The sequence below is a fragment of the Primulina tabacum genome, chromosome 15, assembly GCF_025594145.1.
Source record: "Primulina tabacum isolate GXHZ01 chromosome 15, ASM2559414v2, whole genome shotgun sequence".
NCBI classification, from domain to species: Eukaryota; Viridiplantae; Streptophyta; class Magnoliopsida; order Lamiales; family Gesneriaceae; genus Primulina; species Primulina tabacum.
The window spans coordinates 4,733,520-4,798,675 of NC_134564.1; the positions used below are offsets into that span (position 1 = coordinate 4,733,520).

At 34.6% G+C, this 65,156-nt stretch overlaps 8 protein-coding genes and 1 pseudogene across 15 annotated transcripts; 4 read left to right on the forward strand and 5 right to left on the reverse strand.

The window, feature by feature from the left end:
* Positions 1-7,364: 7,364 nt before the first annotated feature.
* On the reverse strand, positions 7,365-8,350 carry LOC142525813 (transcription factor bHLH121-like; annotated as a pseudogene).
* Positions 8,351-18,618: 10,268 nt separating this feature from the next.
* On the forward strand, positions 18,619-18,966 carry LOC142525814 (uncharacterized). Its single transcript, XM_075630104.1, has one exon. It carries the CDS (start codon positions 18,619-18,621, stop codon positions 18,964-18,966), a length of 348 nt encoding a protein of 115 aa, XP_075486219.1.
* A 2,816-nt stretch (positions 18,967-21,782) lies between these two features.
* On the forward strand, positions 21,783-25,528 carry LOC142526518 (triosephosphate isomerase, chloroplastic-like). Its single transcript, XM_075630978.1, has 9 exons — positions 21,783-22,062; positions 22,264-22,290; positions 23,011-23,080; positions 23,702-23,825; positions 24,039-24,123; positions 24,265-24,397; positions 24,514-24,687; positions 24,888-24,970; positions 25,135-25,528. Exons 1-9 carry the CDS (start codon positions 21,856-21,858, stop codon positions 25,189-25,191), a joined length of 960 nt encoding a protein of 319 aa, XP_075487093.1. The 5' UTR covers positions 21,783-21,855; the 3' UTR covers positions 25,192-25,528.
* A 188-nt stretch (positions 25,529-25,716) lies between these two features.
* LOC142526517 (uncharacterized) lies at positions 25,717-31,521 on the forward strand. 4 transcript variants are annotated; one of them, XM_075630973.1, is made up of 7 exons: positions 25,717-27,677; positions 27,813-27,861; positions 28,991-29,749; positions 29,843-29,974; positions 30,047-30,134; positions 30,220-30,651; positions 30,738-31,521. In XM_075630973.1, exons 5-7 carry the CDS (start codon positions 30,120-30,122, stop codon positions 31,443-31,445), a joined length of 1,155 nt encoding a protein of 384 aa, XP_075487088.1. In that variant the 5' UTR covers positions 25,717-27,677; positions 27,813-27,861; positions 28,991-29,749; positions 29,843-29,974; positions 30,047-30,119; the 3' UTR covers positions 31,446-31,521. The 4 variants fall into 4 exon arrangements, with proteins under 4 accessions (XP_075487088.1, XP_075487091.1, XP_075487090.1 ...); XM_075630976.1 differs by having other exon boundaries at positions 29,235-29,749; XM_075630975.1 differs by having other exon boundaries at positions 25,717-27,861; positions 29,235-29,749.
* Positions 25,740-26,177, forward strand: LOC142525816 (uncharacterized). The gene has a single exon (XM_075630105.1). It carries the CDS (start codon positions 25,740-25,742, stop codon positions 26,175-26,177), a length of 438 nt encoding a protein of 145 aa, XP_075486220.1.
* A 312-nt stretch (positions 31,522-31,833) lies between the features above and the next one.
* Positions 31,834-32,913, reverse strand: LOC142525817 (uncharacterized). The gene has a single exon (XM_075630106.1). The coding sequence runs from the start codon at positions 32,911-32,913 to the stop codon at positions 31,834-31,836; it is 1,080 nt and encodes a 359-aa protein (XP_075486221.1).
* A 2,420-nt stretch (positions 32,914-35,333) lies between these two features.
* On the reverse strand, positions 35,334-36,294 carry LOC142526892 (uncharacterized). The gene has a single exon (XM_075631541.1). It carries the CDS (start codon positions 36,201-36,203, stop codon positions 35,799-35,801), a length of 405 nt encoding a protein of 134 aa, XP_075487656.1. The 5' UTR covers positions 36,204-36,294; the 3' UTR covers positions 35,334-35,798.
* Positions 36,295-37,835: 1,541 nt separating this feature from the next.
* Positions 37,836-49,546, reverse strand: LOC142528020 (uncharacterized). Of its 2 annotated transcripts, none has more exons than XM_075633050.1 (10): positions 49,207-49,546; positions 46,551-48,186; positions 44,613-46,037; positions 43,741-44,066; positions 41,320-43,034; positions 39,839-40,238; positions 39,567-39,729; positions 38,618-38,721; positions 38,406-38,497; positions 37,836-38,285 (listed from the first exon to the last, which is right to left on the reverse strand). In XM_075633050.1, the coding sequence occupies exons 1-10, from the start codon at positions 49,467-49,469 to the stop codon at positions 38,209-38,211; spliced, it is 6,201 nt and encodes a 2,066-aa protein (XP_075489165.1). In that variant the 5' UTR covers positions 49,470-49,546; the 3' UTR covers positions 37,836-38,208. The 2 variants fall into 2 exon arrangements, with proteins under 2 accessions (XP_075489165.1, XP_075489166.1); XM_075633051.1 differs by having other exon boundaries at positions 46,551-48,199; positions 49,207-49,342.
* Positions 49,547-53,376: 3,830 nt separating this feature from the next.
* Positions 53,377-56,790, reverse strand: LOC142527029 (uncharacterized). Of its 4 annotated transcripts, XM_075631736.1 has the most exons (4): positions 56,693-56,790; positions 55,668-55,723; positions 55,326-55,551; positions 53,377-54,540 (listed from the first exon to the last, which is right to left on the reverse strand). In XM_075631736.1, the coding sequence occupies exon 4, from the start codon at positions 54,080-54,082 to the stop codon at positions 53,534-53,536; it is 549 nt and encodes a 182-aa protein (XP_075487851.1). In that variant the 5' UTR covers positions 54,083-54,540; positions 55,326-55,551; positions 55,668-55,723; positions 56,693-56,790; the 3' UTR covers positions 53,377-53,533. The 4 variants fall into 4 exon arrangements, 3 of the variants coding, with proteins under 3 accessions (XP_075487851.1, XP_075487849.1, XP_075487850.1); XM_075631734.1 differs by lacking the exons at positions 55,326-55,551; positions 55,668-55,723; XM_075631735.1 differs by lacking the exons at positions 55,326-55,551; positions 55,668-55,723 and having other exon boundaries at positions 53,377-54,551.
* Positions 56,791-65,156: the final 8,366 nt, after the last annotated feature.

Consider the following 65,156-nt stretch of genomic DNA (forward strand, 5'->3'; position numbering starts at 1 on the left):
GAAACAGTACAACAACTTTTTAAACGGTCATATTCTTGTGATATATCATTTTTGGGGCTTATAAATACAATATCTTGAAGATCAAACAAGAGCTTTTGAAGGAGATTCAACGCATGGGCACTTAGCATGAAGAAATAAGCTAGTTGAGAGCACAGCTCTTGTGTGAGGATACATATGATATGTACACTGTAAAAGATAAATTTCTCACACACAATCACTCAAACATATACAACAGGGTTGAACTTCAAAGATAAGTTGCACAAAGACAATAAACTTGTGTATGTAGTCTTTGCATAAGAGAGGTTAAACATTATGCTGATTGTGAGGTGCTGCCTACAATCTTGAGTGCTAGTAATTCAGTTTAGGCAGTGGGTAAGTCCTAGCTGAGTGGGTTTGTACGAGTTGTATACACCAAAGTATTCTAGTGAATCCTTCCCAAGGGGAAGAAGAGGTGACGTAGGAGCATTTGAAGTCTCCGAACATCCATAAACAAATTCGTGTCTATTTGTTTATTTCTTTACTTATCATTTTCATTGTTTTTGAAGATGCATTTTTGAAGCATTTTATGTGTTCTTCAAATACCAAAATATTGCATACAAAGTGTTTGATAAAATGCTTCAACCAAATATTTTTACTCATTCAACTTGCATAATTTTTAAATGCTTTACAAAATATTTAATCGGTTTCTACGAAGGATTATTTCGAGTATCTTCCGCTTGATTTGAACACCAAACTCGATTTAATTCATCGGTGTTCAATATTTCAAGAACCGAGCTATTGTAGCTCAACGATTACCCCCCTAATCGATCCTGTCATATTCATATACACATCTTCTCTTACATCTTAGTTTTTTACAACCATGCTTTAATTGCTAAAATAACCTGTGTATTTTCAGTAATTTCAAACATTTTCCTTTACTCTAATATATAAGCTTCTGTGTGGCATCTATACATAGCATTATTAGTCTGAAAACAAGGATAATATAAACTAATAAAAAAAGCTGTTTTTTTGTATCTTATGTGTTCAATTTAGTATACTTATTATATATTGAATTGTAGGAAAAAACTTTTTTTCCTTAAGTAATAAGAAATCTATATAGAAATACATTCTTAAAACTATAAAACTAAATATAATGTATAATAAAAAAAGACAGCTATAAAATGTCTGTTAAATAATTTCATGTTATGATACATTATATCTAAGGCCTTCCTACTTATTTATACGATATCAATATATTATCATCATTACGACTAACTACTGTTATATTATTTATCTAAACTAAGCAAAATAAGAAAACTTAGTAATATCCATTCTACTAAAACAATTTCACCAGAAAAAATGCATACTTATAACTACAAATTATGGACTGAATATTGGGCAACGAAATATATGTTTCAATAATATATAAAAAAACGAGGGGGAAAAACTCAAATCAAACCTTTTATAGTAACCATCGTGCAATTAAACGCTTTAAATCCACAAGTACATGCGACCTAGGTACACAAACCTATATACATACATGAACTAACTTGCAAAACATTACATTTGTTAACATTATACGGAAAATAAATTCTGGCAATTTCATTTCCCAGTACCCAGTGCGCAGGGCCATGACGCGACACAAGAGTGCACCTGCGCACACTGAAGACAAAAAATTGGCAGAAGGTTGCGCTCACCTGCAGGATAAACGCTCGCAATTGCGCGCATCTTCTCCAAAAAAACCAGAGGCATGCGCGCTGTTACGCGTTATATTCGTGCAGCAGCATTTCACAAAATGCCACAAAATACAGAAGTAGGCACGCTACTGCGCATTATATCCACGAACCAACGCCTCTTTTTTCCAAATGTCATGCACATAAACATGCGTGCAACAACACAATCAAGGTGTGCATATGCACGCTCCCTACCCCCATACTTTTACAGAATCAGCCCCGCACTAACGCGTTAAAAATGCGCAGCAGCGCACACCCTCTTTCGGGAAAAAAACACACAGAAAAACGTTTTCCCCCTCATTCTCATAATAATTTTCCAACTTCCATCTGTTCTTCTCATCTCCCCTTTAGCAGCCGCCATTAAAGCACCATCTTTCCGCTAACCCTACAGCTGAACAAGATCCCTCCAAGGAGCCCAACCGTCGCCCACTCAACACTTCCTCCAAAATTCTCGTACGCAACAATGCCTACCAAAACTTCTGATTTGTTAGGCGCCTCCTTCCAGTAACATTTTCTAAGGTAAACCCATTTTTTTTAAAATTTTATATACAAGATTTACAAGTTTATGTGATATAATGTCTTATAAATTTTTGGATCTGAGTGTCGTTGTTCCTTGAAATTTTTTACTAAGAATTATGCCTCCAAAAAAGAAATCCAAGGGGAATGCTTTATCCTCATCTCATTGGTATGATAAACACAAATTCTGGAATACGGAAGCTCAAAGAATTTATGATAGCACGCTAACTCGACCAATTATTAAAGAAAGAGGAACATACATGTCCAACCCTGACTATTGTTTAGCGGAAGAGATTGTAAAACGAGGATGGGTAAATTGTCCAAATCACTAGCAGACGCTGTAATTTCGATCGTTCTTGAGTTTTACGCAAACTTACGTGTGAAGCACAAAGATCATCAAGTTTTGGTTCGAGGCAAAATGGTATCATTTGACTCAACTACCATAAACATGGTTTACAATCTACCAATCCTCGACACTGATGAATATACTGAATACATAGCTGGAAATATAGATTATACTATGATGATCAATTACTTATGTGTAGATGGAGCATAATGGCGAACAAATCAGGAAATCCCAGTCACATTTAAAAAATCTGAAATGCTTCGTGACCCAAATAGTGGGGCCTCATTCGTTCTTGCGAAAATACTACCTTCAACGCACCAAACGGAAATTACAAAAGACAAAGTCGCTTTGGTACATGCTATCACAACAGGGAAATCAGTGGACTTAGGCAAAATCATTCATGGTTCAATAACGCGTATGAGTAAAAGTCTCATCACTACTGGTCTCCCTTGCCCGCATATTGTCACTGAACTATGCCATCATGCCGGTGTAACGTGGGGTCCAAATGAACAAGTTTTAAAAGCTAAAGCACCCATCATTGTATATCATGTTAGACTATCGTATGGGCTAGCAGAAAACATAAGGCGCCAAGAAAAAGCAGCATACAATCAACGTGCTAAAGACCGTCGAGAACCATGACTACCGGCATTGAGCAGAGTAACTCTAGGAGATCGAATAGCAAAAATAGAACAAGACATTACATCACAACGTGAAGAACTAGCAGAGCATAGACAATCAACAACCACATTCATGACTTATATGGTTAACTTTACGTCGGTCCCTGCACAACGCTTTCCACCAAATACTCCAGCAGATACACCCTTCCCTCCACCACCACCCTGGCAACCCCAGCATCCACTGCAATACACCTCACCATGCCAATCCATAGATTAAGATATCCATGATGCCGACAATGATGACTTAAATAACAGCTGCCGACGCTCAATATATGAGGTATATACTGTCATTTCCTTTTCTTTCATGCAGTTTACATAATTAGCATTTCAGATTTAGCACAATACGTTGGGTTAAAAAAATATAGAGAAATACTTAGGATCAACTATCAAATGTCAAACAAATAGTTTCTTAAATAACTACTTTTTCAAATCCACAATCATGTATACAACTGCTTACAAGATCAGAATGACTTATTCACTCTATCATATTCACCAATACACCTCAATGAAAAAATATTACATAATATCTATTAGTAGACCAATCACATATGTCATAACTTAGCATCAATTTTTTTACATTCAATACCTTCTTAATTACTATTTCATCACAACTTAAATACACATTATTATTTTTTTATTTTTAGCACTAAAACTCAATCTAATAACACTTGAAATAAAAAACTAATGTATGGATTTTCTAAAACACAACACGTGGTGCAAATATAATCAATAATATAATGACTAAAACTTATATTATAAAACAATCAATTATGCCCTTGCACCTTGTCAACAATTTAAAACATCTAAGTTACTTGTATTGAGGTGGCCAAAAACAATCACAACATGTGTCATAACCCATCTATGACTCACCCTTCTCCATATGATATATATAAGTTTATCTATCATCTACTATTTTACAATCACTTACCTTAACATTTGAATACTTTTCTTTCAATATCTAAACATACTGTTTCTAAACCAACTCCAATAGAAAACAACCCGTACTGTGATTGTATCGACTGCACTCAATGTTACTACAAATCTCTATTTCAGAAAGAAGTCGAAGAACTAATAAAATGATTTTACTCAAACCGGTATGGACTATCATCTTACGAAGAGCACTTAACATGGAATCAAAGCTTTCTCTTCTATTAGACTACGCAGCCGATATTGAAACAGAGTTAGATATCAACATTATCCGGCAAACCCAGTATGTATATTAAACAGATACTAGAACAACTATCTTGTAGTCTAGAAATCGTTTAATTCAGAAACATTTACATCGACCTGCTAACAATTATAAAATATATTCTACAGAATTTACATGTATAAAAGTTGCCATTATTTTATTTTTTACACTCACTCGCATTTTCCCTGTTGCAATACAAAAATAACTTTATCTCATGTTATTGGCATACCATTTTTTTTACCTAATATACCTATTCTCAATCGTTTCAAGATGTATCTGACTTAACATATTATTAATGAACTAGCTAATAACTAATGTCTTTAGCTGGTTTAATTTTAGTCAATAAATCATATATATAACCTTTGAATTACAGATATGCTCAGTAAAAACCAATATATCTTCTATTAGACTACGCAGCCGATATTGAAACAAAGCTAGATATCAACATTATCCGGCAAACCCAGTATGTATATTAAACAGATACTAAAATAACTATCTTGTAATCTAGAAATCGTTTAATTCAGAAACATTTACATGATTACCTACGAACTACAGTTTTCTTTTGTTATTAGAAAAAAGAAATTTAATAAATTTAGTTTTAATAAGCTAAAATGATATGATTAAATTTTCTTGATATTTTTATTTATAATAAGCTAAATTTCTACAATTCAGTACCAGTTAATATATTAGAATTTAACTCACCTTATTATGAGATTTGTTTTCTTCAGGTACAACTCCACAAGCAGAAACGAGGAATGAAGTGATCTTGTAATAATAGTAACATAACTAAGTTTTTTGTGCTTTCTAGATATGTGTTGTCTAAAAACATTAGATAAAATATATGTAAATTATCAGGCTCCCATTATATTTGGACTTTATTAATATTTTGATAGCAAAAATCAGCCAACCTATAGCTTGTTTCTTAGCTTTATAAAAAATGCCAATATTCGCAAAACTAAGAATGTGCTAATTTTGATTTATAAATACATAAAAAAATCTTTAAGTCTCTACATACTTTTTCTCACACTTCATTATCTAAACAACTTAAAAACTTCTGATTTTGAGAAATATAAATGTCAAATTCAATTTTTAAAAATCGAATATATATGTAAAATCTACTTATTGCTAACATCCTGAAATTTTTTTTAAGATTAAAAAATGTTATATTCACACGGATGTATATAGAATATTCATTCCTTAATTTGTGTTAATATGCTGAATCATATCTGTCATGTTTAAACACCTATAACCTAATTGCACCCAGGCTTAGCAATAGATTTTATTTGTAATATTTATATTTTTAAACATATTTTATACCTTATTTTCTAGAAACGTCGTTATTCAAACAATATAATTCATTAATTTTTCTACAAAAAAGAACACTTAAATACAAAAGAAAATAGCATATATGTGTAAACCATGCCCATTACTAAAATTTTAAAAATAGTAACTACTTCAAACATATATGAAATATAATATATATTTTTTTCCTTACCCAATAACTAAACAAAAATATCACATATGCTTTAATCATACCTTCACAATAACACCATTGATAGAATATCTAAGAAAAATAAAGTAAAATACATTACTTCTTAGTCAAAACAATTTATAGATTTTGATTCCTAACACATAAAATTATCAAAAAATAGAAAACATTTAATCGCTATATGTCACATTTTCCCTAAAAAAAACTCAAACAAAAAAAATTAAATATTGCCCCGCGTATTTAGCTGCTAATTCCATGTTCATTCCTATTACTTAGCTGCATTCAAACTGGTTGGTTTCGTTATTTTTTAAATAAGCTTAAATAAAACCTTTGCACATTATAAAATGCATACGCAACTTTTACCAAATTAAAGATTATGATTTTAAACATTTTCAAATATATATATTCCTACATCTAATATATTAGTTTACACCCAAATATAATTCGTATACATAAACGTAATTCCCTATGATTTTTGGTATCTATAATACTAACTTTTCTGCTCCACATATTTAGCATATCTATGTTTTCTTACACAAATAAATCAAACTTGATAATTTCTTTAAAAACTCACAATATATACTGTTTCCTATATTATTTTACCAAAAAAACTACAACTGCTTTAGTTTAGTTTATATCTACATAATTGTGATGCATTAAAAAAGAACCATACAATCAAATATATACAAATATAAACACATATTTATCGTCTTTAAAGTATAAACAAAATTTATCATTTATTGCATGAAAACTTGGGTAAACACCTCAAAAAATTGAGGTGCCTACACCTAGTGTTATATAAACTACAAAATTGTCCTAAATTTGTAAACAATTTAAAATTCCCCAAATTTCACATGAACATCGGCATGCTCATACAATTTAATTATAAATAATATTCATTTTTTTTTTAATACAAAGTGATGGAAGCTTAACCATAGATATAAATCAAATATATAATTTTATGTTTGTTAGAAATAAAAATACAATTATTAAATTTTTCTACTATATATTATCGAGTGAATTAAAAACAAGTACAATAATAATAATCTATTAAATAACCTTTAACAGAGCCATAGATTGGCGCCCGAAAAAAAAATCATCAAATATACAAGAAGTGCAACATTCTTAGCTATCACAAAAAAAAAAAAGTTACAGACAACTCCCCAGAATCATCAGCTAAGGAATCCGTTTAAAGTCCGATCAAACATCATCACCCGAACGGAAAATTCAAATCTACACCAGGGGTCTTATCCCAATTGTAGGATCAATAAACTTGAGGTAAAACCCTCAGGGTAGGGTTGAATTTACCCATCCCAAGCCCACATGCCATATCCATGGAAGAATCATCGATCTACACATGGGGTAAAAGCGATCGCTTAGGGTCGAATTTACCCATCCCAAGCTTGTATGCCATATCCATGGAAGAGAGGAAGCATTAAGAAAATGAGCACATGTTGATAGAGGTGAAAGGAAACACTATCATACTAATATAGTTCCTTAACCTTTATCATGAATCTACTTTTTTTGCCACTGGCAATACTATTACATGAGGAGGGCTGCATACTGTGAGTGGAAGAACTAACATCTGTGAGGCTGGTTTCCTTCCTTGAGATTCTCTTAGCTTTTCTTTGCTTCGACGAGAAATCCTGATGTTATCATTCAACGATTAGTTTCAAAGAATTCAAAAACATTGTCATGTTCACTAACAATCATACATGGCTTGTGCTTACCTGCTGTGACGCAGATCCAGGTGTTTTAAGCTCTAGATTTGGGGTAATATCATTTGAGTCGTCAGTTTTCTCTATTCTACTCTATCCAATCGGTGACTTTTTCCTAGGGTCTTGTTTGCTTGAATTATGAGAAACGCTACCTTGCTGCATGACTTGTGAGACTAATAGCTTGGACTGCTATTCCATCATGGAATTATGGGCCATATAAGGAACATATGCTGAACATGGGTTAGGAACTGTGGGATTTTGATTCCCGTAAAATGGGTATGGCTTCAATGATGGATGTAAAGGGATCGGTCCAGTTGGTAATGGGACTGGCATAGGAAAATGATAGGAAGATGGATGCATGACGACAGAATGATCCACATCCACTCCAGCCCATGAATACATGGCCCTCAATCTCTGTTGATACTGGCCATTGAGGCTTTCGTTATCGGATTTAAGAGACGTCTTTTCTTCTCTGAGATAATTCTTCTCCCGCGTTAACTGTTTGGAAAGGAAAAGGAAGTTCCAAATCAAGTTTTAATTGTCTCGTTGCAGAAAGAAAAGTCTTAACATAGACTACCTCAGTAAGTGCTGTGTACTCGACTTTCATTCTGTTAACTTGAGTAGCCAAGTCCTTCAGTATTTGAATGGTATCCGTGAGTATAGAAGCTTTGTCGTTTTTAGGCCTATCAGGATCAGCAATCATAATAAAATATTTTCACATTTTCCCATGAACATAGGTGTAAGTACCACAATTGCTCCATGCAATAGGCTGGTATAAAATAAATGCACATGCTTTAACCAAGCAAAAATGAGGGGACAAAAAAGTCTCGCAAGTTTTCTAAAATGCTTAACAATAAAATAATAGTCGGGAAATAGTTGTCAACATCTCCAGGCAAAATTAGCTTCTCTGGATCTCCATATGCTTGAATAAGAAATCAGTGCGCTCAAAGAAACAAGTCTTGCAAGTTCTTCAATTGTATACTTCAAGTTGAGTAGACAAAACATTGGCAGTGTGCAACATAAGTGTGCATTGGGTTGTTTGCATTTAGCATGACGTACTCGAGAAACTCAATTTTTTTAATAATTGATTGGGAATACAAACACACATGGGTTTACCAAGAGTGTTCCCCAACTCTGTGAATTGCTTGTTCAAACGATCTCTCCTTAATTTCTCACGATCAGCCTTTTCGACTTTTCTCGCATTAGTAGAGTCCTTTGTTTTCTGCTTCCTTTCTTTAATCAAAGGAAAATATACGATAAGATGATGAAGTAACCGGTCTATTAAATCACGTGATTAGAAAGACAATGTACTCTGAAAACAGCTCCGAAGTTTAAATAATAAATTTATGGCATGAAAATACTACATGAATATTTTCTTCATAGAACCTACATACATAAAAAAAATGACTATAAAAGCCTGAGAAAACCCAGTAACAACCATTTCGATCAAAAGAATTCGCTTTCTCAAATTATAACCAACAACTTCTAAAGATGGTTAGCTGAAAACTACCAAAAAACCACTGAAGTCCTCTTCAGTATAGCGTGTGGTTGCAACTAGCACAAAGACAACAGTTTCATGCCAAAATGCACACGGTATGAGCACTACAAATTTGATACTGTTTGGAATCAAGGTAAACTTTTTTGAAATTTTATTAAAGATCATTTGAATTCACTCAAGAGATTAACTTATTTCAACTCAATTCCCTTAGTTTTCAACTCATAGCAATCACATTCATGGCTTGCAGAACATACACAGCTTAAAAAACTTTTTGCTGAAGAGAACACATTGAATAACCATATATGATCATGATTGAAGTCTCATACCGACTCGGGAACTCATTGAGTGGAGGCCACTAAAGCAATTTGGATTGCGAAACTAGTAAATCAGTGTTATTTGGAAGGCTAAGCTAACACTTTTAGAAATTTGGTGAGATATTTAAATATTTGTTGGCTATTGTCGATATGATCATACGTTGGATGCTGACATCGAAAAGATGCACCACAGTTTTTCACACAAGATGCATTATTCATCTTCACACACAACAGATGTTGGTCTTATGCTATTTACACAAATTAATTGATATAATTCTTCAGTCTCGTAATCCAGGAAAAAGGTCAATCCAATTCATCAATAAAGATACTGATTCAATAAAGAAATGACAAACCAGCTTGCTTTGTCCAATGGAGCCGTTTTCCGACAAGACTAACTAGGTACAATAATCTTTTGGAATGAATTGCAAACTAAACCGTCGTATCATTACCCCATGTATTTACCTACTACACCTCATCCGTGTACTTACTGTTACAATTACGATGGCCAACGCTCTCTAGATCAGCACCAAGAACATGATCACTCCAAAATGAATGAAAAAATGTAATGCAAGAAAAAGCAAAAGGTTCAGACCTTCAATTGGGGTGGGGACGAAAAAAATTGTTTCGAACTCTATGTACAAGCTTTTCAATTTTATCCGCAAGTATGGGGTCCCACATGGAAAACCCGAAATGGGGCATAAAATCTCCGAAGCAAATGAGGACATATATGAGAATGTTATTATCATATTTGAACTCTTACCTTGGTCTTCGACAATAATATCATTATAGTTACTAATAAGATGATTTTTCATAATAATTAACCAAAAAAGCTCAAATTCATAATATTCAAATCTTGTCATGAACAAACTCGTCATCTCATCATAATTATATGATTTTAATTTTTGTTTTATTAAAACCACGAATAACAAAATTTTGTATTGTTTAAGTAATGTTAGTATTTATATATGTAATTAGATTATTGTATCAATATTCATTAAGCGAATTTGAATATCTTTTTGATTAATTCAACCAATATTTGAAGCTGTGATGAGAATAATGATTTAATTCACGTCAAGTCGGGGATGATGATGACAAATCCAGCTCATCTTGTTACCATTTCTAGATTATTTGAATCGAGGATAAGGACTTGGGTGAAGATTTAATGTTCGCTAAATCCGAATGAGAATTTTCATATCAATTAGATATAACCGGGTATGAGGCTCGATGGAGACTTAACCACCACGAAGATTAAATAGAGAATCCCCGACTAGAAAAAACAAGGATTGGGACGGAGATGGCGAAGATATCCCCGCCCCGGTCCATCGTCATCCTTATCTATATACGAGTCATATAGAAGGCAAAATAAGAAAAACATAAAAGCAAAAACATGACTTCAAATAACTAGCTAATCAACATTAACTGACACCCCCTTCAAGCTTGGAACAAGTTTTGTAAATCAATCTTGGAAAAGAAAAACTTTTGTTGATCCTTACACAACCCTTTTGTAAAAATATTTGACAATTGTTGTAAAGTATAGATATGTGCAGTGTGAAGACAACCAACCTTAATCTTATCTTGGATCAGGCAACAATCTATGTCAATGTGTTTGGCATGTTCATGAAACATAGGATTGGCGGCAATGATCAAAGCAACATTATTGTCACAATATAATGTAGCTGGTTATGCAAAAACAACTTCTATATCAGAGAACAGACCGGTTATCCAAACAATCTCACATGAAATAGTGGTCGTGGCTCTATATTCTGCCTCGGTAGAAGATCTGAAAATCGTGCTATGTTTTTTGGTTCGCCAATACACTAAAGAATCATCAATTTAATGCAAAAACTAGTGAGTGGTCTTTGGGTCATTGGGCAAGAGGCCCAATCTAAGTCACAATAAGAAGACAACTTTGAAGAAATGTCGGCAAAGAATAATATTCTCATACCAGGAGACCCTTTGAGGTATTTGACTACCCGTATGGCTACATCAATATGTGAACCGTTTATGAGAATGCATGAATTGACTCAAATGTTGAACTGCGTATAAAATATTAGGTCTGGTAATGATGAGGTAAATCAATCGTCTCACGAGTCGGTTGTAAGAATCCGGATCATCAAGAACGTCATCCGATTTACTAGTTGATTTAGAATTTATCAAGAGATCAAACTCATGAGTGGTATGTTTTTTATGTTGTTTTATTGGGGTGTCAATTGTTTTAGCTCCTAGAATACCAGCTTCAGTAATAAGTTCTAAAGCATACTTCCTTTGATTAGGGAATATGCCCTCTATGGAACGTGTTATTTCAACTCCCAAAAAATATTTCAATGGGCCAAGGTCTCGAAACTCAAGTTTAGAATGAAAAAGCTTATTTAAATCAATAATGGCATCCATGTTGTCGCCATTGATGACAATATCATCAACATATACCACTAAAAAGGTATGTTGTGAGCATCACGACTAATGAATAAAGAGTGGTCATGCTAGGACTGTCTATAGCTTCGTAAATCATCACACCAACAAATTTTTGATTCCATTGACTTGAAGCATGTTTAAGACCATATAAAGATTTTCGGAATTTGCAAACTTTATTTAGACCTTGTACATTATATCCTAGAGGCAATTGCATAAAGATTTCTTCATCAAATCGTCATGAGTAAAAGCGTTGGCAACATCCATCTAAGTCAAACTCCAACCACAAATATCAATCAAACTCAATAAACTATGAATGATCACAATCTTAGCTATAGGAGATGATATATCATGAAAATCCACTTTGTGTGTAGCCTTTTGCTGCCAAGCGTGCCTTAAACTTATCCACATTACCATTCGGCAAAAATTTCAGTTTGTATACCCATCGCAACCTATTGGCTTAATATGAGGAGTTAAATGAACGAAATCTCATGTATGGATAGAATATAGAGCTGCGAGTTCTAATTCCATTATATGCTTCCATCTAGGATCCACAATTACTTCATGGTAAAAACGTGGTTCAGTGAGAGAGGAATATCTACTAGAAAACTTTGATATGCCGGAGAGAATTTGTAGTAGCTAATTTGACTAGAGATAGGATAAGAACAAGAAGGGCAAGAAAAATCTTTGGTCCAGATAGATGGTTGAGTAGTCCGAGAAGATCGAAGCAAGGGAATAGAAGATGTGTGGGAAGAGGAGGAAAACCATCAAGATTGGTTAATGACAACTTGAAGAATCTGAAATACCAAAAAGACAAGGATCCTCATGTGGGGAATAACCTGGAATGGAGGTGAACTCAAGGAAAACAAGAAAAGTCCGAGATTTCTTGGCAAATGGAAATAAAGATTCAGGAAACAATGTCTTTTGAAATAAAAATCTCTTTGTTTCAAGATCCATGACCATGTTTCCCTTTTGAAGGTTATAGATTCAAAAAATACACAAGCTTTAGTTCTAGGAAAGAATTTGTGGTCAGGATGCAAGGATGTTTCTTAGCAAATGCACCCAAAAACTTTCAAATGAGCATAAAAGAGAACTTACAAAAGAGGACTTCAAAAGGAGTTTTGTTATCAATGAGAGGGTTGAGAGTGTGATTTATAACATTTACCGTAGTCAAAACACAATCTCCCCAAAATTGTAGGGGAATAGAGGACTGGAAATGCAAAGACCTTGCCAATTCAAGAATATGATGATGTTTTTTTTTTTCAACTATCTCATTTTGTTGGGGAGTGGATGCACAAGAGTTTTGATTCTAAATCCCAAGAGATTCAAAAATGGATCCATATTCTTATTTAAAGAAATCTAATGCACTATTAGTCCTAGTAGTCTTTACTTTCGAGAAAAAATGAGTAGCAACCATGGCAGAGAATCGAATGAGGAGTCTAATGATGTCTAACTTAGATTGCATAAGAGATTCTCATGTTCCTCTATAAAAATCATCCACGGTCTTCAAGAAATATTTTTTTCATTGTAGGTGGGTGTTCGAAAAAGACCCCAAATGTCTACATGGAGCAACTCAAACAACGAAGAAGTTTTAGAGACACTAATTTTAGGAAAGCTCAACCTTGTTTGTTTCGATCTATGACAAATGTCACAGTAAGTCAAATTCAAATTCAAATCTTTTGATAGAAATGGAAACTTAAGCTTTTTAGATGTGGACATATGTCCTAGTCTTTGATGCCACAAATCATCATTAGCAGAACTACAGGAAATTAAAGTATTACATTGCGGTATACTAGTAGATGTATGATGTACAACTTGAAAATAAGAAGGCTTGGATAATGTTGTAGATAGGTTATAAAAGCCTTGCCGCTCTCTACCAAACAAAATTACCTCCCAACTTTGAGGTCCTGAAATATACAACAATGCAATAAAATGTGACATAACAATTGTGGATTTTGTGAATTTGGAAATGGACAGTAGATTGAATTGAAAATTGGGAACATATAACATATCGTGGAGAAGAATGTTGTATGAATATCCATAGATCCTATATTTCCAACTAGGAGTTGATTACCATTTGACAACCTTACACAACTAGGGGAAAGACACATATACTTAGCACCATGCATCAATGAAAAATTACAAGTCATGTGTTTGTTAGCCACAGTGTCAATAATCCAACCTGCAACATTGCACTCAGAGGTATGTCTAGCCATGTTTCCATTAGTGTTCGATGAGTATAGAGTATTTATTCCCAACAGCTGCAAAATCTCGGCATACCAAGCAGAAGTGAAACTAGAACCAACCCCTACAGAAATTATTGAATGAGCCTCATTGTCTTCTCCAACAACTGTGTGAGCAACAGTTCCTGTCTTATGCTTATCAAACTCTAGACCTGGACGTTTAAAGTTCTCATTCCCTTGTTGTAATGCCCGAGATTTTATTATTGTAATTTGAAATGATTTATTGATAATTGATGTGATTATAGACGGAAAGGATTAGACCGGGGAAGACGAAAGAAGACTTGAATTATGTGCGAGGACTGAACCTCTCGCGCATATGCGCCCTGCGCATATGCGCGAGGCAGGCAGAGAACCTCGCGCATATGCGCGAAGAGAGGGCGTGCATATGCGCGAGCAGAGGAAAGGAAGATTGCCGAGACCAGTAGGTCACATGCATATGCGCCGAGGAAGGTCGCCCATATGCGCGAGACGTGCAGTACATACATGAAGCCACTTGCCCTTTACCATGCAATATATATATATATATATATATATATATATATATATATATATATATATATTAAGTCTTAAATTTCCTCAGAACTAGCAAGGGAAGAACCGAGAAAACCTTGGAGAGATTTTCAAATTCTTGATCTTAGAATTCGAGTTGTGAAAGATCTGTCCGTCCGATTTTCAATCCGACTTCAGTACCGTGCTCCTCTCGACAAGAATTTCAACAGGACGTAAGTTTGATTACTTTCTGATATGATTTGAAAATATGGTATTGAAGAAATCATGATATGACTGATATTGTCTATTTCTGAGATTTTGGTTATTGTATAATTGAAATCAGATTGAAGAACAGATACCGTATGAAATTGTTATCATTTTCAGATTGAATTTGATTGAGATTATACAAATTTGATATCATATTGAGTTTGTTATCGATTATGAGTTGAGATCGGTATTTGTTGATATTTGTATTGCTGGGTATATTGAGATTGTGTCGTTATGCCGTTGAAACAGAATTAGATTGAGTTCTGATTATATCCAGTATTGATTTGAGTTGTATATTGATATTGTACTCCTCAATATTGTCATTGCCAGATTGAGTATTGACATATTCGAATTCGAGACTTCGACTTCGTCAGATCGACAGAGAAAGGTATAAATCAATGTTGAACTGGGAAGATACGACTCGAGTTTGAATTGACTTGAGTTTCCCAAAAACCACATACTTTATTTCATTGGATTGATGTTTGCAATTCATGAGATTGATATGCTTAGTCTATTGATTTATAGCAAAGCATGTATTGAGTCATGGGCGGATGTGCCTAGTCAGTGGCGGAGGTGCCAAGTCTTTGGCTGATGTGCCAAGACACTGGATGTTTGGTTTATATCGATGTTGCTTAGGAGTAGATCGACTTCTATTATTGAGATTCGATATAATATGCCAATGTCCAGGAACCGGGATCCCTAAATTAGAGATGAGTCGAGTCGGAGATGACGAGTCAAGATGTTATTTACAGCGTTATATCGATTCATGTCTTTCAGATTTGGATATATGTTATTGATATCTGTTTCATGCTTTTATATATGTTTATATGATTGCATGTATACGTTGTTTATACTAGGAATATATTTCTCACCGGAGTTATCCGGCTGTTGTTGTGTTTGTATGTATGTATGACAACAGGTGGGACATGATCAGGGTCAAGAAGAGGATGAGAGATCAAGATTAGCGTGGAGATCCGGACTTAGAAGTAGATTTGGTTTACAACACTTGATGTTTAGTTGTTAAACCTTAGTTTGAGATAAATGTACTTTGTACAAGACTTGTACTTTACTGTTGATATGTATATCAGATTTATTATCATATGTTCCGCACTTATGTATTTTAAAAAAAAAATTTAGACCCAGATTAATTAATTGATCCTAATGATGATTAAGAAGATGAATTAGGTTCGGGTCCCCACACTTGTTGCTTATGTAGTTTATGCCCTGGTGGATAGCATATCAACTTGAAAAAGTTGGCCTTAATATGTCCATTTCATCCCCAATTCTCACATAATTACATCTTTCCTTCGCTCATCACCCTGACCTTGTTTTGAGTAAAAAAAAACCGAAACAGGTTGATCAGGGAGGCAATCTATGTGATTACTATTGAGAAATTAATGAACAAGCCTGTCCAAATGTTGATACAGGTGTCATCATCAAAATTTGGCTTCAACTATGTATGTAAATATCTCTAATATCATAAAAAATTGCAACAATTGTTGTTGTTGATCATGCTCTACATATTTGTGTCATAGCACATTCACATGACGAAAGTGTTACCAAAGAGCTATACTTGTCCCATAGCTTCTTGAACTTACAAAAATATACATAAATTGAGTTATTTCCTTGAGATAATCTCCCAATTTCTCAATGAAGAGAAGAACTTCTAGATCCATTTATTTTATCATAGTGATCCTTTAAATCCGTCCAAACCACGAAAGTATATGTTGAATACACAATTCCACCAAATATTTCTTTCGAGACAATATTCATGATCCAATACAACACCATCATATTACATATTTTCCCACTGATTCAATGTGACACTTACAACAGTAGGACACATAGATGTACCATCGATAAATGTTATTTTATTTTTAGCACGAAGAGCGATTAATATAGCACGACTCCAAACCCCATAATTTTCAACTCGTGTCAATTGTTAAACAAGAACGTTCAAACCTGAGTATCCCACGGATGAAGAATAATGGATCATTGAAATTATTGGTTTTAACAATGGATCTATTGAATTGTAGTTGGAAATCAAGACTAATAAGCAACGAATAGCCAAAAATCACAGAAACACTCAATGATCTCAACCGATTGAGTGCGAAAATCAGCTACGATCATCAATGACTGATGGAGAATCTGTGAAAAGCCTCGCGCACAATCTCCGGGGGGAAAAATTCACAAGAACTTTTATTCGACTACCATATTAAGACGAACAAACTGTTTGGGAGGAAAATGATATTTGTTTATATAAGGAAAATTGTGTCAAGGTCTATGTACAAGCTTTTTATATATGAGTCCAATAGAAGGCAAAATAAGAAAAACGTAGAAGCGAAAACACGACTTCAATATAACTAAAACTAACCAACACAAACACAATTGCGCTTGCTTCAATGACGTCGTTTTAAAAAAAATTATTATATTTTAAAAGAATGATAAGTATAAATTTGGACATTCATTAAATAAATGTATTATGAAAAAAATAATAATAATAATAATGAATATCTAAAGAATAGTTTTTCTCTTGGGTTAGAGCACCTCCAATGGGAGGTTCATGGCACGAGGTTTATAAAATAAACCTTACCAAACAAAAAATCTTGCATTGAGAATTGTAGGTTCAATGTTTATAGGATAAACATGGTCCATGGTTTTAAACCATGTTTATTGTGTGGGTCCCACCACAATATAAAAAGTTGTGCCAAATTTTTGTTTTTTTTTTTTTATTTCTTTAGTTTGATATATGGCCCACACAAACTCATATAATTGTCCATTCCTTTTTGCATGCATTTCGATTCTTTTTTTTTTGCATAATTTTTTTATTTCATTTAAAAAATAATAATTATTCCATTTTTGGCTATAAATAGGCATATTCTCATTCTGTACCCAACACTATCATTTTTCTTTCTTGCTATCCACATATGGATAAAAATTATCATCAATATTGGATGAATTTGTTGGGTTCTTCAAACTCACAAGATAATTCATCTTCGGACAATCCAAATATTCGCCCTCATAATTTCAATATTCCCCAAATTTACCAATGAATCTGAATAATAGCCAGGGAGCTCCGGTTTTAATGTACCCATCGGAATTTTTTCAATATCCTTTCATGCCACCACCACCTTATGGAATTCCTCCTCCTATAGCAGCGGGTTTTGGTTCAGACGAATCAAGAAGGACTAGTACAGAGGGAACTTGCACAGAGAAAGAATCCATGACGCCTACTTCTGTACACAGATCTCATTTGCCACCACATTCATCGCCAGTTGGACTTGAGAATATTATCCTTGATAAGGACACAGATTCAGGCAATGAAGACCATGCACCACAACCAAAAAAGGTTTCTTGGTCACTCGGAGAAGAGAAGGTCCTTGCAATGTCATGGGTCTGTATTAGCACTGATCCTAAAATTGGTAATTCTCAGAAGATGGAACAAATGTGGGCTAGGATCGCAGTGGAGTACAACAAAAATCAACCTGCCAGAACTATTGAGAGACGATGGCAACCATTGAAATCACATTTCTACTATATGCAAAAAATGACGTCGTTGTTTAATGGAATATACAATAAAGTTCATAGTCAATGGGGAAGTGGTTGAAACGACGCTGATATACTTGTAAAGGCGCATGAAGAGTGGATGACTGAGCCAAAGAACAAAAACAAACCGTTCAAGTATGAGCATGTGTGGAGGATTCTTGCAGAGTGCCAATAGTTTGATCCACAATCAATCGATCATCGCGGAATGAAGAAGAAAAAAACTTCTGCTTCAGGGGAATACACGTCCTCTTCAAATCCAGAGATGAGTGTTGACGAAGATGAAGAGCGAAGTTGCAGTCGACCAATTGGGCAAAAAGCGGCAAAAAGAAAGGGAAAAAACAAATTAGCAGCATACAAAGAGTTGAAAGAAAGCATTGACAAAAATATGGAGGAATTTACTTCCTACACGCAACACAAATTGGAGAAAATTAGATCTCACAACCGAACACGTGAATATCAAATCTTTATGAAAGATACTACTGCAATGACACAAGAGCAACTTCGTATTCACGTTCATATGTGTGACGAAATTAAAAAGAAATGGGGCATTTAGTAGTTGTTTAATTTTTCTTACCTTGTTTTTTACTTCTTATCTTCTTGTATTTGTTTTTTTATGTGGTTGTATCTTGTTGTTGTCTGTGCTTTTTATTTGTTGTTTGTGCTTTAAATTTGCTCGTGCCTTCTTGTTGTTTGTACTTTTTATTTTTAAATAATGCAATGTTATGTTCTAAATTATTGTCTGTGCTTTTTATTTGTTGTTTGTGCTTTTATCGGATTACAATCTCCTAGTTGGTTATAGCTGTTGTTTGTTCAGAGAAAGCAATTCGAATCTGACATTGATTTGCCACACAATACTTTACTTTGGCATGAAAAAAAGCATCTGATGCTGAAATTAATATAATATAATAATTAATGTTATTAATAATTAAAATCTCATAGCTTTTTTTATCGGATTACAATCTCTTAGTTGGTTACAGCTGTTGTTTGTTCAGAGAAATCAATCCGAATCTGACATTGATTTGCCACACAATACTTTACTTTTTCATAAAAAAGGCATCTGATGCTGAAAATATAATATTTATTGATATTGAGGACAACAATAGGTAGATATTAAAGAATAGGCTTTATACTTTACTTTATCATAAAAAAAGCATCCGATGCTGAAATATATTATTTATTGATGTTGAGGACAACAATATATAGACATTAAAGAATAGTCTATATAATCAAGGGCAGACTTCACATCGTTATACTACAAAACATTGATACACTCGTATATGAAAAATATGTCCACAGATCACAACTCATTCTCTACCACCGATAGTGATGATGACTTTTTTGAAGTGGCGATGAATGATGACACAGATGAACAAATGATGAAAATGATACTCCAGCAACAGCATATGCTTCTCGGGGCAGCACAAAGCTCTTTTGGTGGATCAAAGAGGAGAAAATATGTGGAACGGGACCGCGCAGCTGCACACGCTCGTCTTGTGAATGATTACTTCACAGAACAACCGGTATGGAGCAACGAAGTATTTCATCGACGTTTTCGGATGCAAAGAGAGTTATTCTTGTGCATAGTCAATGCATTGGAAAGTCATGATGAATACTTTCACTGGAGAGTCGATGCAACGTCAAAAAAAGGCTTTTCACCACTTCAAAAATGCAAAGTTGCTATCCGTCAACTGGCATACGGAGGCCCTGCAGATCATTATGATGAGTACTTACGGGTTGCTGAAACAACGGTCATCGATTGCTTGTTCAACTTTTGTCGATGTGTGATTGAAATATTTGGTAAGCGATACCTTCGAAGGCCCAGTGCTGATGATAAAAAACATTTGGTTGAAATGCACCTGCAGAGACACGGATTCCCCGGCATGTTGGGTAGCCTTGATTGCATGCATTGGGAATGGAAAAACTGGCCAGGTCGCTTGGAAAGGTCAGTTTACACGAGGTGACCATGGAGTCCCTACAATCATGCTTGAGGCGGTCGCATCTGCAGAATTGTGGATTTGGCATGCTTTTTTTGGTGTTGCAGGATTAAATAATGATATCAACGTGCTTAACCAATCACCTTTGTTCAATGATGTGCTGCAAGGAAATGCACCCGAGATAAATTTCATGGTAAATGGCACACAATATACACAAGGATACTACTTAACAGATGGAATCTATCCGGAGTGGGCAGCTTTTGTCAAGAGCTTCCCGTGCCCTCAGGACCCTAAAAGAAAGAAGTTTAAAGAAATGCAGGAGGCTACACGAAAGGATGTCGAGCGGGCATTCGGGGTTCTACAATCTCGTTGGGCAATAATCAGAGGTCCAGGGAGATTTTGGTACAAGAATAACTTGAAAGATATCATGTATACATGTATTATTTTGCATAACATGATAGTTGAGGATGAGGGAGATACATCACCCAATTGGTCGGATGAGCACGTCGATGATACGTCTCCAGATATAATCCACGGTGCAATTGGAGAATTTAATGAATACATCAAGAGAAATTGCAATCTACGTGATAGGGAAATACATCATCAACTTCGAGCTGACTTGGTTGAACACATATAGGCAAGTTACATCAACAATTAATTGTCTTTTATATTTTATTTTGTGAATTGTTTGTACTGATTTTTATTGAAGTTCTCAATAAAATTTCGATGATGTTTTTATTTTATTATTTTTTTATAAATTTTTCAAATTTGCTAAATTATAAAAAAAATATATGATTAATTAAATAATTTTGAAAATTAAATTGATTAGTATAAATATATATTTAGTCAAATATATAAGTGAAAGTAAAAAATAAAGGTAGTAAATTAAAATGAGTAGATGAATGTGTGATTTGATAGTTGGGTCTACAAAAATTGTGTTTTTGGGTTTATGATTGTGCTGAAAAATTTTAAAAATAATGAGGTTTTTAACTTTTGATATGGCAGTGATGTGACACAGAATAAATCTGATGATGAGGTTTATGACCGGAGATGCTCTTAGATAATATTTGTGCATGATGTAAGAATTATTTAGGCTTTATTTTAATTTGAATATATATATATATCTATTTGAATTCGATTATTTCAAATTTAAGAATAAGAAACAAAATTTTTAAGATGTTTTTCATTTGATTAGTATTATTTTTTAGGGATATTTAGAAAAATAAAATTGGTCAATTATTTTTTTAAAAAAATAATCTGCTTAAATGTATTTGAAATATTCAAGTCATTTTAAAAAATAATTGTTGGCTAAATTAAATAATAAAATATTTCATTATTTTCTATACATGGCGATTATTCTTCACGCTCCTCTGAGACGCGTGACACCTGAGTAGACGTGCACCATGGAATTCAACGCCACACGTTCAAGTTGAGGGAAGGATTGTGAGATAACACTGACGCATCAATAGACTACGCTGACTTAATTACTGAACCTGTGAAATCCACTAATGGCGGTTGTCTCCACGTCACTCGGCGCCGCCGCCGCGGCACAGCTTCCCACTCACTTCTCCGGCCTCAGGAAATCCGTTCTGAAGCTCGACTACTCTAACTCCACCTCTAGCGACTCGTTGTTACAAAACGTCGATTCTCATCTCCGCATCGCCTCCTCCGTTAAAGCTTGCAGTGGCGTTGTTATGATGGCTGGTTCCGGCAAGGTCAATTATATCTCTGGCTTTTTTACCTTCTTCTATTATGTAGATGATGTATTATGTACATTGCAGATCTGAAATACAGGTAATCGTTGTTCTGAAATTAGTGAAAATTCAATGGATAGAACTTTTGCTTTGATAAGCCGTTCGTGTTCTGCTCTTTCTATCTTCCATCCCTGATCTTGATGTTTATTTTTTCACTTGCAGTTCTTTGTTGGTGGAAATTGGAAATGTGTAAGTATCATTTTGTCATCGGAATGCTTCTTAGTTTTGTTACTTAGCCTGATTTTCTGGCAACAACTAGTCCGAGTCTTGTGATTTATGGAGAGATTGATTCACATTACGAATTCTAAGTTATGATTGGACCATTGGATCTATGCATTATTGCTCCTCTAACTTTGAAGTGTACAAATTAAACGTTTATGAAGCTATCAAAAACTTAACTTGAAAAGTCTAAATTTCCAAAGACTTGATACAAATATCTACAGCTTTAGATGTTGTGTGAGTGATGTCATGTACCATGTAATTACGTTGTCTTATCATAAAATGTTCTAGATTCTCCTCTACTTTCAAGAACAATGTTACGTATTGACATTGCTTGAATTATCAATGCACAAGACTTCTTTTCATTGCAGATTTTTCTTTAAGGTTACTCGGAGATATATTCCTTTTTGTTCTTCATAAAATTTATTATAGTAACGCGATGAGGAATTTCTTTTGCAGATGACAAGAATTGATTTTTTATATAATTTTTTGCTTTGGATGCTTCATATTTTCATAGATTTTAATCAATCAATGGTGATATCATAGATTTCATCTGTAATATGTTTCTCCTATCTTCCTTGGAGTATTCACAGTCATATAGTGTGAGGTCTGATGAATCATTTGTGTTTTATTTTCAGGCCTTCCCTTTTTTCTCAGCTAATTTACTTGTTTCTTGAAACTTTACTTTAGAATGGGACAAAAGAGTCTATAAGCAAGCTGGTTTCTGATATAAACAATGCAACATTGGAGTCTGATGTTGGTGAGTTCTCCTTTTTAATATCTCATATCATGTCTTAGAGACAAACTCATAGGGTTTTATGTTTTCTTTAGTTTTTCCAATAATACTCGAACTTGAGATTCACCATTTCACGGGACAGTCATCTGAAAAGTGAACTTGTTTCTCAAATTTTTAGCTATGTTTGATTGCAGTGTAGTTGCCTTCTGATTTGCAAACAAGATAACTTAGTTCTCTCTCTTTTCCGTACCTATTCCCTTAGCTTATTGCATATAATATTTTACCCATTGTTTAATGTAAGTCATGGTTTAAGATTAATCTGCTATTCTGATATGGACTGCAACTATATAAACCGAGAAGAATTCCAATCCCTTATAAAAATTTTGGAGGTAGTTGTGATTTTATCTGAACATTCTCCCCTTTGTTGATGGGGAAGCAGCATGAAATACTTAATGTAATGAACTGAACATGTCGTTTTTTGCATATTCTGCTCATTTTATACATAGAGAGATAAAGAGAGGTGAATGTTGGTAGGCCATCCATTTGAGCTCATGGATGTGTTATCATTATGACATTTAGAATATAGAACACTTCGAATTGGGACCTCCAGATTGATCTTAAATTTTTTGCTTTTCCCTTTTGTAGATGTTGTTGTAGCACCACCATTTGTCTACATTGATCAAGTAAAGAACTCACTATCTGATCGGGTAGAGATAGCTGCTCAGAATTGTTGGACTGGAAAAGGTGGTGCTTTTACGGGAGAGATCAGGTGTGTGCCACAGTTTCTACATGCAATGATCACGCCCGATATTAATTTTCTGTTTTAAGATGCAATAGTGAGCTTGCTTGTGACAGCAGCATTTTCCATATTTTAATCTGTTTTCGGAAAGACTATGAACTATGATTTCGATGTTTCATGGTGTTTGAATGCTAAACGTTATAAATTTTTTTGGATGTATGATGTGTAAACATGATTGCGCAGTGCGGAGCAAATAAAGGACCTTGGGTGCCAGTGGGTTGTTCTGGGGCATTCTGAACGGAGACATGTAATTGGAGAAGACAATGAAGTAAGCGAAAATGGAAGATCTTTTGATTTTGTCTTATTATAAAAAATGAAAAAGGAGTATTTTGCATAAAAATTTACCATTTCCAATTCTGGCTAACTCTATTCAACTTTATAAGGCCTTATTCACCCAAATTCTATACAGTTTATCGGGAAGAAGGCTGCATATGCCTTGAGCCAGAATTTAGGAGTAATAGCATGCATTGGGGAATTGTTGGAAGAAAGGGAAGCAGGAAGAACTTTTGATGTTTGTTACCAGCAGCTGAAGGCTTTTGCCGGCAAGTTTAGACTCTCTCTCTCTCTCTCTCTCTGCGTGTGAAACAAGAATTTCATGACAAAATCATGCCAAAACATATTGTTTAATCTGTTTTCTGTCTTTTGCTTTTATATGCAGATGCTGTTCCAGACTGGGATAAAATTGTGATTGCATATGAGCCTGTATGGGCAATTGGAACTGGCAAAGTGGCTACACCAGATCAGGCACAGGAAGTTCATGTAGCTGTTAGGGATTGGCTCAGTAAGAATGTGTCTGCTGAGGTTGCTTCTAAAACTCGGATTATATATGGAGGTACATTATTTTCAGTTTAAACCTTGAGTTTTTAGAAATTGACCTGCATCTATATTCCCATGAAAAGAAAATTTGTACTTTTCCTACTATTACTCTGATTATTCAGTTCAAACTTCCTATCTGCCATTTGCTTAGAATGCTAGTATAGCACTATAAATATATTGTTTGTATGTTCTGAACATTAATGGGTTTTTTCTCAGGTTCGGTCAATGGAAGCAACTGTGCGGAGCTTGCAAAGCAAGAAGATATTGATGGATTTCTGGTGGGTGGTGCTTCCCTAAAGGTGACACTTCTATGCTTGAAGAAGAACTGATTTTACCTTTGATAATTGACACGCTAACGATGATAATAAAAGTTTGTTGGTGGTGCGATGCACTTCATTCTGTTTTTTACTTCTTGCTTTTTAATCTTTTGATATGTTGATACTCACACTTACACGTGCTGCAGGGTCCTGAGTTTGCCACCATTGTCAATTCCGTTACTTCCAAGAAGGTTATGGCTTGATTGTTTGTTGGACACAAAAGAATAGATCGGAGAATCACTCGTACGAGATGGATAAATGTGTAACATCACAACCTGCCAGTCCCTCATCCGGTATCTACATGACATCCTCTTATAAGTAGCGCCTCATTTTCCTTAAATTTTGAATAACAAATATGATGGATCGGAATCATAGAGTTCACTGACATTTTTTTCCCTGGAGCGGTTCCGTTATGGATAGTATGTAATATTCATATTAGCTAAGTGCTGTCCTGGTTGATATCATACCATGATTTGTAATTTGTCTCTTAACTACTCAAACATCCGAAAAATTATCGAGGCTATTATACTTTATTTTTCATGTGGCATGAGTCGAGTCGAGTCGAGTCGAGCATCTTGAATTTAACATGCTTAAGATCTGTTCAATTATGTAATTAAGATAGGCATCAAGTCTGAACATCTTTAATAGGAGAATCCACACTCAAAGCATATATGCTAAAGCCACCTCTGGAGTAAAAGCATATCTCACCTTTATCCCCCAATATTAAACACTACTCCGCTGCAATAGGAAAATGAACGAAATGGATTGGGTTTATACCAAGAGAAGGGGTCCAGAATGGAAACAAGGCTGGACTGATCAAACCTTAGCTTCCATATCCGCCCCACCGCTGCCACTCGTGGCGGTTTTCTCTATCGTCATATTCTTGTTATCATTGTCTCAATACTCTTCCTACAAAGAGCATGTACAAAACAGTGTAATAAGTTTCAAGTTATTGCTCTTCTTGGTACCTGTGTTCTTGATCTTTTTCGTGCGTTCGAGGCCACTATCGGGTGGGGGATTTGATTTGTCAAAGTTCTCGCAACCTGGACGCCAAGTGAGGCAGGAATTCTCCCGTGGGATGGCCGGATTTCCGTGGGGCATGGCGGTGCTGGTGGCGGTGTTGCTTGTGCTGGTGTCGTACCAATCGAGGTTTCAATCCAAGTGGTTTCCCTTTGGAGGATCCGATTAGTTATTGAAGTACAAATGGTTTGGTTCGAGTCTAAAAAGATAAGTAATCTCGTTTGGTTATGTGCTAAGACATGCTATGTCACTCAAATACATCGTACAATGTCTCAATTCGGGCATCAACTTAGACATATGTAGAAATTATATGTTCACATGAGATGGTAATAAAATGTTCAAGAAAATGAAGAGATTTGTAAATTTCATGTCACCTGATTATGATTCGATTTTTAAAATCCCCTTACCGAAAGATGATCGATGGCCCTTGTGTAGCCACCAATGGTGAATTTACTTCAGGCAGCATAATTATAAATTTGAAATGCATTGTGAAATTAAAATTAATTTCTTTTTCTAATATATGGAGCTTGAAAATCATCTTTATCAACATGTTAATCAAAGATGAGTCACGAAAACAAGTAGTCGGTAGCTTTCCTTTTTTTTTCTTTTCTTTTTTTTTTCAACTTCATCACGTTATCCCAATAGTGATTCTTTGATTTTGAGTCGATTCATTAATTATTACATTTAAATAATTATTATAATGTCCATGTCGAATAATAAACAAACATAAGAAACCAAAGGAAAAGTGGGAGTCTTTCACATATTTAATTTAACAAGTAGAAGGTAACTCGTTTCAAATAAAACTCCTAATATTCGATTTAAAATCGTTTGGAGAAACAACGATGTCTATATTTTTCGAAATAATAAAGTTTTACGATGTACATCTAAATCATTATGTTAGTCCACGTTCAAGATTATAGAGTAAGTAGTCTTTTTTGAGATGGTCTCACGAATCTTTATCTGTGAGACGGTTTCATTAATCTTTATTTGTGAGACGGATCAACCCTACCGATATTCACAATAAAAATTAATACTTTTAGCATAAAAAAATAATATTTTTTCATGTATGACCCAAATAAGAAATCTATATCATAAAATACGAATCTATGAGATAGTTATATGAATTTTTGTCGAGATGATACAGTAAGTTCATGGAATTAAATAGTCTTGTATATAATGTTCAATTGATAGCTGCGGCGGACAACATAATTGCGTGTCCTATCCCCGCATAAATTTATTAGACATTATGATGACCAACACTACCATATAAGGACTTTTTAAATAAATATTATAAATTAAAAAAAAAATTTCAAAAATATAACAGATTTTAAAATTTTAAAAGAATATGATAAGGTGAGGTTTGTAACCCCGCTTCATTGAGGAGTCTGGGTCTCAGACCCCGACTGCTAATTGTGTTTTTCGAGGAGTCGGGGTTCCTCTTTTTATTTTTTTTTCCGACAACTTCTTACAATTGATTAGTGTTGATTTTTTTTTTTGTCATTTTGTATGACAAATGCATCTGATAAAGCCAAATTGAACACCTTGTGATGGTCAAATTGGAACACCCGTGAATCTATACTGAATTCAACTTGCAATATCAGTGATGCTCGAACATGTAATTGCTTGCTTTTATCATTCCTTTCCCTCATGTTCTTCTTCTAAGGTGCATGTAAGTTTTTTCTTCTTTTCTATCTTTTTTTTTCTTATTTCAATCTATTTTTCCTCTTCAACACCAATTTTTTTTATTCTTTACTTTGTGTTTATGATGAACTAACAAGAAGCTTAAATTTTTTTTCTTTTGCAGGTATAAATTTTTTTGAAAAATCAATAATTTGGAGTTCCTCGTCAACAAAGTAAGTGATTTTTTTATTAAACAACAATTGTTAATATTTTTAATTAAATTTATCATGACTTTGTTATGTTTAGTGTTATATCATTCATACTTTGTAAATAATATAATTTAAGATGTTAAAATTTTTTAATGGTGACAAATATTAATGTTAAAACGGATACGAATGCCTTGAAAAATTATAGTAATCAAAATTTAATTGTTGAATATTAACTAGTTTGGAGAATTAGGATATTAAATATAATTTAGATACAATCTGATAAATTTTAAAAACTTTTTTTATTCAATTAGTTTTCAGTAGAATGAAAATTTTGAGCAAATTAAAAATAATTTTGTGATATTAATTAAATTTTAAGTATAAAAATGTTTATAAATATTATAAAATAAAAATCTTGTAGCAAATTTTAACCTACATTTGAATTATAATTTAATTTTTTTTGTCATATATTTATCAGTATATGAATATTTATCAGTATATGATTTTTCTAACTAAATATCTATTCATTATTATATATCCTTTCTAAACATAATAAATATAAATTGTATAAATAGTCAAAAAGATATTAGTATTTATAACACAAAATTTTTCTAAGATCAAATAATTATTTATAATCTTTTTTAAAAAAAATTCTATCAAAATCGATTGAGAGAAATGTTTTATAATTACAAAGCTTTTAATGATAAGTTTGAAAAAAATAAATTGATTATACGAAATAAATACTAATTTGATATACATATATACGTGAAAATTTTCTAATAGTAAACTTTTCATTAATAATATTAAAAATATTGTTTATATATTTAAAAAATTAAATAGTATACTCATTTTTTTATATCATAAATGATATAATTTCAAATATTTTTATGTAAATATATATAAAAAAATATTATAGCATTTTTCTCATAACATAAATATACTGAACTTTGCTAAAATAAATTTATTAATTTTTGTACACTTAAAAAATATATTAATTGTAAAAATATAACAAAATAATGTTTTATTAGCTTTTTGAACTTAAAAAAATATTGTAATTTTAAAAATATAATTATAATTTTGTATTATTATTTCTATTTTTTTGAAGGAATATTATTATTTCTAATTAATAATAAATTATTCTTGTTATTTTTACAAGATGGGGGCATATATCAAACCGGTCGACCCTAGTGTCTTTCACTTGCAGGAGACTCATATCTCAAGAACAATATCAAGCGATAATATCGATATCATTTTAGAAGTCAGACGATCGGATAACAGAATTTTGAAACTTTATAGTTCTGGCTTAATTCACAATCGTGTTCTGACCCTCTTGAATGAGATGGGGTTATATGGTGTTCTCCGATGTAGCTTTCGACCTATTGACAATCATCTAATTACAGCTTTAGTTGAGAGGTGGAGACGTGAGACTCATACATTCCACCTACGTGTTGGTGAGGCCACCGTCACAATCCAGGATGTTGAAATAATATGGGTTTTGAATATCAAGGGTCAACCTGTAACGGGAACCGACATGAGTCACACGGCTGAAGAATGGCGTCAAAAATGTGTCGAGTTACTAGGTTTTGCACCCACTGCATCTTTAGTGACTGGAGGACGCTTATCGATATCTGTTTTAGACTCACACTGCAGAGAAAATCAGATTGACAACGACAGTTCAGACTTGGAGGTGGTGCAATATACTCGATGTATTGCCCTGATGGTAATTGGAGGATGCATGTTCCCTGATTCTCGTGGTGGTGTTGTGAGTCTTATGTATTTGCAGCTACTTCTTAATATTCCACGGGTGAGTAGGTATAGTTGGGGAAGCGCTGTATTATCCTTCCTGTATCGCGAGTTATGTAAATCATCAATTATAGGGAGGAAAATAATTTGTGGGCCTTTGTTGATCTTACAGGTAGCTTTATTATTTTGTCTATAATAATTTCACAATTTTTGTAAGCCAAAAATAATTTGTAGGCCTTTGTTAATGGTGCTTTCTTTAATGCAGGTTTGGGCATGGAGCAGGATGACATCCTGCAGCCCCCGATGTAAATGGTTTTTGCCATAGTGTTCCTGCAGCCCCCGATGTAAATGATAACGACTATGATACAATTCTTCCAATTGCTCCTTATGGTGCAAGGTAAATTTTTGCAAATCAATTTAGCATTTGAGTTACAAAAATATTTGAAATTACTTTTGTTTGTTTGTTTAGGTGGGCTCGTCATTTTAGTCATACTCATACATCTACCCACTCAGTACGTATTATACGTGAGACACTTGATCTTATGGAAGATGGTCAGGTGTTTATCAATCAATATTCATCAATATTAATACTAACATTCAATTAACACTCATATTGATTTTACATTTTTTTATTAATTGCAGTTTAATTGGACTGTTTACAATTTCGAAGCGCTCGATGTGCAAGCATTCATCACAGGACATCAAGGGGAAATATGGCGATGTGTATGCCCTCTAATTTGTTTTGATATTGTGGAAATGTATCGTCCAAATCGGGTGTTGCGTCAATTTGGAATGCGACAACGAATTCCCGAACCCGCAACTGATGGGGATGATCTACACAACTTGTCCCGAGTAGGACATCGCAATTTTGATTGGAAAGAATTTCATAGTGGTCCGATTGAGATATGGAAAAATAAGGAAACACATATCGTGGAGGATATGCTCGTCTCTGGACACATGATGGTGGACTATCAATATAAGAAATGGTATGACAACATTACTATACGATTCATTTCTCCAAATAGCGAAGGAATTGGTTACTCCAGTGGACAAGCATATTTCCGAGCCATTGTGGTTAGTGTTAATGCAAATTTATCAAAGTAAATTATTTGTACTTATTTTATAATGTTTTCTTAATTGATATGATTTGTGCTACATAGGACGAGGAAGCAACCACACTCACAAATCGATTCAGAGGGCTTAGCGTACATGAACAATCGAGGGAGGCACTTGAGGAAGCCATTCAAGATGATTGGAGAATTGGTTCACGTCTTCGTGATGCACTGAATAGGGTATCTAATGAAGAAGAAGTGCAACATGATATACCACGTAGAAACTCGTTTCAAAATCGTGAGGAATGTAGCCGTCGTCGACGACGTGAATCGGGTCCTAGTAGCTCATCTGGTTCACAGCAACATCGTAGACCACATGGATTCGATGTCACTGCCACTTCACATGGACATTGCATGCGTGGGTCATCACGTGGTCATGACATGTCTGGAACGTCACATAGACCATCAACAGTGTCTAATGTTGACTATCGCCCATCAATGCAATACGGTTTTCACACTCCGTACATTGCTAACAGTGTATCATTCACTAATCTACTAAATTCTGACCATCGACAGTTTGATGATGAAGTGCGCTCGTTTAATCATGAAGTGCGTCCAAACTATTTGACTTCACCGATTCCATTCCATGGATTTTCTGCCACATCATCTGCTAATGATCCATATGGTTTAAACAGAGAACACAATACGGAGACAGAACATAATACGGATATGGAAGCAGAACAGTTGAACTTGCGAAGAAGTCTACGAGTGCGTATACCACGTGGTTGTGGCACTAGCCATTTCTATTACTACTAGTATTAGTATATCCTCTATGCATGTCGATTTCATATTCTCGTCAATTGTAGTTTGTTGTTTTATTTTGGTATTTATATTTTGGATGTGTTATAATATTTTTATTTGAAAATAATATGATATATCGGTGCATATAACATGATATAAATTTATATCATATTTTTATTTCATATTTTTATACTTATATAAATCATATAACATGATATAAATTTATTGACAGAATAAAATATCAATAGTCAAAGTAAAAAATCAAACATCAATTACAGCCAAAACAACAACTACAATTATTTAAAAATTGTTGATATTACACATTCATAATACACGTAACCACACTTCACTTGCAACACAAATCTTAATATTATTATGATAAACAACACATGAAACTCCATTGTTATGATGTACCACCACGTGCATAAGCCTGTCTCTCTCTTGTTGTTGGTCGATCCATATCATTATGTATCCTTGATGTTCTATGTCTACCAGCTCTTCGTTTTTCACGTCGACATTGGTTATGGTTTAATTCAAATTCAGCGTCATCCCAATATCCTTCATCTGGTATTGGGATAAATCTTCCTTCATATGTTTTAACATATCGGTGCATACTAAACCACGGCTGCATTAATTCCATCGGGTCCAAACCGTACCACTTTGCTGTACATATGGCATGAGAGCAAGGTATTCCGAAAATTGTCCATTTTCCGCAAGAGCAATCACGAGTACTCAAGTTCACAACTTGTACATGTTCATTATGTCCTAGTCGTCCTCGTGTTACTACGGATGCAGATTTGTCACTGATTTCGTATCTGCTAACACTGTGATTGCTTGATTTGATTGACCATTTCTCGTATTTGTGGAACGCAAAATCAGGCCACGGTTGGTTGTTTGCCACCATATAGGTAATTCTTTCCTTACGATCGAAGAAATATTTTACACAACGTCCAATTTTTAACTGCACAATTGCTGAAATAGGAAGACGTCTTGCACCCTTCAACACACCATTCAAACACTCGGACATATTTGTTGTCATCACACCACGACGCCATCCACCATCATGGGCCATCGTCCACTTCTCACGTGAAATCCCACACAAATATCGATACGCATTCGGGTTAAGGTTTTTAATTGCATCCATTGTGGCATCAAACTTACATATCTGATGTTGAGTGCCCGCTCGCCAACAAAGATCTTTCAAATGAACATTCTTAAACTGATTGTTGAAGTTTGAGCATACATGGCGCAAACAAAAACGATGTACTCCACGAGGAGGTTTGAAATCTGGTACATCATCCACGGCGCTTACAATAGCCCGAAGCCTATCAGAGATAAGACATATACCTATAGCCCCACGAATGACATGTTTGCTTAGATTATCAAGAAACCATTTCCATGAGTCGTACGTCTCTTCATCAACAATCGAAAAAGCCAATGGCAACACCTGATTGTTTGCATCCAATCCCACTGCTATCAACATTTGGTGCTTGTAATTGGTATATAAGTGGGTTCCATCAATGCTAATAACCGTACGACAATGTTCAAACCCATCTAATTATCGCCGAATGCATCTTCATCAATGTCAATACGAATGAATTATTATTCATGTAAGTTATACATATATAGTGGGACGAATGAATTATTAGTCATGTAAGTTATACATATATAGTGGGAAGAAAGCATAAAAAAACAAAAGAGGATTCAATGAATATATTTCAATCAGACATTTGTCCCGGGATTCGCGGTGGTTACTGTAGCGGTCAAGGAGTCGGGGTCTTAAACCCCGACTCCTCGCAAAACACAATTAGCAGTCGGGGTCTCAGACCCCGACTCCTCAATGAAGCGGGGTTACAAACCCCACTTTATCATATTCTTTTAAAATTTTAAAATCTGTTATATTTCTAATATTTTTTTTAATTTATAATATTTATTTAAAAAGCCCCTACATATAATATCTAATCAAAGATTAATATTGTTCCAAATATATATATATATATATATATTTTTTTTCTACTCATTTACTAATATATTTTTATTTAATTAAAGGTATTGTAATTAACTAAATATTGAAAATATAACTCAATAAAAAAGAGTAAAATTGAAATATTATTTGTATAATTGATATTTTCAATTAATTTCTTATATATTTTTTTAAAAAAATCAAATTTATATAATTTAGACGGAGATAATGATAATAACACTTTAAATATTTTATTTACCGACAAAGAACTTCTTGAATTTTGAACAATTAACATGACACGCATTCAAAGAAATGACAAAAGGGCGGTAGATCTAGGTTTGTTTCAACCTACCCGTGCAGGCACTGCCTGCACGGGCAATGAACGGCCCGGATCACTCCACATGAGTGATCCGGGCCCACCTCCATGTAAAAAAAAAAAAAATTGGCTCGAAAAAATCCGAGCCGTTGGATCGACCCCTGCCGGCAGTGCCCGCAGGGGTAGGGTCGACCTAACCTCTATGATGTGTAGCGACCCTATCGGTCTACAATATTCTATTTAATTCATCGATTAAATTTTCGAATCTTGATTATGTTTTTTAACCCAAAATGTTTATTGATATGGTTGTTTAAATTTCTTTGTCTGCCTATTTCCAACTTTTGATCCGAGCTATAATTCAATAATAGTGAGCAATATTCAAGATTTGGCGATTGGGACACTCCCATGGAATTCGCTTCTTGTTTCATGGTTGCTTCTCGTTGATGAGAAGGTCTTTTGTAAGACGATCTCACAAATTTTTATCTGTGAGACAGGTCAACCCTATCGATATTCACAATAAAAAGTAATATTCTTAGCATAAAAAGTAATATTTTTTTCATGGATGACTCAAATAAGAGATCCATTTCACAAAATACGACCCATAAAACCGTCTCATACAAGTTTTTGCCTTTGTTGATTGAAGTCTTTTTATAGTTGAACAAATGGATAAAATTGAAAAAATCTAAAACAAAAATACATATATTTGAGAAGATGGATTTTTCAAATCTTAAATTTATATTTTTTTGATGACGTAGGATTTACAACTATTACCTTTCAGTGCACACTGGGTAAATCATTCAAACAAACGCAATAACTTGCAAACCACATTATTCATGTAAACCACACTAGACAAATCTTGTATGACAAGGTCGCTGAAAAAGGTGTTGGTAGGAGAATAAAATTTATGATCATTGATCAAACTCTTACGTATTCCACCAACTCAAACACCCATGTAGAGATAAATCGATACTTTATTTATTTATACATTAATTACACAAAGTATAATATATTTCAAATGAAACCATTATTGAGTGAATTTGAAATTATCTTAATTAAAATGAAATATTATATAAACATGCAAAGTATATTTGAAGTTTATGATATCTTTTTAAATCTAAAATAACAATAATATATTTAAGTATATTTGAAATCTATGGATTTAAAATCAACCAATCAATTCAAGAGTAGGTCTCTTGTGAGACGGTCTCACGAATCTTTATCCGTGAGACGGTCAACCCTACCGATATTCACAATAAAAAGTAATATTCTTAGCATAAAATGTAATACTTTTTATAAATGACCCAAATAAAATATCAGTATCACAAAATACGACCCGTGAGACCGTCTCACATAAATTTTTGCCTCAATCTAAATACAACATTAATGCTTCAACAACATACTAGAAACTAATTAAAAGAAAGCTTTATTTAAATAGTGTGCTCAGTAGTATAATTTAGTGAAAATTGAATAATTATATCAAGTGAATGTAGCAATTTAGTATTTATTTATCTCCCTATTATTAAGCTTCAATCTTAACTCGTGATATTTAATAAATTTATTTAGTTTTTTTTCTTGAGAAGCTGATGCGATGTCTGAAAAAACAATCTGAAATAGAAGACCAGCCTGAAAAAAAAAAGTTGGCAGGACTTTTAACTCAATTTTGACAAGAACATGCGGAACTGTACAAAGGTAAACATAAAGAATGAAAAAAAAAATCACTTACATCAACAAAATTGTATTAATAATTAGAGTACATCTTTTGTGAGATGATCTTACGAATTTTTATCTGTGAGACGAATTAATCCCACCGATACTCACAATAAAAAATAATACTCTTAACATAAAAATATATATTTTTTCATGAAGTTACCCAAATAAGAAATTTTTTCACAAAATACGATCCATAAAAACGATCCATAAAACCATCTCACACAAATATTTGCTCCATAATTAACATTTACAAGGATCGATTCCACTGTTACATTATATGATATATTCTAACAAAATCTTCTAAAATTTGAATAACTAAAGCCACACTGAAGTTTGACTGAATTTACAGCCAAATAGCTATCCATAATTTTGAGGAACATCATATAAACCAACCATCAAGAAAAGTAGACTGATACCGCATCAGAACAAGCAACAGCACGATCACGGCCGCCACGCCCCACGGCGAGGTGCCACCCTCCGACGGCTGCAAGTAAGACGCCATCTGCCGCCTCTCCCAAGGAGACCTCCCGTAGAACCACCACCCCGGATTCTCAAAACTCGATAGCCACTTCACAGCAAACACAAGAACCAGTGGCACTGCCATCAGCACCCATCCCATGTTTTCTTCTGTGGATTCCACCACAGATTCGTAGGAAACGTACCATTGGAGACCGAGGAAGACGAAGATCAGGGCCAAGATAAGGAGAACTGGATATGGCAGAGGGTTCAGAGAGAAGGCATCTAAGATTGAAGAGGCCGTGCTCCTTCTTTGGTAATTATACATGAGTGCGAGTCTGAATTTGATCACAATTTGATATGTGTTTGTGGACTCATTCTATGGTAGCTGAGAAGGGTGGCCTAACTATTTATAGCACTCAATGGCCTACTTTTTCAAAGTAAAGAGAGTAAGTTATGATTTTGATATGAAAGTTAAAATAAATTTGTTAGAATTTTATTTTTATGTTTATATAATATACTTAAGAAACATAAATGTATATTAAACAATAGTTAAAAAGAGTGGTAATTCTCTTGTGTAAGTATCTCACGAATCTATATCCATGAAATTGATGGACTTGATCAATATTTAATATGAAAAGTAACAAATCTCAAATCATTTTTGACAAAAAAAATAACATATTTAATTCAAATAAGCGTATATTATAAAATATTTTTCATAACATAACTGAAAAAAATCAAGGTGAAAAATAATATTATAAACATAAAAAGTAATATTTTTCATTGGTCAAATGTTTTTCAATCAAATCAACATATAATACATAATATTTATTCATAACTAAAAACAATGATATTTTTACATTGAAAAATAATACTTTGGATATCAAAAAGTTGTAATTTTCATGGATTGACTCGTATCGAAGATCTCTCTCATAAATTTAACCCGTGAGATTGTCTCTGAGGTTTTTGTGAAATAGATAAGAGCTAAAATTATTACTCCAGTTGACTTGACACAGTAATAACCATGCAAATTATTTAGCTATGTGAAAGGTGAATTACAGTAAAATTTAATTTAATTTTTTTAATGTTTTTTTAAGTTCAATTAGTTTGCAATCACTATAGTTTCTATATTACATTGAACAAACTATTATATACGTATGTGTATATGATTTTAATCTAATATAATATATATATATAAGTGAATTTTATGGTTTTTTTTGTGTGTAGATTTTATAAATAGAAAGAAATTCATCAGCATGACGAACGTAAAATGCCCCACAGCTGCGTGGAATTCCCCAGAATGTTGCCGTTTGTTATTGGATTGAGTCCTCTTTTTCCAATTTCTATAACCATCTGCCAAGAAAAAATTGCCTAATTCCCGGACCTACACAAATATGACGATTCATCCTTTTTTTCTTCATAAAATAAAAGGGTTATTAAGGATATCATTATATATTTACGATTTTGACGCATATAAAAAAAAATATAAACAGAAATCATATCAAGCCAATGGTGGTTAAAATCGTCGACCCCATCAGATTATTGGGCCTACTTCACTTCCACCACTCAAGTGATAATTGGTGCCATTTGTTAAGAACAAGTTTGATGGCGTATTCATTATGCTTATAGCCGCACATTTGTTGCTTCTTTTGCTGATTAAAACCCCCATAATTTTAGTGGCCAAGCTTTATGTTGCATAAAAATATGACCCCAAATTCAAAAAAATTAGACTATTACCTAGAGAGCACCAATTAATCAAACATTTCACTATAAATTTGTTGGTCCACGACTTCTTTAAATGTATCTATGTTGAGTTGATTCTAAGTTGCAGGCCCAGATTAAAAGTAAAACAGCAAGTTAAGGGAAGATTTGATCTCTTTAAAACACGAGTAGATTTTAACAATCGTAAATTTCACTTAGAATATGAGGAACAATAGTAAATTTCACTTGAAATATGAGGTGGAGATGGGTTTTATACCCAACAATTATTTTTCTCAAAGAATGTAGCAAAATATTAGAAATTGACACTATTTTACGTAACATGTGTTACAACTCACAATAATATCATAAAAAGTTTCTATTTTCTACTCTTTGAGAGAAGGAAAAGAAACTACTGTACGTCATATTTAAATTTCTATCTCACCCCTCTAACAATAAGCAGGGAATCTCGCGAATTTGACAAGGATAGGGCAATATTTACCTTATGTTAAGGTTCCATGAAGCTCCTGTTGGTATTGGCATGATTTTCCCACATACTCGAAGCATCACCAATCCACATCTCGTTTGAGTAAATGAACAGGTCCATGTTTGTGAAAGATCCGAAGAGAGTGAAATCAAACTTTCCCTTGGAATTGGAAATTAAGTTTGTAATCATGTTGTAAGGCTGCCAGAGTGCTTCTGCAAGGTCCCTCTGTAAAAACAAGACAGCAATGTTAAGGCACACGCATCACTAAATTCTTGCTTTTATTTTGTGTTGCGAAGCACTTAGCTGGTGTTTAAATATGAAATTTAATACAACAGAAATGTTCACCTTCAAAATTGGTGTGAAGAAGTTGAAGATCCTCCACTGAGCAGGAGTCCACTAAAGCATAGATGCCAGGTTTCAATGCTTCATCAACTTCCCTGAAAAGATGGAAAAACAAGCTTCATTTATTGCAAGCGACCATGTGTGGATGTGAATGGCAGAAATGGAACCATCGCAGTTAAGATATAGCAAACTGAAGATGCAGATTAGAAAAGCACCTTCTTATGCCTCTTTTAGCTGGTCCATATCCACAATAAACCCATATGTAGCGGGACAAAAACTTAAATGCATGTAGCCCAAATACTTCCTTCTCCTGTCGTACCTGTAGTATACAGCAGATGAGTAAATTCACCGCAATAAAACACATAAACAGCAGGCTGGAGATACGTCTACATATACAACAGGAGATACAGCTGATGTGGCTGTGACATTTTTCAGCCCAGCCATACAAAATATAACTTAAACTCGACCCTATTAAATGTCCCACCATTCTAACAAGGTGTTTAATGTTTCAAGAAAGGCTGTCCATTCTCTCGATTCTTGGAAAGATTCTAAATTTCATAAAAAATAATTTTTTTGACATTCACTCAAAATAGGCGTATATTATAAAATATTTTTCCATAACATAATTAACAAAAAATGATATTTTTGCTATGAAAAATAATATTTTAAACATAAAACATCAAATATTTTTCAATCAAATCAGCATATATTACAGAATATTTTTTCATAACATAACTAATAAACAATGATATCTACATTGAAAAATAATATTTTGGACATAAAAAGTCATACTTCGGAAATATTCTAAATTTATAAGCAAGAAGATTGAAAAACGCTAGAAAATAAGAAAATTCTCAGCCAAAAACCTTTCTACCCACCATGCAGTTGTTTTTGGCACTACGTAAATCAGTCACTTCTCAAATGACTAACTTAAATGTTAGCTGCGGATGGACCGACTCTAACAGCAATAACAAGCAAAGAAAGATCACACACATTAGGGTCATTTAGAAAGCCAAAGTTGGTGTCAAGATGCATCACTCACAATGATGCGATGCAATTACAAGTCAAATAATCAACAGAATTTCATAGTAGGGACACCAATGAACACAGATAATAACTAGCAAAGAATGCTGCCAGGCTGCGAGATGTATTGATAAAACAAACCTCTTCATACACTCTCCGTAGGCTACTGGCACATTCTACTGCCTTGCTTACTTCCCACGCGTAACTGGCTCTTTCAACAACTGGATCGGTATTCACTATCTCCAAGCTATGAAGAAGAACACTAACTGAATCTTCAAGAAGAGATATGAACTGCCGGGTCTCACTATCAATGAAGAGGAAAGGGATTAAGATTAATAAAGACGTGTTTTGGTGTGTGTGTTTCAGAAAGTTAGTACAGGGGGATGACAAGGGTTCAGAAACAAGGAGAATACTTTTTGTGATGCTTAAGAGTGGTGCACAACAGACGACAACATGCAGAATATAGCTCTGTTGAAAATTTTTGGTCAGCATTACTTTTGGTTCCAGATGCAGTTCTAACCGGAGCTTCAGAGATCTGAAGACTGAGAAAATATTGAAAGAGTGGCGCAGGAACACGCAGGGACTGTGCAATATGGTAAGCCTCTACTCGGAAGAAGGAGGGTTTTCCATAAATTTTTGTCAGTACTTCAACACACATGAGAACAACCGATCCAGGATCAGGACCCCCATAAGCCTTGATGGAATCAACACATCCACGAAAGATACTCGGGGCCTGCAAATGCAATATGACATTGAAAAGACATGCAACAAAGCTCTGGATGTGTCTTTTGATCATACTCAAACGTCTATGTCCTGCAAACCACAGAAACAGAAAACGGAACATCAATAAAATGATACACCAAGTAGACAACACAAAATCCAATGGCTGGTTGAGTGAACTTGTTTTAAATCCATCGAGCCTCCCAACATAGGTATGAATAGTTAGAGAAGCCAGCAGAGAGGGTCAAGCATGACTGTTGATACGGAATATAAGACAGCATGCCCAGAAGTGCCACACCAGAACAAAGAGTTGGCGGAAAAGCTATTTAGGGTAAAATTGGCAGCATGATTTTTTGTTCTCAAACTTTATCCAAGTTATTGTCACCCACCCACCCCCCATCCACCGTGAAGCCTTTCACCTACCAATCACATCAACCTTAACAGATGGATAGTAAGGTCATTTCTTAGAAAGTAGTAAATCGAAGTAGAAAAGTAAACTGATTGCAGGAATACAACACATAAGGAAATCAAGGCCAAATGATCATTTCAATAAACCGTCCTTCCCTTAAATGATGGTGAAAAATGATGCTTACAACAAACCCCTTGCATGTAAACAAAATGCAATAGCAATGACAGCTCAAATAATTAAAACATTGCACCATAAACAAGATGCAATAACAGCCGTACAGATTTTCAGAATTACCTGTTACAAATTCGAAGTAGAAAAGTAAACTGATTGCAGGAATACAACACATAAGGAAATCAAGGCCAAATGATCATTTTCAATAAACCGTCCATCCCTTAAATGATGGTGAAAAATGATGCGTATAAAAAATCCCTTGCATGTAAACAAAATGCAATAGCAATGACAGCTCAAATAATTAAAACATTGCACCATAAACAAGATGCAATAACAGCCGCACTGGTTTTCAGAATTACCTGTTACAAATTCGAAGCAGAAAAGTTAACTGATTGCAGGAATACAACACATAAGGAAATCAAGGCCAAATGATCATTTCAATAAACCGTCCATCCCTTAAATGATGGGGAAAAATGATGCTTATAACAAACCCCTTGCATGTAAACAAAATGCAATAGCAATGACAGCTCAAATAATTAAAACATTGCACCATAAACAAGATGCAATAACAGCCGTACTGATTTTCAGAATTACCTGTTACAAATTCGAGAATCAAATACAAGCAATCAACTCCTGCTGCCAAATCAGCGGAAATCTTTCCTCCATCGGAACTTCCACAACGTATTTCATAATTTGTCATCAAGCCTTCCTGCACCCCAACTAAAGCTCTCTCTACAGCCTGAATGGCTGATAGTAAGTGCAACTCAGATGATTTCCTGATATATGATGTGAATGATATCCTCAGCCTTCCCTTCAGCTCGATCAGTTTACTTGTTTCCTGATAAAGATAAGATTCCACAGTACTAGCCAACATTTTGACATGCAATCCTCTCTCCTGAGAAGTTAATGTTGCTTCCTTTCCCTGTAAAGAAATGCATTTTCCAATTGCCATAATGTGTAAGCCAACCAGCTTGACATACAAACCTCTGGACGATGAAGGATCAAATTGTGAAAAGTAACTGCCCAACTCTTCAAGAAACTTGACAACACCAAGTAACCAAACAAAGGCGAATTGATTGGTCATTTCATAATTGCTTGAGAATTCCAAGAGTACATGTTGAGAAATGTTTACTACAATAGGAAACCAGCCCCAAGATATTGAATTAAGGTTGATCTGCAAATTCAATCTCAAAACAGCTGAACAAGCAATAAAAAGTTGTTGGAGAAAGAATCCCACATCAGCATTTTCACCCCTCAAAAGCTCCAACAATAAATTCTTCTTCACGCAATTTTTCTCAAGTTGAACCTCAGTCAACAAAGCTTCAAGCTTAGTGATTGCAGGGTGGGGTGCTCTCTTCAAATTACACTCCACAATATCACCCTTTATATCAGATGATATCATTTTTTCATTAGGGTGCATCACTCCCTCACCTGAAGCATCAGTGGAACAATCATAGCCACCAGTTGAGGACTCTCTAGTTCCCAATACATTATTGTCGCATATTGGCATATTGAGAACTGTATCTTCCTCAAGCAAAACAGCTTTTAAGCAAAAAATTATGAAATTGACACACGTATGAACCCATGAATCAATTTTGGTCATCAGGTCAGCATTAAGACGAGAAAGCTTTATTCTGAGATCACAATTGACTGCATTTATGTCAACTAACGCGGAAGCCAAGCCCCAAAAAAGTCCCTGGTAACAAGCCATTATAGCTGAGAATTTATTTAGATCCTGAAATCCAGCTAAACGTTCTAATTTCTTGTCTACACATGTATCCACAAAATTGTCCAGTGAGTTTTTTAGAAATTCTTCCAATATTTTAGCTAAATGGATGACACTTTTCCCTGCAACCAAATTCTCATGGTGATTCACTACACCGGTGCACTCTGATAGGTCAGACTCCTTGGTGTTCAGCTTCAATTCTTTTCTCTTTCGATGAAGCTTCTTCGAGGATATGTAGGAGTTAAATGCGCGTGCGAATTTATCCCTACTTACTATTAGCAGTGCATTAGATGTATGATCCATCAGGGAACAACTAGGAAATTGCATTTCAAAGGAAGTATCTTCTTGAAATGCACATCGAAATCCAATAACCACAAACAATGACTTTGGAAGCCAGGATAGAGGAAATGAGTATTCAGGAAGTTTGGAGGGGAGTTCAGGTTGTCCATTGATGTTTTCTTTGTAAGAAGCTGCCGTTAAATTTTTGAGAACCCTTCGACATAATACAAATAATCTGAAGATCTCGAGAGTACTTTGCATATTCAATGCACCATGCCACCGTAACAAGCTTCCAACCAGGAGCCTGTATTGCAAGGATACTAATTATTCCGTCAATGTTGGAGGAAAAGATGAGAATAATTGACAGAAAACGTCAAATAAAGGCATTATTTAGGTTCAAAATTCATAGTATCAAGGGTAATTTCCAAGTGTACAAGTAGATGGAGCATATCCTAAAAGTTGGGTGGCCCTTTCCTTCATCTTATCAAATAATTCATTAATAACAGTCACATGTATTTTTTTTTATTATATCATCCCTTGTGCGCAGGCGCAGACACTCACCATTCACCCATCAACAAAAAGAAGAAGAGTAAAGGCACCAATTCTAAATAGGTGCAAAAAATAAGATATGACCTTTGTTCAGAAGCTGCTACATGAAAACAATCCCACCCATGTCAGAAAATTGCCAGTTTTGAATTGTGCTGTGTACAAATCACAATGTTAAACTGATGCATAGAGGGCTCTAATAAAATTAAAAACCTACATACTTTTATGAAGTATTGACTCCTAATTTTTATTCCAGACATGTAGCAATCAAGAACAGTGAATCTCCTGTCCTGACTATTTCCAGAAGTAGCAGATAACTCCACACAAGAAAACATTACATGTACCTATCTTTCGATTTCAACAACAGAGAAACCATCTCGAATGATGAACACAGTAGTCAATTACAAGGGATTGCCATGTAAATCAGTTAGAATATGTAAGGAAATTAAAATTCAACAATATACCTCTCGAGGTTGAGGATACAGGTGATATATAATGATGATGATCTCAATCTGAAATAGTCTTCAGGCATCCACATCAAAAGGGTAAGCAAAGACTGACATTTAGAAAAGTTGACATTAAAATGTTCACTGCAAGATTCATCTGGAACTGTGTTGGATTTTGTTCGTGGAAAATAACCAATTCCTTCAGTAGATAAATTCCCAAACGCATAAATAACGTCATCCCAATCAGGCGATTCACTCAGATCAACTTCAGGTGTAACAGATAAGAATAACGCTGACTTCTGCAAAATTGTGCAAAACCTTGATGCCATGTACCTGCAAACAAACTACAATGGCAAACAGTTAGGACATAACATGGTTAGAGGAAAACACCCACAAGTTGCAAAGAGGTAATAAAGGAAAATGGAAGCAAATAAGATGCATGTAAGTAGCAGTCTGCACAAATGTCCTTGCAATATCAGTGAGAATTTTTCAGGAAGCACTATAAATCCTAGAAGAGCCAATTTTCCATGTCTTAAGTCATTTATATTCTATGGATATGCTACAGTCCCTCTTTCAAAGCCAGATTTTGAATTTCATTAATGCTAAAAGACTTCCTAGTAGGCTAGAGACAAAGTACAAGAACATGTTTTTGAAGAAGGCAGCTTCCTAAAATAATTTATTCAGCTAATCTGCTTCAGTGACCTATAATAAATATATGGTTCATCTCGTAAGAAGTTTTTCTCGGTCCACAGCTGGATGACTACAAAATTTTCAACTAGATGTCTGTAGTCTGTACAAGGTCTAACAATTAAAATAGTGTGCATAGAGGAAAATAATTTAGAAAGGACAGGAGAGAAGAATTGCTGACATTCTCCTAGATATTACCATACCCTTTGTTCATATGTGATGGTGTTTCTCAGAAACTCCAGTGCAATTTGATGCGCACTTACTTTCTTCATGTGGCCAGGCTTGCCGATATTATGAAGTCTAGAGAGATCAACAGCATTTCTTACATCGGAAATGGAAGCCTTAATCAGAAGGGAGAGAAAATTCTTCAATTCCTTCCTGGTGGCATGAGAGTACCATACATCAACATTTTGGCAGATGATCCACCACAATGCACATGGCAACGATTTTTCATTAATGAAACCTACAGAAAAATTCAGACCATTATTGCTCAGGCATTGGATGAATTTGTCATCAATTCCAGCATCAACTGAGGAAGTAGATATCAAGTCCTTAGATACTGACGAAAGAAATTCCATCACGAATTTTGTCAGGTCTGCAGCTTCTTCCTTCATTTCTGAGACGTGCCTGGTCCATTTCCGAATTCTCTTAGGAAATGAAGACAGACCAGCCTCATCTTTCAACTTTGGCTGATTACAAGTTTGATTCCAGTGAAGCACATATTCAGAAGACGCTATCAACTTATTCAGATCAACAAGTCTCATAGTAGCCATGGCATTTAATATATAGACCAAAGGTGGACAAAGCACTGCTGAATTTTGAATACAAATGCTCGAGAAAGAACGTATAACATCAAGGAAAGAACCTGAAGGTTGGAGGATCAAAGAAAAAGAGCCTTTGTCAGCCAAGCCAGACAACTCTAACCAATCCCTGGCAGAGTGCAGGGTAAATGAATCACCTATTAGTCTAGACATCTTTTTTGATGTAGCAGGAGGTATCAGGCTGATCACTTGCCGAAATAAGCTTCTGCAGGACAACAACAAACGACACAAGAACACCAGAATCCAGCACGTGGACACATTCTTACATTCAGTGCTATTATGTGAAGCTCTTCCATCAACAACAATGGAGAAATTTTTGATAGTATAAGACTGTAGGGGAACCACATTACTCAGACTAGAACTTATCATTTCTATCAAATTCTTAACAGAAACACCGACAAGATAACTATTCCCAGAATTGATAGTTATCGAGTCCAAAATGATCACGTACACCTCAGACAAGGCCTTGCCTAAGGTTTCAGCTCGCAAATCGAAGTGCTCAGAGTTAAAACACAGCAGTTTTGGTTTAGAAATTTCATCTGCACCAGCCAACTGATGCTCAAACTTCATCCACTCTACTGATTCCATAATATCAGAACTTAACTGGTGAATGCATTCGGCAGTTTGCCCTTCTGGTATAGTTTTAATAGCATTACTGAGGGAGAGCCTAAATTCTAATGAGCATAAAAGCATGTTTATCGCATTCGAATAGGAAGAATGGTGCAATGGAGTCCATGATTCATCATCCCCAAGAATTGACATAGACCGCCTCACTGCTTTACAAAGCGCAAATATAGAAGAATTCACCTACAATAGCACAATATATTAGTACAGAAATTAAAATACAAAGTCCAGCATCAAAACAAAACCCCCCCGCTCCCCGTAAAAAAAAAAGCAAAATTTGAGTGCAGAATATCAAGAAAGAGAGAATACAGTTCATACTTCCTTTTTCATGTTAAAGAAAATCAAGTATTACCTTTAAAAGAAAACCAAGTCAGAGAAATACAGTTGAAATCATAGCTATCGGATTAAATGATAAGACGTCTGTTTCTCGAAAAGGCAAAAGGCAATGAATGCATCATCTACTCCTAAACATGTTTTAATTGTAGACCATTCCGGAATTAAGAAACTCACACTTCAAATCAAAAGAAAGCATGCAACTAAAATACGGCTTATATCTCGATTTTGTAAGGCAGTACACTTTAATAATTTCCATAACCTTCTATGATTACGTGAATTTATAAGAGATTAAAACAGGAGGTTCTTGCACCAAAATCAAATTGTCAGTGACCAAAGTTGTACATGTGAAAATTTTCAAACCTGCCGAAGTTCGCTATACAGATCAATTAGTCTGCATCCCAGAGTCAATATCTCAAAGGACAGAACAGGTTGATCAAAAACATCCGTTGATCGATAGCTGCAGTTCATAGAGGTCAAAACCAAAGTCCATAATTTCTCTAGATCATCTCCAACAACCTCATACTCGATATTTAATAAATGATGCGTGGTGATAATAAGCTCCTTTCTTGCAGAAACCAGTAATTCTCTAAGTGATCTCTCATCTGAACCATAACATGATAGCTTTGGGTGAGTGATTTTGGCAAATAATAACATGACCACGTCATATATTACCTTCAGAAATTTCCTGGAAGCCCCATCAGAGGTATCCTCTAATCTGAGGTATACCTTCTCAGTAAACACACTGTCTAGCAACATACTGATGGATCTTAGTGTGTTGGAACTATTCAATAATACAGATACTTCATCAACATCAGATTGAAGAAATGTATTTACATTTGCCAATAAATATTCCATGATCTGAGCAAAAAAATTAAAAACGCAATTCCGCAGTTCTGCATTCATGACATGGCACTCAGAATTCTCTTTCGTAATTACTATTCTGCTCTGAGAAATTTCACTTGGAACTCGACCAGTCGATCTGACATCAGATTGCCTAAAAACTCCTACACTGAATGAAGCTCCTTTATGCTTTGCAATGCAGCTAACAAACAAGTGAAGCAGCTGTCCTAAACCAATTAGTGCAGACTTATTTGTCTCCACCATTGTTTCCACTTTATTGAATAGATGTCTATGATAACTTTTATTGACCAATATATCCTCCCCAGGTGTAGCATCAGAAGCATTTATGTATCTAACAATACTTTGTAAGCTGACAAATCCATCAATATGAGTGGAGTGGAATATCCCATGGGCTAAAACATCTTTAATCAATTTGGATAAATTATTTTTCCATTCAATATTATTTCCACAAGGATCACAATGCAGTACATGTAACAAGTGCAGTAAAGGTTCAAAAAGCTTATCAATGAAATCGCGGAAACCATTTTTACGCGTTGGATGAACCCTCAAAAATTTGGCAAATGGCTCCAGCAAACAATAAGATAATTGCAAGACGAAATTTCCCAGCTTGCTGCCAACAAGTTGGCCCTGGATAATTTTCAAGATGACTTCAAGTAATTCATCAATGACAAGTATCCACAAGTCTAAATTTTCATTTGCAACTCCGCCATGGAATGAGAAGATAAACTTCATACAGCCAAGAACAACATCATAAAACTCCAGTTGCTCATCAGAAAGTGTTCCAGCATGGCAAGAGGAAACATTTACATAAGATGATGCATCCATTGTAATGCAACGAACTACCCGTAAAAAATCCTTTGAACAGGTCAATGAAATATGAAGGTCTTTTGACTGCTCCAAGCAGAAATGTAAAATTTTCCAGCATCTAAAATCCAAATATGACCCGGAAGTATTAAACTTACATTTGTTTTCTTCATGCCTTATTTTCTTTTCAGAAGCAATTAATACTGAATGAACCCAGTTATTCAGGTAAACTAATGTCCTCGAAGTGTTCATCACCTGCGAACACCGACTAGTATCATACATTTCCCCGACACTGCTTGTTTTTGCATAATCAAATGCTAAACCAACCTTCCTGCATTGTATTTCTGTTTTCATCAAAAACTTATCATATATCCAGCAAACATCTAATTTCCAAAACACTAAAAAAGAGCCCTATAATAAAAATAAGTTTGAGGCAAAAATACAATATCATTTTCTTTAAAAAAATATGATTAGAAAGGTAGATTGTGTAAAAGCATAAACCGAAAAAAGTGCAATATTTGTTTTTATTTTCCAGAGACTATTTCTCATCCTCCAAAAAAAAAAACAAATACTATCATTTATATTTATTATTTTTCTTCAAAACAAATTTTCCCTCTTTTTCACATCAGTCATCACAAAACATAATTATATTTTTCTCCATCGTTTACCAAAAATACTGTATCATCATATCATATTATAAACCAAGTTATATTATTTTGAAAATTATTAAATAAGTTTATCCAACCATTCCTGACATGATTTGACAACCAATTAACAAAGTACGTTTACCCAAAACAAAACCTACCTTTTGTTTTCCCAAAACATCATCCCATAAACAATCCTTAAAATTCTTACCCCAAAACTCCCGAAATAAAACCAAACATTGCAATTATTTCTCTCGTTAAAATTTCAGCAGGGACAATTAATAAAAGTTTTATAAAGAATTAGGAATTTAAGCATATCATAAAGCAAACTATCCACACTAAGAAACTAGTGGCCTGTAGTTTTTTTCACTGTAATGCGTTTCTGGTAGATAAAATCATGCCCAAATGATAAATACAAACTATATTTCATCACTTCCGGAGTGCCAAGATTGGCAGTAGGCACCATTGAAGGTACAAGCATCTCAGGGTATGATCGACTAATAGCAATTCCTAACGCTCTTCACACTGCTAGTTGGAACACCGTGCAGTATAACATGAATAATGGCACAATGCTGGTAAAGCTGAAGTTTTTATTTTCATAATTTTTAAAAGTGATAAAAGTGTATAGAAATTTGTAATTTTACAGTTACACAAGCATTGAGAAGCGACACAAACAACAAAAACCCAGTTAACCCAAAAAAGGGTACCTTAAAAGGTTGATATTTTTGTCCTGGAGCGACAAAATTAGCTGCAAATTCCTCCATGGAGAACCTTCTTTGAGGTAGATGCTTCCTTCGTCGTTTTCCTCCACTCTTTGACAGGAAAAACGAAGTTTTGAAGGTTCTCCGCGGAGATGGCGCTCTTCTTGTTCTGCTTCGACATCGTCCGCGATAAATTTCTTCCTTTTCCTGATTTTATTCTTCTCTATATAGTGTTTTTGGGGTTCGGAATTCATGTCTTCTACCTCCATCGTTGGTTGCTGATTTTGCTTATACAGAGGTCGTGGAGGGAATAATTGGGGTTTAGGGTTTTACTTCAATTCTTCATAGCATGAGTAAGTCCAATTAAATAATCATAAAAACTAGTTCTTAAACCCTCAATTTTTTGGCACGTATATTCAATTCGATTTCATTTATGAAAAATATTATTATCTATGTTAAAATTACACAAAAATTCTTGTGAGATAGTCTCAAAATCAATTTTATGAGACGAATTTCTATTTGAATTATCCATGAAGAAATATTAGTGTTTATGTCAAATGTATAAATTTTATTGTAAATATGAATAAGGTTGATCCGTCTCACGAATAAAGATCTGTGAGATCGTCTCACAAAAAACATACTCTCAAAAAATATTTATTTTCTTTATAAATATGGACCGAATTAATATGTCTCATAAATATAAATCTGTTAAATTATCTCACAATGAGATTATTTATATCTTTATAAAACTAAACCTACTTAATTAAATATCCTAAATACTATATTTTAATATGATTATTCAAGTAATATATTTTTTTATAATACAATTAAAATCGTATATTTAACCAAAAATTATTATCCAACTTTATATACGACCTCATGAAAAAAATATAAAACTTACATGTTTTGTTTTTAAAGTTTTGAAGATGTGCATAATTTGAGCCATTCACTCGTAGTTTTAGGGTTAGTTTACTCTAATGGCTAGTTTGGTTGATGTGATAGGATAAATGATGGATTGATAAATTGATGACAATTTGAATGATAATTAAAATATCATATTTTTTATTATTGTATTTGGTATAAATGATTACGAAAATGTGATAAATTATATGATGTTTGGTGTATTTGATAAATAATTGTACATATAATGAATTTCTGCTGAAATACCTAATTTGCCCTTAATTAAATCTAAATTTTTAAATACAAAAATCTATCTTCAAGTTGGAATCCCTACAACTCTTCCATTCTTGTTTACCCATTCTGTTGAAGCTCTCATTAAATTTTTCTCGTGCTTTTCTTCCATTCTTGTTTACTTATTCCTTCCAAGCTCTCACCACATTTTTCCCACCAACACTTGTCTCATCGACGACACAATTGACATGGGTAATACCATTTTTTCAGTTTTATTTTGATTTATCTTCCATAAAGCAGCAGATCTACTGTGGATTTCGAAAATAAATATTAGGTTTGCCTTGATGATTAATTATAAGTTTTAGTCTTGGGTAAAAGTTTGAGTTGTTAAACTTATAGTTCCACATAATACTTTTTCGAGAAACCCAAGTATGTATGTATTGTGATAAAGTTAAATTTTTTTGGGTTAAAATTATGTTTCTATTTATTCATGGCTTTTTAACCTTGAAAGAGACTCACATAACCTTATCTCTTTCCAACTTTCATGTACTTCAATTTGCATATTGTGATATTGAAAAAAAAAAACGAGTTGTGTGCATTTTGGCCAAAAAAAATGTGGAATTCCTTGTAGGATTGTCATTGTTACTTCGTACAGGTAGCCTCATTCAAAGTTAGTAGTGATCATCTTCATTACCTCATACTCATACTTGTTTTGGTGTTCAGAGTTTTGAAATTGAGATGACAATGATAGAGTATATGACATCCATTTGTTTTGTTATATTGTCATTACATTGTTTAAATTTTCGCTTGAGTTTTACACAATTTTAGATGTCATGTAATGTTAACATATTTTGTATTGCACAGTAAAATTTATTTGCATATGCCACTTATTTCATAGCCTTTCCCAATCACATTCTGATAGGTCAAATGAAAACAAATATAGCACCAACATACCAGTGCGGTGAAGGGTCTATGTTGCTACGAAAGGCTGGGGAATTCTCAACACGTCCAGGCAAGTATTACTACATCTGTCCGTCTTCCCTTAAACATCCGAACAAATTCTATTGGTATGATGAGTACCATGGCAATGTTTTCACATCAACCAAACAAGCATGGTCCGCTTGTGACGATGATTCAAGTACTGTAACAAGTCAACCGTTTGGTAGAAGGAATGTGAAGACTAGTATGGCATCGAGTTTTTCATCTCCTTCCATGCAGGATATTGATGTGTGCGACAAGGAAATAGCATATGCAAAAAAAAAAAAAAAAAAAAATTTAGTCATGCCGACAATGGTACAATGGAAAAGACCAATATGCCTCGCAGCGAGTCACTTAAACGGTCATCGATCTCCGTAGAGGCAATATGTTGTTGCTTTGGGTTCACTTGCTTCTTTCTATCCCTTTTGCTTGTATTGGTAGTGTTTATTGTAATTAGAAAGTGAAATATAATAATTGTTGTTCCAACTTGACAGTGTTTTCTTACTTTTGGACAAGTTATTTTGTAATATTCAGTAGTGCGAAATCTAAAAATTGAAAGCCATCGAAATATATTTGTCTTCAACCATGTTACATTTATTTCATTTTTACTGCAATGGGATGGAATGAAATGAGTTCCATTTACTTGCGTAATCAAAATGTTATCATGTGACTTCATTCAGTCTGGAAATGATTCCTCTTAAATTGGAAATGCATTCATTTATTCCTTTTAAATTGGAAATGCCTTTTATCACTGGAAATGCTATTTTCTAACTTAAAAAAAAATAGGAAGATCAATGTATTTGTGATAAATGTTTCACAACTACCCCTTCCACCATCATATTTAATAATTCTCATCTTTCATTGTGTTTAGATTTTGACCTATATTACCTACAACGTCCAAAATATCAATATTAAATGTTTGAAAGACATGTTATTAATGGTAGTGGTTGTTCTTGTTAAATGCAAAATCTCTCTTTAAATGGCACATCTAATCTTTGTGCACCTTGTTTGTATTCTTTCATTCCTCTTCCTCAAGTCATATGATATTTACCTCAAAACAAAATGTCTGTAAGTTGCAAATTAGGTTCTGAAGATACTGTAACAAGCAAATAAAAATTGCCAGTTATAGATTTATGCTCGGATGAAGAGAGCAATGTCCACTTACAACCTGTCAAAGCATCAAAAAAGAGTAAAGCTGTGGAAGAATTATCTCCAACTACATTGAACACAAACTGTCACAATAAAATGAAGTTGGCAAACACCCAAGCACCTGCGGAGCCTACGAAAACCAACAACAATTGTACATGTGTAGGTATCAAAGCCGGAAAGAAGAAGCGCAAATTAATCTACGACGACCCACCGTCGTTTATAGTAATTAACACATCGGATGAATCTAGTGGATGAATAGTTTGATGTGGTGCCTATGTTTTGAAGTCTTGTTTGCCACCCTTTTGAAGCTTTTGTCTGTTGTATTAGGCTATATATTTGTAGTGGATCCTCTAGTGGGCAATACTAATAGAATATGTATTTTCTCTGCTATCTATTCTGTAGCTTAATTAAATGGTTCTTATATGTGATTACGTAATGTGTTTTGCAAAATATGAATCAACATTGCCTAAATATAAAAGATTTCAATACAAACATTACTCAATTATTTAGACAAGTCATATTAAAAAATTCAAAAATTTGTATACGACAATAAATTTTAAGATAAAAATTGTTCTACATATTTTACTTGTACAAACATCAGTTGTTAGAATGCCATAACAAATGCAAACATTTAAATGAGTACAGACTAAATTTTTTGTGCTGGAAAAAAAACTTATGTTTGCATAAGCTCATTATATTGCACAAAATGAAGCTAATTTACATACACGATTCATCAACATTAGAATCTCAAAATGATATAAAGTGATAAATTTAAATAACATGACATATATAACTTTCATCATAGTTCTTATATGACGATTCATCACCTACAAACCCAAAACATATCCAACTAATATCAACAATTACCAAAATTATCATAGTAGTAATTATACCATAGCATTCAACAAAAATAAATACTAAAGATCAAAATACATCTTGCCTTACATACATAAAGAATCCAAAAAGGCATCTAAACAATTACACTAGCCTGTTGGTTAGGCATACCAACCAAAAAGATACCAAAGTTTCAAAAAGACATCTTACCAACGAAATACAGTTTCACCAATCCAATCCATTAATCTCCATCCAGAAGCCTCTTTGCTAAACTTAGCTTGCCTTTGTCACCAAGGCACAAGAACAGTGACAACTTGGCATGGTTGTCAACCAACAACTCAGCAACATGTACTTTCTCGTCCTCTGCAAGCTCTGGTATCCCCTGCAACGTATCCAACACATTCTCGTCAGCATTGGCTATATTCTCCTCCGTTGCTAACTGTTTGATCAAATCTTTCATTGTGTCTTTTGTTATGTCAGCTAGATGGTTGATGGCTTCAACTATAGTGTTGTCATCGTCATTCACTTGCTTACGTTTCTTATTCTTGGATGTGACAACTACACTTGGTTTCGATGAAGGGGTGTGTGTTACAAATATTGACTCGTCAGCTTCTTCACCAGCATTAAATATATCGTTTGTGATCGCAACTGTGTCATGAATTACCTCATAATTCATGTTGAGGACATCGTGGACAGCTGCTGCGAAGGTCTCTGCTTGTTCACCTGTTGCTCGGTCATTTCCAAAATTTTCACACCAATCATGGTATTGATTCCACTGCTTCAATCTCATGGGTCGTGCGCTTGGGTCTGCCTACAAGAGTTAAAGGCGAAATGAAATACATGGTACTGTTAAAATCAATGAATTTGACTATAAAAAAATATCTTAATTATTGCTTCCCATGTCTCGTCCGTAGCTTCAATGGTTTTGTCAGTATCATTCCACCCAACTCCACTTTTGCTTAATATAGTCAATAAAATACCATGTGTTTTTTTCCACACATGTATTTTTGAGTTAATATGTGGGTTTCCACGTAAGTTTGTCCCTAGAAGTGCTGCACGCATAGAATTCTCCAATAAAGTTAAGTACCCAGCTTTGAATTCATTCTCACTTTTCCATCCCTTACTGATAACGTCTTTTAGGGCTTCAATTAAAACTTCTTATTCATGTGCGCTCCAAGTACGTCGCGTTTTGTCAGCTTTGATTCCTTTCCCAACCACACTCCCCGAAGTTGCGCCACTGTCCATAACCTAAACATGTGCTAAGAAAAAGAGCTATGTCAACCGTGTTAAAAATAAATCAGCACATGACATACGAATTTAAAAGAAACATAATAACAAAATTATTGTGTATTAGATGCATAAATACATAATGTGAAATAAATTTCAATCACAAATTAAAGCGCGTAACAAAAGAATCCACAAAAGACAGTAATATATGTCTTGCAGAGTAATATCACTAAGGTTTGAAATACAACATTCCATTAATTATTATTAGTGGCTCCACATTGACAATGCAAAGTTCTCTTTCCAAGTATCCCATTCACCGGAGGACTCAAAACTAGTAATGAAATCATCATCGGCGTCATGACCTGGACTACCAACATCTTCATCGACTTCTTCCATTGGATCAGTTGACATATGTGAACGAATGAAGTTGTGTAATAGAATGCAAGCCATTATGATTCTGTTTTGTGTTTTGATCGTGCATAATGATGGACTACGAAGGATAGCTCATCTCTTTTTCAACAACCCAAACGCCCTTTCAATAACGTTGCGAGCTTGAGAATGCCTCCAATTGAAAATCTCCTTGTAATTTTGTTGTCCGAATGCACGGTTTCCCCAAGAATCCCTATGATATCTTACTCACCTGTACGGAGTTAAGAATCCGTCGACATTTGCGTACCCATTGTCACATAGGTAATAACAACCTCCGTTACAAGGGCATATTATGGTTCAAATATTTATGAAACCTAGTTCTAATTTTTTTATTATTCTAATGCAACTCAAAAGGAAAAAAATAGGGATTATATCACCTCTGGGAACTTTCAGTGAATCATCGCGAGTCAATGCATCTCTTAGAACTCTAGCATCTGCTGCGGATCCCTCCCACCCAGTAAGCGCATAAATAAAGTTCATATTGCGATCGCAAACCCCCAAAACATTAACCGCAATATTACCTTTTCTAGTTCGGTACTTGGCCCTATCTCTTGTTGGTACATGTACAGTGATAAATGTTCCATCCAAAGCACCAAGACACCCCTAAAACAAATTAAAATTCAAATTTTATTTTTATGTCAACTGTAATAGAACGAAAAATAAACTAACAACAAAAGATCATATTTTTCGTTAAACAAATTAATGAATCGATATATTACCTTGAACCATTTTCAACTTTCGTTACTGCAATTATCATCCACATGGATAGGCTTCACTAGCAATATCGATGTAATTTGAGAATAGATAGCATAACTTCGTGGAAATGTGTGCTGATGGTATGTCCACTACGCCAATAATCATGACCAATCACTCGATTTTTATTATGATGACCCAAGATAGACAGAAACATGGCCACCTTCTCCTCAATTCGTACGTATCTCGATTCTACCAACCCTCCAATGGTACTGACCAAGTAACACAATCGGGAAATGCTTGCCGATTCATTCTCAAGTTTACGACACATTGAACATCACCTAATTCGATAATCCTATGCAAATGGCTCAATTGTACATTAATTCGTGTTGTCATGGTGTACGAGCCTGGTTTTATACGAGGTTCACGACGTTGTTTTGCGAGTAATCCATTCCGATGTCATATTAAAAGATATAAAAAAGTAGAAAAGAGCGGCACAACATTTGATGCAGCAACACAAAAAACATAAAGTTTCTACGTCTAACGTCCATCTTGCTATCTTATCTCAAGAAATGACAACAAATTAAGCTTTAGTACAACAATATAAGAGTAAAATGCAGTAGAAAATGTTAATTCAGTCACAGAAACAACATGGTGTTCTTGGTCTGAAATTTTAGATTTCACATGACAAAAACAACATTTCTTTCTTGGATTACGGTTAAATCATCATAAATACAGAAAATGACTCAAATCATATCACAATTTCCCATCTTGATGATTGAATATAAGCCCTCAAGGAACGTGAAAAGAACACATTTTGTTTCAAGGCATTTGTTTATCGATAGTATTTATTTAAGCAAGTACTATGCATCTCAAAAAAAATTTCAAAAAAAATATGCATATAATAGTATTTGAATCAAGTACAGTACATGAAACTAAATTTCAAGGCAATAACGAAGACATTCACACCAAAAATAGTCAATATAATGAAATTAACAAATATGTTTTTCACGACCAAGACAAAACTGATGGCGAAGAAACTGATTTTTACCTTCAACAAATATAAGATCAGATCTCAGTTGCACACCGATGACCGAATCGCGAATCGCAAATCTTGGACACAATTTCTTCCCTGTTTCATTTTTTTTGGGGTTGGCTGTATTGAAAAATGAGAAGAGATGAGTTTTATTGGTAGGGAAAAGGTTATTAAGGTAATTTTAATGTTCTGTCATATTAATTGTACAAATTGAGATTAATAATACTTGGGCCTCTAAGGAATGGATTTTCCCCAATCTACAGAGATTTTTCGAAGGGCCCATTGTTATCTGTCTCTCTCCCAAAAACCAGACAAACATGTGATTAAACCATAATCTTGCTCCAATCATTCATACCAAACATGCCCTAAATGGATTCATTTAACTCCACAAACAAACAAAAAAAAGTGAAATTGTAAAATTCATCTAAAGTTATTTGGACTGTTTTGGAATTTCTTCTATCTTTTTAACCCATTGGAAACTTTATTGAATCATAAAAAAATTAATTAATCTTTTTACATTGACCAAAAAATTCAACTCTGATAGAAGATATTGTTAGTATATGTTAGTAATTAGTTAATGTATAGAAGAGTCACATATTTGCTTCAACATTTTTGGACTCATATGTAATGGTGCTTCTACAAACATTCCATAATTCAATTCAATATATCGAGATTTATCACAGCTGATTTTGCACTCAATCAGTTGAGGTCATTGAGTGTTTCCTTTTTTTCCCTCTACAATTGTTTGATTTCCAGCTACAATTCGATATATTCATGGCAAACAACAATAGATTCGTGGCAAATAACAATAATTTCAATGATCCAATATTTTGGCATCCTTCGTATACTCCATGTATGACCATTGTTAGTTAACAATTGATAGGAGTTGAGAATTATGGCGTTTGGAGCCGTTCCATGTTAATTACCCTTTGTGCTAAGAATAAGATAGCATTTATTGATGGAACATATAAGTGTCCTGCTGTAAGAAATGTAATTTTTAATAATTGAGAAATATGTAATGTTTTGGTGTTGTCTTGGATCATGAACTATGTTTCGAAAGACATATATGGTGGAATTGTAAATTCTAGCGATGCTTCCGAGGTTTGGTCAGATTTGATGGATCGGTTTGATAAAGTAAATAGCTCGAGAATTTTTTCACTTCACCGAGATCTTGGGAGATTAACTCAAAGAAACAACAATTTCGGTATACTTTTGTAAGTTGAAATAGTTGTGAGATGAGTATAGTTCTTCGGTAACCTTATTTTCATTTGAATGTGCTACGTCAAAAGTATATTGAGCATGATCAACAACATTTGTTGCAGTTTTTGATGGAGCTTAATGATAGTTATATGCATATTAAAGCCAGATTTGTTGATGATGCATCTGCCAACAGCTGGTCAGGAATTTTCTTTGCTTTCTCAAGAGGAATCTCATCGATTGTTGTTCTCTGTTGATAAACCTGCTTCAGTCTTCTACTCAAGACAAGGACGGGTTGATGAGTGAAGGATGAATATACTTATATGTTCGAATTGTGGATGTAATGGACATATTAATGCTAAATGTTTTAAGTTAGTAGGTTATCCACCAGGGCACAAATTGCACAAACCACATCAGGGTAAAGGAAATTTTAAACACCCTAGTCACGAGTTTGACCAGTCCAAGATGGGCACTATGATTCATAATGTTGATGGAGGAGACAATGAACCACCATCAATGACCAGTGCAGGGGCTGGATCTAGCTTTACACCAGCTCAATATGTTGAAATATTGTTGCTACTAGAAGGCACCACTCTGCATTTATCAAACACCGATGTTATAAACATGGGTGGGCATTTCTCTGAGTGCACTTCTACAGATTGGATCATTGACACCAGGGCCAATGAGCACGTGACTTGTAATTATTCATTGTTGCATGGTGCTAAGTCTTTGTGCCTTTCCCCTAGTTCCGTAAGGTTGCCAAATCGTAATCAAATCACACTAAGTAATAAAGGTTCTATGGCTAATTCAGACAATGTTTTCATCCACAATATGCTATATGTTTCCAACTTTCAATTCAACCTCCTTTTCATTTCTAAATTCACTAAAATCCCATAATTGTTATGCCACATTTTATCTCTGTTTTTGTACATTTTAGACCACAAAAGTGGGAGGATAATTTGGATTGGTAGGGAATGAAATGGACTTTATTACATGTTTATAGCACTATCCAAGCTATCTCCCATTCAAGTTGCACATTATACAAGCACTAGTATATCATAGTGTGATACTTTCATTTCTTGTACTTCTGTTACTACACATCAAATAATATGACATATGTCCTTGTCTAAAATGCATTTGTTGCCACTTATGTCAAATAACTTGAATTTTTCTCATTTTGGGATTTGTCCTAAATCGAAACAAACAAGGTTTATTTTTCCTAAAGTTATATTGTCTAAGACTTCTTCTTTGTTTGAACTGGTTCATATGGATATTTGGGGTCATTTTTGAACACTAACCTATAATGGAGAAAAGTATTTCTTGACAATCGCAAATGATTTTTCTCGAGGGACATGGACAATCTTATGCAGTCTAAGTTGGAAATTCTTAGACTTCTAAGTTAATTTTTTTATCATGGTTGCTGCTCAATTCTTCTTTAAAGTCAAAACCATTAGGACTGATAATGCTTCTGATTTCTTTAAACATGAATGTGGATCGCTGTTTGTGTCACTTGGGATTGTGCACCAAATCTCATGTCCATACACTCCCCAACAAAATGGGTCAGTTGAAAGAAAACATTGTCATATCCTTTACTTGGCACGAGCTTTGCGTTTTCAATCCTTTATTCCCCAACATTTTTGGGGAGATTGAATTCTCATTGTGATGTACATTATAAACGCACTCCCTGCCCTCTCTGTTAATTTGTGTTACTAATAATCTACCTTAGTGTGCAATATCTAGGATCACTCACGAGCTGTTTACATCGCAAGCTGAAGACCTAACTGATCGCACAAATTGAATCAGTCAAATTGTTACGTCAATTGAGCAGTCCAGCTGATTGTCCAGTTGATAGGTGGTTTAGCAGGAGAACCTCAGAAGCCTGGCCAGCTGAAGGAGTGTTCAACTGATGAAGAAACCCAACTGATCAGTTCAACTGAACAAGATTGAAATCAGTTCAACTGACGAGTCAACTGATTTTACCATCCCAGCTGAATATCAGTTCAGCTGACCAGTTCGAAGCATTAGTCAGAATCTTTCAGTTATGGATGAAGACAAACTCTTTCAGTGGAGTCTAGCTGTACGTAAAGGTACAAAGCCATTGTCCAGTCAAAGGACAATAATGGACGTTGCATCAGAGCATTAAAGACAAAACGTTTTAGAAGGATAGTCGAAAAGTCGAGACACAAAGTCCAAGAAACGAATTCAAGATGCAACAGATACAATAAATGAGTCTCACTGTACGTTCAATTTTCTCGCCTATATAAAGAGAAGATCAGTGAACACTCAAATATACAACAACAAGAAGAAGCTGAAGAAAAGAACGAGATACAATACAAAAAGCTTCTTCAAGAGAAAAAAGAAAGGGCGCGCACATTGCACATCTGCTTTCAGAAGCATTCAGCCCAGAGGGACACTTTAACGTGTTATCTGCTTAGTTTAGAAGTCATTTTTCCTCAGTGTGTGAGAACATCCTTGTTCAGTTCTTACACACAAATTCTCTCAACTACTCATATACAATCTTGCATAAAGATACTACAAAAGCAATTGAAGAAATCTTTGAAGAACCAGGCGATCAGGTTAATTTTGAAGAAACTGAAGAGCCAGTTCAGTTAGTTGCCATGACTGAACAGGCAGTTCATAGAAACTGAGGAAGCTCAACTGCACTCAGTTGAAACTGAAGAAGTGCCAGCTGGAGAGCTAGTTGAAGCTTCATTCGTTCAACCAACTGAAGCACCAGTTTGTGAATCAGCTGCGCCACAAACTGAACAACCATCAATTGTTTCATCTGATCAACAAACTGAAGAGCCATCAAGCACCTTTGTTGATCGAAATTCTTCTCCTCCTCCACTACTTCAACAAGAAATATCACATGAAGATGTTTCAGAAATGGTAACACTTGAAACTGACACAACTGACAGAACTCTGGTCTTATTTCAACAAGTAAACAGGGAAGAGATACCGGAATCCTCTGGAGCCATGTCTCCCGGTATATCAGATAATGAAGCCCTGTTGCATGAAATCCAAAATGTTCAGCACAATCTAGTCAGTATGATGAATGCCATTTCTGACATCCAGTCTACCCAACTTGCGCACACCTTAAAGCTAAACTCGTCAAATGAATTTAATACGGGAAAATTTCAGCAAATTCAAACGGATGTTAATTCATTTTACTTCCAGATGGAAGAACTTCGAAAAGACAGAGTGTCGACTGAAGCTCACTTCCAAACGCAAGCCTTAGTTGGAAGACACTTTGATTTTTTGCAAACGACTGTTGCAAAAAGGATAGATTTGCTGCAAGAGACTGTGATGAATTGTTAGGATCGATGGGGGGATCACCGTTGAACTACAATAGCTCGGTTCTTGAAATATTGAACACCGATGAATTAAATCGAGTTTGGTGTTCAAACCAAGCGGAAAATACTCGAAATAATCCTTCGTAGAAACCGATTAAATATTTTGTAAACCATTTAAAATATATGCAAGTTGAATGAGTAAAAATATTTTAGTTGAAGCATTTTATCAAACACTCAAGATTTTAGGCAGCACCTCACAATCAGCATATTATTTAATGTCTCATATGCAAAGACTACAAACACATTGTTTTACGTCTTTGTGCAAGACTCACTCAACTAAACTTTGAAGTTCAACTCTCTTGTATATGTGTGAGTAATTGTGTGTGAGGAATTTATCTTTTACAGTGTACATCTCACAAGGGCTTGTGCTCTCAACTAGCTGATATATTCATGCTAACTGCCCATGTTTTGAATCCACTTCAAAAGCTCTTGTTTGATCTTCAAGATGTTGTATTTATAAGCCCCAACAATAATATATACGTTAGACACAAGAATATGCCCGTTTGAAAAGTTTCTGTACTATTTCTGAGATTGCAACGGTCAAATTCGCCTTGCTGGACATTTTTCCGACTGATCAACTCTGGTCAACTCAACTGGTCGTTCAGTTCAACTGGTCAGCAGCTGGTTCAGTTCAGTTCAGTTGGTCAACTGCTGGTTCGGTTCAGTTCAGCTGGTTCAGTTGGTCTGGTTCAGTTCAACTGGTTTGGTTCAGTTCAGCTGGTCTGGTTCAACTGGTCCTCAACTGGTCTGGTTCAGTTCAGTTGGTTCAACTGGTCTTCAGCTGGTCTGGTTCAGTTCAACTGGTTCGATTCGGTTCAGTTCAGTTTCAGCTGGTGTGCTAAAATCAGCCTAGCTAATTTTAGTTTGTGCAGAACCAGTAACTTCATCGTCATTTATCAGCATCTTAAGCTTCGATTCAGACTTTGACTTATGGAGATGATTTGTAGATCATCGTCTTATCTTTCCAACGCATACTGAATCGTTTCATTTTGATAATCGAGCTAAGAGATATGACCAAAATACCGCAATTGCTCATACCCAACTGATTGCTGCTTTCGTGCAATCAGTTCGGTAATTCAGCGATCAGTTAGACCATGATAACATCAGAATTTACCCAACTGACGTGAAACACGACTTGTTCCAAATTGAGTTTTCTAATCAGTCAAGTTGGCGGATTGTCATTTGGATTATGCAGCTGGGAGATATCATCAAAAAACCAAAGATCGCCAGAAATTCAGTTTGTGCAGAATTCAGTTTCAGTTTGCTTCTTGTGTTAACAACTTCACACTTGAGTAAATATGTTAGAAACACAATAACAAGTTTTGTTAACATCAAAATCAAGATTGCAAACATGAAAAGTTCCAACATAAATGCTGTGTCAACCATCGCCTTAGAAGTTCGTACCTTAACCAAGAAGGTTGATGAGTTTAACAAAAAAGGGGAACAATATTGATTAGAGGAAGTAATCAACTGACTTCAGTTAAAGGTTGAAGATTATGGCAGATCTTTCTTGAAGATTATTTATTCCACTCTTTGTACGAATCTGTACATAGAACAAAAATTATTTTATCTACTAAGGAATTCAACGATTATTTTTGAGTTCAGTTGATCAGTTCTTATATTACAAGTTTTGTCAAACACCTTAAAGGGGGAATTTGCTGGAAACTAAATTTCGGCTGTTTGACAAATGGAGTGCTTAATCGGATGAACAAAATGATCAAGGAACTGAACAAATATACTCAAACTGACAGTTGCCGTAACTTAAGATTAATGCGCAAGTTAACGAAGGAAACTGAACCAACTCAACTGAATCTACGCAGACAACTGACTGATCAGTTGGAAACTGATCAGTTGCTATTTTCAGCCGTGAGCTTATCGGCTATTACCTATCAGCTGTTCCTTCAGCTGTATACATCAACGAAAAGGACGTTCAACCGACAATAGTAAAAAAGCAGACTGCAACAGATAGTGGGAATGCCGCAATACAGCTATAGTGTACGAATGTTAGAAGATTGTTGACATGGCAAACCAACGGATAAAAAGATTCAAATTTCATTTAATATTACCGTTGAAGGGAAGCCTATAAATAGCATAGGGGAAGCAGTTGAAAATAGATCGACCTACTATTTCATTAAGCTTGCTGTTACCCTACTGAAATTACTGCTTACATTCGAAAATCAAAAGCTCACGCTTATCGCACATATTCGTAGCAATCAAGGCTACTCTTTCGAGCTTTAAAGCACAATGTTATCATTGTAAAACGTGACCTTGTAAAAGATCAGTTGTGCTAAATTCAGTTGTATACTGTGAAGCATTTTGTAAACTAAGAGTTTCAGTCTTGGCAGTGTTAAGTCCTAGCTGAGTGAGTTTGTATGAAGAGTTGTATAAATCAAAATCTTCTAGTGGATCCTATCCGAGACGGTAGAATGGGTGACGTAGGAGCAGTTGAAGTCTCCAAACATTCATAAACAATCTTGTGTATTTAACTGATTAACTATTGTTTTCAAACTGTTTGGATCAGTTAGAGTATCCGTCAGTTCAATTGTCACCATAACTGAACTGATGAATGCAAAAACTAATCTATCCTTTTTCGGTTATTCAGTTTACATAAGTTAAAATGTTTTCTAATATAACAGTTTTCTTCACGAAGGATTAATTCAAGTTTCTTCCGCTCGGTTTTTAACCAAATTCGATTTAATTCATCAGTGTTAATATTCTTAGAACACGAGCTATTGCAGCTCATTGGAGAATATAGTGTTCGAAATGCCTTCGAAGGCACTAGCACACTCGATCCTTCACTCTCATTACCACAAAACTTTTTTTGAGGTCATCTTTGGCAAGATCCCTTCTTGTGCTCATTTGAAAATTTTTGGTTTCCTTTGTTATGCATCGTCTTTACATGTCGACCACAAATTCTCACCTAGAGCTAAGGCTTGTGTGTTTTGGGCTATTCATGGACCTTGAAACCAAGATATTTTTTTCTTTCACGAGATGTTGTATTTCGTGAATCCCAGTTTCCATTTTCCATGAAGTCTCGGCCTGTCTCATCTTCACTGAATCCACTTTAATTTCATATTATTGCCCACTAGAGGATCCCTATCTCTCTGATATCTCAATTTCTTTAAATTTTCCATTAACCAATCTTGATGATTTTCCTCCCCTATCAATGAACAACCCTCCAATTCCCTTGCGTAGCTTTTTAGCAGTGATTCTTCTCACTGAGCCACGTTTTTACCATGAGGCAATCGTGGATCCTTGGTGGAAACATGCCGTGGATTTAGAACTAGTATGTAAGGTTCAGGAAATTCGATCTACGTAACCTGACTCCATGCAATCTAGGGTTTTACTAAAATATATATTTGATTATTTTTAATGCATGTTTATTGCATGATTTGTGAGTTAGTTCATGTTTTATTTAAATTTTCATGCATTAAGGCTTTAAGTTACATTTTGCGCTTGAAGGAGGAATGGAAACTGGGGATATCCAGGAAATTTTTTTTATTAAATAATTATTTGTATTTCGCGCTCGAACGAGGAACGAAGACCGGGGATATCCATGAAAAATATTTTTATTAAATAATTGTTTTTAATTATTTAATATATGGTGTATTTAAGTGTGATTTTCGAAAATGGGCCTTGGTTGGGTATTTTTACTCGTCGGGTAATATTTTTAATCGGTACGCAAATTTTAGCGAGTCAGAGGACTTTTTGAGGGTTCAGACAATATTTTCAAAAACGAACCAAAACAAAATATTTTTCGGGAGTTTTTGTGGGATTGATCGGTTTATTTTATTGCTTAATGGGCCTAAAACCCTTTTTAACTTCTTTAATTATTATAAAGGGCCCATTAGTGTATTATATCTTAACCTAAACTATACCCTAAAAACATAAACCTAATCTAAAAACTCGGCCCCCCCCTTCCTCACTTC

Coding starts and splice junctions, on each gene's coding strand:
- LOC142526517 (XM_075630975.1), top strand. Junction 30,652..30,737: donor CATATTTCCGAGCCATTGTG/GTTAGTGTTAAT, acceptor TGTGCTACATAG/GACGAGGAAGCAACCACACT.
- LOC142527029 (XM_075631734.1), bottom strand. CDS start 54,082: ATGAGATTGAAGCAGTGGAATCAATACCATGATTGGTGTGAAAATTTT.
- LOC142525814 (XM_075630104.1), top strand. CDS start 18,619: ATGAAGAAGAAAAAAACTTCTGCTTCAGGGGAATACACGTCCTCTTCA.
- LOC142525817 (XM_075630106.1), bottom strand. CDS start 32,913: ATGTTGATAGCAGTGGGATTGGATGCAAACAATCAGGTGTTGCCATTG.
- LOC142528020 (XM_075633050.1), bottom strand. CDS start 49,469: ATGGAGGTAGAAGACATGAATTCCGAACCCCAAAAACACTATATAGAG. Junction 46,038..46,550: donor TGTATAGCGAACTTCGGCAG/GTTTGAAAATTT, acceptor GTGCTATTGTAG/GTGAATTCTTCTATATTTGC. Junction 38,722..39,566: donor TACGGAGAGTGTATGAAGAG/GTTTGTTTTATC, acceptor TGTATACTACAG/GTACGACAGGAGAAGGAAGT.
- LOC142526892 (XM_075631541.1), bottom strand. CDS start 36,203: ATGTATAATTACCAAAGAAGGAGCACGGCCTCTTCAATCTTAGATGCC.
- LOC142526518 (XM_075630978.1), top strand. CDS start 21,856: ATGGCGGTTGTCTCCACGTCACTCGGCGCCGCCGCCGCGGCACAGCTT. Junction 23,081..23,701: donor AACATTGGAGTCTGATGTTG/GTGAGTTCTCCT, acceptor TCCCTTTTGTAG/ATGTTGTTGTAGCACCACCA. Junction 23,826..24,038: donor GCTTTTACGGGAGAGATCAG/GTGTGTGCCACA, acceptor ATGATTGCGCAG/TGCGGAGCAAATAAAGGACC.
- LOC142525816 (XM_075630105.1), top strand. CDS start 25,740: ATGAACGAAATGGATTGGGTTTATACCAAGAGAAGGGGTCCAGAATGG.